The sequence below is a fragment of the Thamnophis sirtalis genome, unplaced genomic scaffold (assembly GCF_051295495.1).
Source record: "Thamnophis sirtalis isolate CommonGarterSnake01/CBP01778 unplaced genomic scaffold, rThaSir2_p1.2 scaffold_12, whole genome shotgun sequence".
NCBI classification, from domain to species: Eukaryota; Metazoa; Chordata; class Lepidosauria; order Squamata; family Natricidae; genus Thamnophis; species Thamnophis sirtalis.
This window is the reverse complement of record NW_028261392.1, coordinates 14,530,808-14,602,896: the sequence shown is the minus strand read 5'-3', so window position 1 is coordinate 14,602,896 and position 72,089 is coordinate 14,530,808. Positions and strand designations below refer to the sequence as shown.

General features: G+C 40.3%; 1 protein-coding gene across 2 annotated transcripts; it reads right to left on the bottom strand.

The window, feature by feature from the left end:
- Positions 1 to 18,221: 18,221 nt before the first annotated feature.
- On the bottom strand, positions 18,222 to 62,561 carry NDFIP2 (Nedd4 family interacting protein 2). Of its 2 annotated transcripts, XM_087726641.1 has the most exons (9): positions 62,335 to 62,561; positions 38,803 to 38,959; positions 36,424 to 36,560; positions 34,759 to 34,818; positions 27,989 to 28,076; positions 25,929 to 26,053; positions 23,664 to 23,730; positions 23,067 to 23,172; positions 18,222 to 21,687 (listed from the first exon to the last, which is right to left on the bottom strand). In XM_087726641.1, the coding sequence occupies exons 1-8, from the start codon at positions 62,380 to 62,382 to the stop codon at positions 23,069 to 23,071; spliced, it is 786 nt and encodes a 261-aa protein (XP_087582767.1). In that variant the 5' UTR covers positions 62,383 to 62,561; the 3' UTR covers positions 18,222 to 21,687; positions 23,067 to 23,068. The 2 variants fall into 2 exon arrangements, with proteins under 2 accessions (XP_087582767.1, XP_087582768.1); XM_087726642.1 differs by lacking the exon at positions 34,759 to 34,818 and having other exon boundaries at positions 62,335 to 62,556.
- Positions 62,562 to 72,089: the final 9,528 nt, after the last annotated feature.

Sequence of the window (72,089 nt, the reverse complement as noted above, 5' to 3'; positions counted from 1 at the left end):
AGCAATGGATGGAAAGTAATAAAGGAGAAACCCAACCTAAAATTTGCTGACAGTGAGAATAATTAATCAGTGGAACAGCTTGCTGCCAGAAATTGCTTTGCTTTGATCTGTAGAGAACTGCAAGATATAAATAAGGGATGGATGGGCAGGTGAGTTGGGTGGAGAGAAAAGGAAGAAGAGAAACAAGGGTCTGTATTTAAATGGAGCAAAACATTCCCCAGCCAATTTGTACTAGGTAAAGGTAAAGGTTCCCCTTGCACATATGTGCTAGTCGTTCCTGACTCTAGCGGGCAGTACTCATCTCCGTTTCAAAGCAAAAGAGCCAGCGCTGTCCGAAGACGTCTCCATGGTCACGCGGCCGGCATGACTAAATGGCGAAGGCACCCTGGAACGCTGTTACCTTCCCACCCAAGGTGGTTCCTATTTTTCTACTTGCATTTTTACATGCTTTCGAACTGCTAGGTTGGCAGAAGCTGGGACAAGTAATGGGAGCTCGCTCCATTACGTGGCACTAGGGATTCGAACTGCCGAACTGCCGACCTTTCTGATCGATAAGCTCAGCATCTTCGCCACTGAGCCACCATGTCCCTTATCAATTTGTACTATTATTATGCTATTCAACAGCGTAGAATAATAGGATAAGGGAAGTAAGAGGAGCATTCCGATTTTAATCTTCTTTCCTCTCTAAGAACAAATCAAACCAACAGTCCTAAAGCCCAAGGAACACAGGTAAAAGCTATGAGTGAAAGAAAAAGCACGTGAGTTGAAATCAAACTCAGGAAGTTAGGTGTGGTGGAATGTGTCCTAAGGAACAAAAGACCTATTGTTCTCACAAAACAAGCTTACCTTGGTGTAGGAGAGAAATAAAAAAAGTTTTTAACCTAATCAGGGTCAAGCATGTTGAGGAAAAATAAATAACATGAAATAAGGCAAGAACGCTCTTCTTAACAGTACACAAAGATCGGGAACAATTTGTCAGGGCGTGCTTTAGGCTTCCAATTTGAAGATGTAACAGGAGATCTGGTACAAGACAACCCTCAGTCATTGAAGGTGACTTTTGCATCAATTCTTTTCTCTCCACCTGACTTCATCCAAATCACAGGGCTAAACATGCTACCTAGACCATGAGTCCCCAATCCTTAATTCTGGGACTGGTACCGGGCCACAGCATGCCGAAAAATCGGGTCGTGTAAATAAATGGAAACCTATCCACAGAATGCAAGCGGATATATATATATATATATATATATATATATATATATATATGTGTGTGTGTGTGTGTGTGTGTGTGTGTGTGTGTGTGTGTGTGTGTGTGTGTGTGTGTGTGTGTGTGTGTGTGTGTGTGTGTGTGTGTGTGTATATATCCGCTTGCATTATATATATATATTTAAATATATATATATATTTAAAGTCACAACCCCTGGTATGCCCAAATATGGGAGGAAGGTCACACTTCCATTCTCTGTCCTTTGGCTCGTCACAAGAGACCATCCAGACAGAAACCCAATATTTTTTTACTGTTGCCTTTTTGTTACATTTGTTATATTTGTGCTGATAAATAAATAAAGGGAGACTAGTATAGATCTATTTCAAGCTATTTAGCTCTCATCAGCAGGGTATGGCTAGCTGATGAGAGCTAAATAGCTTGAAATAGATCTATACTAGTCTCCCTTTATTTATTTATCAGCACAAATATAACAAATATAACATATATATATATATATATATATATATATATATATATATATATATATATATATATATATATATATATATATATATATCATATCTCTCTCTCTCTAGATAGATAGATAGATAGATAGATAGATAGATAGATAGATAGATAGATAGATAGATAGATAGATAGATAGATAGGAGGAAATATTAGTATTAGTGATCTAGAGACCCAGGATGGTGTAGACGGGTGGTAGTCAACCTGGTCCCTACCGCCCACTAGTGGGCGTTCCAGCTTTCATGGTGGGCGGTAGGGGTTTGCTGTAACTCTGCTTTAAAAATTTTATAAAGTAAAGTTACTTCCCTACTTTATAAATCACTGTTACTGTGGAACCGGTGGGCGGTTGGAAAATTTGACTACTAACAGAGATGCAAAAGTGGGTGGTAGGTATAAAAAGGTTGACTACTCCTGGTGTAGACCATGATCCAGTTTCAACTCCAACATCATCCATGGAATCTCATGGAGTAATTTTGGATCACTCACTCTTTATCAGCCCCTCCTTCCCCAAAACATTGTTGCTGTAAAGAGAAAAAAAAATGAGGGAAATGCTATGTATGCTACCTTGAGTTCTTACTGCATTAGGAAGATAATGGATGATAATGTAAAAAACATGCAGATTAACCCATGTTGTTCTTTATTCAGATGACTCTCAGGGATCCTTAATATAGATATGGGTTATGGTAGTGTTTCCCAACTTTGGGTCTTCAGAAGCTGAGGTTTTTAATTGCCAGAATTGTAATCCCAAAGACTTCTAAAGCACCACCTTGTCAGAGAGTCTTCCCTGATTGTACCTAAGCACAGCGAAACACATCCTGGCATAACCTGTTTTCTGTCATATCTCCATAACGTTCACTTCATCTCTTCACCTACCTAAGAGGTAGATATAAGAAGAAGTCCTGAGCAATACCTGTATCAGCTGTTAAGGAGTGTTCTTAATATGTAAAATAATTGGAAAATGGGATACTGGGTAAAGGCAGGAGTGGAATTCAGCCAGTTTGGAAAGGTTTGATAATTTTGCATCTGGTTTGCCAAACTGGTAGTTGGAAGGACTGGCTGGCCACACCCACCCTTCCCCTCCCCTCCCAGGAGTCTCTACGCAGCCTTTTCATCATGTCAGATAAGTACAGGGCCAGTGCAGACGCTCTGGGAGGGTGAAAAACAGGCCTCCCAGAAGTCCAGAAATAGGCTTGTTTCTTGCCTATGGAGGATCTCTGGAGCCCAGGGGCTGTTTTTGCCCTCCTGGAGACTCGGGGAAAGCCTCCAGAGCCTGGGAAGGGCAAAAAACAGGCCTCCTGGAAATTCTGGAAGTCTGGAAATGGGCCTGTTTCCTGCCTCTAGAGGGCCTCTGGAGCCCATGGGAGGCCATTTTCGCTCTCCTGGACACTTGAAGAAAACCTCTGGAGCCTGGGGAGGGTGAAAACGCACTCCACCCACCATGCTGCAGGAGGCCAAGTAGGCCATGCCCCCCTAGCAACCGGGCAGAGAACCGGTTGCTAAAACGTTTCAATCTCACCCCTGTGAGATTGTGCATGTGCATGTGTCTATTTAAAAAGAAAAAAGAAAATGGGTCCATGAAGAGATGCAAAGAGAAGCAACTTAGTTCCAGAATGTCAGAATGGCCTCTAGTGGAGATCAACGTGGAACAGAAATTAGACTGTCAAGAATGCGTTTTATGCTGAAGTTCCAGTTGTGCACAATCTCTCCTCTAGTAAAATTATTACTGATCATCGTAAGGAAACAGAAAAGTGTTGCAACATACGCAGTTCACTCTAGTCCCAATTTCTCTGACTATAGCAATAGCAGTTAGACTTATATACCGCTTAGAGAGGGCTGAAAGCCCTATGAAGCGGTATATAAGTCTAACTGCTATTGCTATTGCTATAGTCAGAGAAATTGGGAAAACAGAAAAGACACAGGACAACGTCAACATTCTTTCCCGGAGAATGAAACTTTTCTTTGATGTACTCCAAATCATTTCTCATTTATGAACAGTGCAAATGAAGATTTACGACCTGGGCAATTTACAGCCTTGGATTGAACAGAGTAATTATACCCAGTTAGCAATCAGGCCCTGGGGGGGGGGGTGAAAGGGGAGGAGGCACACACCGATTCCTTTCTGCAGGACTGGGCAGGCGAAGTCAATTGAAAATCTGGCCAGTGTCCATGTTTGCCATCAAATGTATTTTGCCAGCAGCCATGCTATCCTTCCACTTAACTTTTCTCTAGAAATTCAACATTATTACAATTGGATGATAGGAGGGGCCGCGCCTTGTTACGCCTTGAAAGAGGCCTTTCAAAAATTTGGTTTTATAATCCTTGGTGGAATCTGTCAAAATCTCCCCTTCCCATTTCTTTCAGGATATATAACTTACAGAATACTGGAAGTTGGTACAGTGAGCAGTTAGCATGTTTTTGTTGTTATTGCCATATACAAAAACTCAAGTGACCACAAGATGGCATCAAAGAGTTTTTTTAATCCTTTAACTCTCTGCTGCCATCTAGAGACTTGTTTCTACTTTTGCAGCCTAGATCTTATTTATCTATTTGGATTTTATTATTGATTACTAACATGCCCGTTGAAGATTCTCAATAAACTGTACTTCAGCTGCATGACAAATTTATATTCACTGCGTTTTTACTGCCTTCTCTGTTTTGATTTGAAACTTCAGAATGATTTTAAAAATGATTTGGGATTTGCAGGAATTCCTTCTAGCCCACAGAAAAATATTACTAGCTTTGTTTAATTGTTCTCCTTTGCTCAGAATTCCTCAAGTATTTCAGTGGAAGAGAAAAATCCAGTATGTGTTAAAGAGCTGTGATAACAACTATTGGACATAACCAATGGTGGAATTCAAAAAATTTTACTACCGGTTTTGTAACTGTGGTTTGATGGGCGTGGCTTGGTGGGTGTGGCAGGAGAAGGATACTGCAAAATCCCCATTTCCTCCCCACTCCTGGGAGAAGGATACTATGAAATCTCCATTTCCACCCCACTCCTGGAGTAAGGATAAGGGAAAGTTCCTACCAGCATTGGTACAGGTTCGCTTCTTGCAGTCTTCTCACAGGTGCTGCTAAATGATCCCATTTAGTAACTAAATGAGTTCAGGTGTGAAGAAAGGTTATGGAATCACCCTACTCTGATCATAAAAATCCAAAGTAAGGTGTGCTGAGCAATATGAACACTAAAAAGCCAAAATATTACAACAGTAGGGACTATGAGGATTCTCAGTCATTGAGGTTAGAGTTAACACATGACAAATGGACTTTTTTGTTTGTTTGTTTGAAATGGTTTGCTTGTCCAACTTGCTAGAAGAAAATAAGTCCAGCTGCCACGAGTCAATTTCAGGACATTAGAACTGTAGATCAGGGGTGGGTTTCAACCGGTTCGCGGCGGTCCCTGCGAACCGGTTGGTCGGCGAACCTGGAAGTAAGTAACTTCCGGGAACAGTGAAGGACGCACCCACCCGCCCGCGCTCCTTACCCGGTTTTGACGAGTTCTGTGCTTCCACGCATGCGCAGGACGCATACAGCGCCTGCGCGATCCTCCAGGAGCAGCTGGAGCATCGCACAGACGCTAGTACGCATGCGTGCGCCGCGCGCGTGCACGAGGACGCCGGCGGCCCCGTTCCAACCGAACCGGTTGGAACAGGGCGAGAAACCCACCCCTGCTGTAGATGTATTATAAGAGTCTTTGGAAACTCTTGAGGGGTTCCTCAGTGATATGATCAACCCAATGTCCCCAAGGAAAGTTTTAACCATTTTTAATCGACCTTCTCTAGACTCATGGAAAGTACCCAACAAACTTGGCCCAGCTGTAAAACAAACTGTTGCCTAGTGTGCTTGAAACACTGAAATCGCACAAACATTTCTTCTGTCTTGTAAGGAATCATGGTGGCGCAGTGGTTAGAATGCAGTTTTGTAGGCTAACTCACTGCTCACTGCCAGCAATTCGATCCTGATTGGCTCAAGGTTGATTCAGCCTTCCATCCACCCAAAGTTGGCAAAATGAGGACCCAGATTGTTGGGGGCAATAGGCTGACTCTGTAAACCGCGTAGAGAGGGCTGCAAAAGCAATCGGAAGCGCTATATAAATCTAGTTGCTATTGTTAATGTTACTAAACTATTATTGCTGCCTGTTTTGGTCAGAAGAGTGCTGCAGAAGGGCATTAAGACTGAAAACAGGCCATGGGGGCCAGTAAAATGCTGCAGAAGGTGTCCATTCTGTCTCCTCCCACTGATCCACAGAGGAGAACTACACTGCTGATCTGACCCTCGAAGAAATCCAGTTTGACATCCCTGTTATGGGGCGTCTGGATGAGGGGCCATCCTTCAGCTACATGTCCAAGCTGGTTCATCTTATAGGTTTATATCTTTTCCCTACTTCGGAATTGTTCATAGATGCTTATTAGTGGTGGGTTCTGGATTCCGTTCCAACTGGTACGGTTGTGTCGTACTTGCCTGCGATGCTTCCGCAAGCTTCCATGATGTTCCAGCTGCTCGGCGGAGCTTCACACAGGCGTCGTACGCACCATGTATGTGCGCAGAGGCGCCAAAGGCTTAAAGGACAGGTAAGGAGCTCAGGCAGGTGGACCCTCCGGAGCACTGTAGCAGAACGGTACCCGGTGCTCTGGGCAGGCTCCAGTACGCCCGTACCAGAGTGTACCGCCTGCAACCCACCACTGATGCTTATGAACCTCTGTGGTAAAAATGTATTTCAGACACATTGACACCTTGCAAACAACTGACAGAGCTATACTCAAAGGTGGGATTGAAAAAATTTGCTTAGGGAACATGGCCATGGGGTGTGTGGCCTACCTGGCCTCCTGTGTGAGGGGTTCACACTTCCCAGGCTCTGGAGGCCCTCCAGAGGCTAGAAACAGGCCCATTTCCTGACTTCTGGAACTTCATTTTCCATCCCCCCAGAGCCTCCGCATGGACCTTGCACTTACCTGGCATAATGAACGGACTGCATGGAGACTCCTGGGAGGGACGAAGTGGGGTGGGCATGGCCAGCCAGTCCTTCCAACTACTGGTTCAGCGAAACAGAGGCAAAATTAGCATCCAGTTGACTCGAACCGCTCCAAACTGGCTGAATCCCACCCCTGGCTATACCTTGTAATTATTATTAGGTTGTTGATATTAATTTAGTACCCGCAGTAGTGTTATCATGTTTAGCGTGATGTAAATGTTCTTATGTTGGAATAGCAGTCTTCATTTATATCACAGAGTTCTAAGCAGCTCTTTGTGGCCTTTTATTGACCCAATTTCACCCCAAAAGGTAATGAAATGTTGTTCCTAATGAACGTGAAAGAGCTTTGTTCTGGCAGGTAGAAGTTTCTACTCTGCCAGCTTAAAATTGCAGGTTGATGGGAAACTTCGTTTGTTGAAACCAAGCTGTCAGAGAACTTGATAAGAGCAATAATTCACTGGTGGATCAGGCAATTTGTGGTTGTGAACTTCCCCCGCCAAAAAAAAATTAACATGGAATGTTCAAGACCAAGAAAGGAATATCTAAGTATCAGTGGAGTTCAAAATAAATTTCTTTAGGATAGTTTTACAAAGGGTGCCAGCTTCCCTCAGATCTCAAGATATCCTTAGATCTCAATCAAAGGTGAGGTTAACAAAAAAAAAGAACCCGGAAGCACGATGAACTGCAGATGGTACAGTTCTTTAGAACTCTAGGGAAATCTACCGCATTTCAACTTTTGGAAAATCCCCTGTAGTGCTTGTGTTGCAACTTGTGTCTGCTTAAAGCAGGTTTCTCAGTGTTATGGATGCAAATGTGACCGGAAAATATAGGTGGCAAACATAAAAATACCAGCTGATAGAAATATGACTGCCTTCAAAGAAACGATGGGTAAGACTGGGCTGCAGATCCTACTTGATTTGAGTGGGACCTAGTCAGAGGTGGGTTCCGGCAGGCACTAGTGCCGGCTCGCTCGTGTTAAAATTGTGCTGCACATGCCCAGAACTGAAAAATAAGATGGCGGCACCAACCAGGAACCAATTCACAGGCATGGCAGGCCTGGGTCGCTGCTGGTTCCAGCGACCCAGGATACCAAGCCACTACCAGTTCGGCCGAACCTGTCCGAACCAGTAAGAACCCCCACTGGACCTAGTCCTTATTATTGCTATACCTCAGTGCAAATTTGCTAGGATAAGGCAGTGTTTTTGAACCTAATCAAGTTTACAATGAGTGGACTTCAAATCCCAGAAGTCTAGGAGATGAAATCCACCCATCTTAAACTTGATGAGGTTCAGAAATACTGGGATAATCTCTCTCTCTCTCTCTCTCTCTCTCTCTCTCTCTCTCTCTCTCTCTCTCTCTCTCTCTCTCTCTCTCTCTCTCTCTCTCTCCTCTCTCCCTCTCCCTCTCCCTCTCCCTCTCCCTCCCTGCCTATCATCTATCTATCTATCTATCTATCTATCTATCTATCTATCTATCTATCTATCTATCTATCTATCTTACCCTAAAAGACTTCCACACAGAGAATAAGGAACCATATTGCTGCTTTTTCTTTCTCAGGACTTGCATTTGGCAAGTATTAAGCAAGGTCAGAACCTATAAAATTCTATTTGTCATACCTCAGGAAATATGGAAATAGAGAGTGTTAAAAGTCAGATTGCATTGGGTGGAATTTCCCCTGCTTGCATTAATGGATGATTTATTCCCAGTGCAAATAACAGGATGAAAGGAATTGAGTTTTTCCAGGACTCTAGTAAAGAACACAAGATTAAACTTTAGTTCCTTCCATGGTGCAGCAGTCCTCATAATTATTAACTCATTCTCAAAGCTTCTATTTATATGGTCAAAATGGTGTGTATTAAATTCGGTTAGCACCACGTTTGATTTGGTTGACAGTGGCATCAAGATAAGAGATGGAGCATAAGCAGAGCTACAAGCAGTAGCTACTTTCGAAATGTTTCCATTCACCTCATTCTTGACCTGTAACTCTGCTGCCATTTGTATCTGTAGCTTGGTTACGTGGTGGATTTGAGATAAATAGACACAAATAAATCACAACTTCAACAGATTTCCTCTGGCAAGATTGAAATTAATGCTTCAGACCAGGGGTCAACAACCTTTTGGATCTCAGGGACCACTATAATTTTAAATCCCGTGGACCACTAATATGATTTGCCTAATGACCGGATGGGTGGGCGTGGCTAGGTGGTCATGTGACTGGGTGGGTGTATCCAACAAGATGTCACTCACATCAAGGGGCACTTCACCAGGCTCTACTCGCCCTGCCCCTCCCAGCCTTTCCTCGCCTGCCCGCCCAGGCTCCTTAGCACCCCAACAGGAAGCAGTTGCTGGAGCTAAGCAGCCACCATGAGAAAGAGTTGGCAAAAGATCAGTTCAAATTGGATCTGACCAAGAAGCAGAAGCACCTCACTGAGGAGGCTGAAGCAGACCAGGAATGAAATGCTACGGTCTGCCCAAACCAGTAGTAAAAGAAATGCTTAGCAAAGTTAAAAAAAAAAAAAAGTTCCAATGATCAGCTGTCCTGCGCGATAAAAGGAACTTTTTTTTTACTTTTTTAGAGCATTTGGGATCTGTTTTTGCTCCCAGGAGGCTTCCCTGAGGCCTGCAAGGCCAAAAATGGAGGTGGGGATGCTGCAAAAGGAAAAAGAAAGAAAGAAAGAAAGAAAGAAAGAAAGAAAGAAAGAAAGAGGGAGGGAGGGAGGGAGGGAGGGAGGGAGGGAGGAAGGAAGGAAGGAAGGAAGGAAGGAAGGAAGGAAGGAAGGAAGGAAGGAAGGAAGGAAGGAAGGAAGAAAGAAAGAGGGATGGGAGAACAAAAGGGAGTGAAGGGAAAAAGAAAGAAAGGGAGGGAGGGAGGGAGGGAGGGAGGGAGGGAGGGAAAGAGGGAGGAAGGACCACAAACCTGGCACTAGACGCAGCTTCAGGGGATACCTTGAAAGGCCACAGTAATCCATGGCTGGAAGAGACCTGGAGGTCATCTAGTCCAACCCCCTGCTCCAGCAAGATATTGTTAAAGTGAGTTTCTGTCTTTTGACACCCCCCAATCACATGACTACATAGCCATGCCCACCCAGTCACATGACCCCCACCAAGCCACGCCCACAAAACCAGTAGGATTTTTTTTTAGATTTCACCACTGAAGCAAACCCTAAGTTGGAATTTTTCCCCCCGTCCAACCCCTACAAAAAAAACCCCAAAGGGGGAGACTCTCTGCAGCAGCACAAATGTTCATTGCACGTATCTGGCCCGGGGGCTGTAGCTTGAGGACTCCTTATTTAGTGCAATATAAAAAATGCAAATAATTTTTCTGCAGATCACCAACATTTTCTCTTGGGTCACCAGTGGTCCACGGACCACCAGTTGGTGACCGCTGCTTCAGACAATGTATCAGGAAAGAAAGTTTTCATTTTAAAAAAAGGATGAGTCTTGTTGCCAAAATCTCCTGGTAATGTAGGAGAAATAAAAAAGAATTACAATTGATAAAACATTATTTCATTAAGCTAGCAAACCCAAAATGATTTGTCTCCCGCAATGTTCATTGTTTAGAAATAACCAGCATTCATATTACATTTTGCTTTATGAAATATTCTTAAATTTGCAAACCGAAAGGTAAGTGATTCGTCTTCTAGTTACATTTCCTGTTTCTGTTTCAAAATAACCAGCGTTTATATTACACTGTTCTGAAGAGCTCAAATAATCTCAAATGGCTTCGACAGCGAAATAGGCGGCATATAAATTTAATAAATATTACAGGAATCCTCTCCACAATGTGCCATCTTGCTGCAGGAGCAAGTGACAAACAATTTCATGGTTAATTTTCAGAAAAACCTTCAAATGTGGGTGCAGATTTTGAGACAATGAACTTTGAGCATTTGCTGTCTTTGGGTGTTTGGGTGTTCACCAGTGGTGGGTTTCAAAAGTTTTTAGAACCTATTCTGTAGGTGTGGCCTGTTTTGTGGGAATGGGCTCGGCGGTCATGTGACCTGGTGGGCATGGCCAACTTGGAAAATGTGGTGAAACTCACTTAACGATGCTCTTCCTTAGCAACCAAAATTTGGGGCTCAATTGTGGTCATAAGTTCTTTCTTTCTTTCTTTCTTTCTTTTCTTTCTTTCTTTCATCTCTCCCACTTTCTTTTTTCTTTTTTTCTTCCTCTTCCTCTTTCTGTCTCTCTCTGTATCTGTCTGTCTCTCCCTCTTTTCCTCCATCCCTCCCCCTCTCTATCTCTCTGTCTCTGTGTGTCTGTCGCTCTCTCTGATTCCTCCCCTCACTCCCCCCCTCTCTCTGTGTCTGTCTGTCTCTCTCTCTCTCACACACACACACACACACACATTCACTCACACACAGACACATACTGTGGTCACCTTGTTGACTGTTCCAATCACATTTGAAACACTCAACAATTGGCCTGCATTTATGGTTTTTTTGCAGCATTCTGCAGTCATAGGACCAAAATATATGGTTAAAAGTACCTGGCAGTGGCATTTTTCCCTGGAGGGCTCCGCAGAACATCCCAAGACCCAATGCCACTACATCTGCCCTCTTCGGGGACAGGTCCTCTTCAGAAGGATAAGGCCCCGGTGGTCCTCTCGTGTTCCTCATCTTCTGGCCATGGCCCCACGCCATGGAAAACATAGGCGCGTGCACACCTGCACAATTACAGCCCAGAGCAGGACCAAAGTCCTTCTCCCAACTGGCCCTTCCTCCCTTGGAGGGCTTTGGAGGGAAGCTTCTGCAGAAGCCCGGGGGAGTGAGAACAAGTTCCCGCCATTATGAAGTCTCAGAGGCTGTAATTGTACGGCTGTGCACACGCGCCTATGTTTTCCACGACGTGGAGATGCAGAGAGGCTCTGCACAGCTGGCAATGACTCCAGAGCCCATCCAGGAAGATGAGGAAAGCGAGGGGGACCCCGCCCCCTGGGGATGGGCTCCGGAGTCATCACTGGCCATGCAGAGCCTCACTGCGTCTCCACATCGTAGAAAACATAGGCACGCGCACACAGCTCGTACAATTACAGCCTCGGAGACTTCGTAATGGCGGGAACTTGTTCTCACTTGCCCGGGCTTCTGCAGAAGCTTCCCTCCGAAGCCCTCCGAGGGAGGAAGGGCCAGTTGGGAGAGGGGCTTTGGTTCTGCTCTGGGCTGTAATTGTGCGGGTGCGCATGCGCCTATGTTTTCCACAGTGTGGGACCGCGGCCAGAAGATGAGGAACGTCCCCGAAGAGAGCAAATGTGGTGGCATCGGTCTTGGGATGTTCTGTGTCGCCTCCTAGGGAAAACCGCTGCAGGGGATGGCTTTTTAACCAGGTGGCTGTTAGAGAGAAGAGGGTAGGGTGCTTCATTTCCAATCGAGGGGGTGGGGAATACATGTGTTTTCCTCCCTCTGCATGGATTTCCCATCCCCTACTGGTAACGAGGCAGCTGTTGGCAGGGCAAGCCTGGTGCGGACAGGCGGGGCAAGCGAGCAGCGACTGGGCAGGTGGGGGGAGCGAGCAAGGGGGCAGGCAATGGGAGGGAGCGTTCCGGTACGCGGCCTCCGGAAGAACGGGTACCAGAAGACACCCTAAATTTTACCAACCGGTACGCGCGTACTGGGGCGTACCCCCTGAAACCCACCCCTGGTGTTCACTCAACATACAAAGCAGACAGGGATAGTATTCACTTACCTTCCCTACTGGCTTGCAAATGTGAGCGTGCACATATTTTATATTATAAATCACACACTTGTATGCTGATGCAGCTAATTCTATCTCTCACTCAGGTCAACACTGAAGGCAGATTAATAATACTCTCAACCGACTTTCATATTTTAAATATCTCAGTCCAGTATAGTAGTGGTTTATTGAATGATTATTCTATAATATTCTCTATTGAGAAATATAGAGTGTTTTTAATGCAGTTGCAATGAAGTTAGAAATCAGATCTGCTTATTTTGTGAGTCCTCAATTCCGTTCAGTTTTGTTTCCATTCTAATCAACCCAATGGTGGTGAGATTTTTAAGATATATAATGCAGGACCAGATCCTGATTTTTCTTAGTACACAGGCTCTTTGGAACAGAATGTTTTTTTGTTTGTTTGCAGATTTGCCTCTATAAAGGTTTAGAAATACAAGCGGTTCAATTAAACTCCTTTCGCATCAAACACATTTCTGTCCGTGACAGGTTGTGACACAGCATGGATGTGAGCATGGATGATGAGATCTGGATCGCAGTAAATGGAAAATGGAAGGTGATTCTTTTTCTTTTAAAAAAATGTTGCTTCCTTCTTATGCACAGAGGAAAATTCTTCTATTTTCCAATTTTGTGGAGGACGGGGGGGGGGGAGAGATAGGAACAATAGTCAAAAGTTATTTCCATCGAGTAGGGTGCCTGATAAAAACTAAAATCACCTTCAGCTTATGTTAAAAGTCCTAATCAAACCCAGCTAGTTTTGAGATACAATAATGCAGTTAATATAACTTTGTGGTTTTTCCCAGAATGTAGTTAAATTAAACGCACATATGGAACTGGTATGAACAGGAGGGGGAAAATGTTATTTTCACCATTAAATGGTTGCAAATGACACCCACTCAACCACATGCCGCATTGCGCTAATTAATATAACTGAAGCAACGGCTGACATATTGGAACAGAAATGTGGATTTTTGAGGCATCTGTTTTGACATTCATACACTTTTGGAGGGCTGAGAATACTTCATTGACACATACAATAACGATTGCTTGAGGAAATATATCTCGCTCCCCTACTGCATCCAGTTAAAAATTACTGCAGAAAATCAATGAGAAGCAAATAATTAAATATAATCTGGTTTTTCTGTGGGCAGGGAACAAAATATAGCTTGTTTAAAGTTCAAAATTGGGAACTTGGAAAATTGTTAAAATTAAATATTCTTCTGGCTCACAGATTAGAAAGTCAATAAGTTCCCAAGAGGTGACTTGGGCATAGCATGCTAAGATAGTTTAGACCATTAAACAGTTATTAAGCACAAATATACAATATTGAAATCAGGAGTTTGCCTTAATACTAAATCCAAAAGTTTCCTTCCTTCCTTCCTTCCTTCCTTCCTTCCTTCCTTCCTTCCTTCCTTCCTTCCGTCCGTCCGTCCGTCCGTCCGTCCGTCCGTCCGTCCGTCCGTCCGTAGAAAGTTAGCACCAGGGGTGGGTTTCGACCGGTTCGCACCGGTCCCTGCGATCCGGTTGGTCCCCGAACCCGGAAGTAAGTAACTTCCAGGAACGGCAAAGCCCCCCCCCCGCGCGCGCCCGCACACCCGTGCCCGCTCCTTACCCTGTTTTTACGAATTCTGCGCTTCCACGCATGCGCAGAACGCATACAGCGCCTGCGCGATCCTCCAGGAGCAGCTGGAGCATCGCACAGACGCTAGTACGCATGCGTGCGCCACGCGCGTGCACACGTGCACGCGCGCACCACGTGCGCGCGCGAGGACACCGCGTGCGTGCGCGAGGATGCCGCCGGCCTCGTTCCAACCGAACCGGTTGGAACGGGGCGAGAAACCCACCCCTGGTTAGCACCCACCCCTCTCCTAGGAAAACAAGATATTTTAGGAAATATTAAAAAGGGCAGAATATTTCCCCTAAAAGAGAGGCAGAAACTCAGCCTCCTCCCCCTTTGTCAATGGGCCACTAAGGCCTGGGTCAGTCTACTCTACATAACAAAGATCTGCCTCCTTCAGACAGAGCCACAGGAGGAATTGCCCAAAGCTCCTTCATTACATCATCACCCAGCAAAGGCTCAATTAAGCTTGGGACTCAGGACAGCCTACAGAGTTGCCCCTGCATGGCCCCATGGGAGTCTAAAAACCAATCAGAATACAAGCTCAACTTCAAACCCCAACGGAGGTTTACATCTATCTCACCCATGTGCCGTTTTTGCCCAGGACCTCAAACCATGTGATCCTGTCCACCATTAAAAACCATCTTTCCAAACAGCCACCATTGTTTCCAGTATCTTTCTCCCCACTTGGAACTGAATCCAGGTGGACATTTCTTCCAACAATTCCTTCCTTCCTTCCCTCCCTCCCTATTGTGATCATCGGATGCTTGCAATATTAACCAGTGTTAATACTATGAACTTGATGCTATCCCTGCCTTAGTCATATTCCTTCCATCCAGAGACATAGAAGTAGATAGATTATAAAAGGGAAATAAAAGTTCATATTTACAGTCACCAATTAAGAAAACTATTTCATTAATAGATCATTCATTAAATGCTTATATAGCTGATTATATAAAGGCTTGTTCTTTATAGATACGTTGACTAAAACCGAATAAACTCATTATCCATTAGATTGTTACCTGGATAGTCAGAAAACAATTGGTCATTGTTTGGCTTATGTAAATATATATGTGTTCCCCCCCCCCCCCCAAAAAAAATCTTGTAACACCACCCTCACTTTCTACCTGGGCTTTTCAGATAAGTGTAGCTACAACACTGGAAAAGTGAAGAGATTCTTACTGATGACAAGGTGATTAGGAAAATATTAGAATATGCAGAAATGAATAGATTAACATTGGCAATTAAGGAGAAAGAACAAACTGAATATTATATGATATGGGAATTATTTTATCAATGGTTAGAGAAAAATGGAAGTTGGAAATAAAGGGAGATTAAAGAAGAGTAGAAAATATGTTAAGATAGAAATATAAGCAATATGATAATTGTTAGTATTATGATTATGATGACTATTACGTTTAATGCAATTGTTACATTTTTATTAGAAGATATGTTAACAGGAAAAAAAACAGGCTCATTATGCTCAACTGTTTAATATACTATAATTCTCAGATTAGAAAATCAATATCAATGTAAATGATGTTGTAAATGTTGATGGTTATTGCACAGAGATATTTGTACCCAGATGATTCACTTTTTAAGGAAAGATGAAATGTTCATATTTAAAATAAATACTTTTTATTTAAAAAAAAGATAGGTGTAGCTATAGCAGGCAAGGCGCACCCTGATCAACAACCAGGAAATAATTAGAAACACAAGTAAATCACTTCCAGCCAAACATTGAGGCGCATTTGGGCTGTTTTGGAATACAGAGACCCAATGAAATTAGTTATCAGCAAAACTTTAGTGTTACAAGTTACATTTGCTCTTTCTCATACACAAACACAAACTTTTCATCTACCTCCCCAAAGGGCATCTTTTTTGACAAGATTCCTGACTTTCACCCTCTCTAGTTATGTCCCTGCATCATCTTTTATCTCCCACCTTCTCCACTGTTTGAAACGTAGGTGGACCTGGAAACTGAAGATATCTGGTAGAGTGTGTGCTCTTATATATAATACATGGGCAACAACTATGGCTGGCTCAGGAATTCTGGGAGTTGAAGTCCACAGGTCTCAAAGGTAGGAAAGGGGCCATGATTGCTCATCCCTGCTATACAGTGATTCTCAGGATAAACTCTGAAGTCCTTTTTCTTATCATCATCCCCATAATCACTTCTACAAAGAAGTGTGAATGAATTGTTTTGGACTGAAGGAAGAAGGCAAAGTATGAAAGTCTCCAAGGTAATTTTCCTAGAGACTTAAGCCATTCCAATAATGGTCCAGTTATTAATTTATTTATTTATTTATTTATTTATTTATTTGTCTTGTATGCCGCCCACTCCCGGAGGACTCCGGGTGGCTCACAAAAGACAAGGGAAAGGGGGGAATGAGACAAAGACAACATATTAAAAACAAAACCAACATTCACAATTTCTGTGGAGGTAGATGCTTCTCAGCTCCCCCCAGCCTGCTGGAACAGCCAGGACTTGGTGGCTTTGCGGAAGGCCGGGAGGGTAGTAAGGATCCGGATCTCAACAGGGAGCTCGTTCCAGAGGGCCGGAGCTGCAACAGAGAAGGCCCTCCCCCGGGGAGTCGCCAGCTGACATTGGCTGGCAGATGGAATCCGGAGGAGACCCAACCTGTGCGATCTAATTGGTCTGAGGTAATCGGCAGGAGGCGGTCTCTCAGGTACCCATTATTGCTTAATGAAGCAATAATCTTATTGGACAAAGAGTTCATTAGGATATACGATTTATTGCTTTTGACGTATCCTGCTTATGTGGGTTTTAAGCTATGGTTGTGGCTCATCTTTGTACAGCTTGATTAGAATTGAACCAATTGTGATTTAGGAAAACCATAGCAAAGCTACTGTTAAACAGTGTAAGAACCTAAGTGACATTTTCCTCTTTGTTCTGTAAGTTATTTGCTTGCCCGTTCTTGTGAATCAACACCGCCAGGAGATAAAATGATTTTCAAACCTATTGCAAACCTACATTTTGCCAGTTGATCTAGGTTGAAGGACTGAAATTTTACAGCCAAAGTTTAGCAGTGGTAATCAAATGTAGAGAACCATGGAGACAGCCGTTGAAGGATTTCAATGATGCTTGAAGCAAATGTCATCTTAGGCTGGCTAGAGTAAGAAATTTAAGATTGTGCTGCCCGGATTTTCTTTAGTATAAAAGGAGAAGGAGAGAGTGAAGCTTTCAAGATTGCTGTTACAGTGACTAATCTTCAGTAGACCAAGCAGTATCTGTTTTTTGACCTGGTCTTTGAAGATTTAACATGAACGAGATGATAAAAACCAAGTTCTGGAAGATATTTTTCACAGGCCCAACTAACCTAATCTCAAATGGACAAAGAAGGAGTTGCTTGGTGGGGAAGCAAGGAAGAACAACAGCATATGATTGCTTACACAAAAAACATCAAGATTTGCCCCCTTTATCCTCTCCATATAGAGAAAGAGGGACCAATGTTACTTACATGGAAAACGGAACCATGTTTGCAGTTATTATCACTATGCACAAAAATGATATAAACATGTTCACACTGATAAGGTTAAAATTACAACTTGTTCCACTTCACAGCAACAAACTGGGAGTGGAAAATCTACTCATTTCCTCGTTTGCAGTTTTACTTCTGTTGTCATCAAGAAAAGACCCAGACTTCTCAGAAAAAAGCTTGTCTCTGAAGCCAAAATACGTACATAGACGCAAGCACTGAACATAAATTAGTGTGAGGCTACTGAAAGCCATTTCAGATTTTCCCTAGCTGTTTATTTTCACTTATTTTTCAAGATTGTTATAGTCTAAACTTCCATTACAAAGCTGACATCAACGGCACATTAGGATTTATGTGTTTTGTAGCTATACATTTTATACCTGGAAATAATCATGTGCCATTAATTCTACTTATTCCATCAATATTCTGCTCTATAAGCCACTTTTAAATTTTCTCCTTTAGTAATAATAATTATCACATTTCATTTCAACCACTGCATGCTCCAGACCCAGAGGGAACATAAAGCAAAACAAATGAAGGAGCCTGAAGAGAGGAAAAAATACACTTCAAAAATCAAGAAACTGAAAATTCCATGTCATTTCTGGGAAACTGTGATTTTTTTAAAGTTTTCAAAAACTACATCTATCTAGAAATTATAATTTATATGTAGTTACATGTCCATAATTCTCAATTTAAGTAAGATCAATACAAAGGTGAAGACAGAATTAAACGTTTATTGTAACAGCGTAATCTGTAAGTAAAAACATAACTTTTTGCATCATGGCCAGAACAATTTTATATAGCCAGAAGTCTTCAAAGATTTGTAATGTTTGATGTCAACACGGTTAACTTTCTTCCCCAACTGTTTGCAAGTTAACTACAGTACCAATTTGTTTTTTCCATTTGACTAGACTGAACTGAAACTCAATTTTAATTTGCAAAGAACAATTTTTACCAGTGGGCTATTTAAGATGGGTACTGCTTCAATCTCCAATACAGACTTTGAAGAATTCAGGTTTATCTAAAAGGCATTTTGGTCCATCCACTTGTAGAAATAGATGAAAGTCATGAAAACCAAAGAAAGATCGGGTTTAAATATTTGTGTATTGTCACTATTCTATTAAATGCATTTTAAATTTAATCCAATTTGTAAAATTTTAGTCTAAATAAGCATGTTAAAATCTATCCTTAAAATATCCTAAAACCAAGTCCATTGGCTTTTATTAACATTCATGAGACATAATGGCTGGAAATAATACCCAATCATAAATTTGACATATATCATGCATTCTTGTGACAAATTATTTATGTGTTGTTTCTTGCAAAGAAAACATATTGCTTTAGCCTTATTATGTTTTTTTAATAGTTTGCTTTGCTTTCTGAGAAATTGAACATATTTCTCTTAAATTCATTCCCAGACTGTGGATTCAGAACTCCAACAATATTACAGTATTGCATGATTCATAGGCTTTTTTTAAAAAGTAGCTAAAGCTATTTTACAAAAAAAATGTGATTTCAATTTCAGGAATGCAAAGTTGATATGAATGTAAATTTGCATTTATAATTGCCTAAAGGAAGACACAAAATTGCCTCTTCTCACAGTTCACATTCCTGTTGTGGTGTTTGTTGCTCCTTTTTCTCCTGCTGTACATATAAATCTAAAGGTTTAACACAAAATGATGTATTTTTCTCTGCATATAGGCAATGACTGTAGTCTTTCATAAAATACCTGCATCTTTTGCAAATTAGGGTGTATGCATAATTTAATATGAAATCCTGAAATGAAACAGAATGTGAATTATTCTTTGCCAATGCATTGCTCCAATATAACTGCTTCAAACTGAAGCAAAATTATACGTATTAAATTACAAAAAGAAAAAGTCCAAAAGAGAAAGTGTTCAGCTAATTCATCATTTGTTTACAAAAGAGGTGTAGAAAGGTTTTTTTTAATGTAAAAACTGGAAGCCTTTATTCAAAAATCCAAATAAAATAAAATAAAAACCAGAAAACAAATTATGCAGAGGAGGGAGTTGGAAGGAAGGAAGAACAAATACCGAAGAATTCAAGGAAAAATACATAGGAACTCTTTTTTTAAAAAGGATTTTGTTTGCATTCATACCAGGAATGGGCATTTGTTCTCCAAGTCTTAGCATTTTTTAAAAATGATGCTTAAATAATAAAGACTATAAATTGCCAACCTTATGCATACAATGGATACAGGTTGATACATAACTCAGGGAAAAAACACGTATTTTCCCTAAACGTTATATGAAAATGGAAGAGTGCAAGAATTCAAATTAAGAAATAAAGGTGCATTTTCCCACTCCCAAAAATACAGAGTGATTGGCAGGAAACAGAGATGAGGCTTATTACAACCGTATGAGAATATAACAGAGTGTTCAGTCCCAGAGATCCTTAAGGAAGGCATAAGTACATTTATTCCTGCTGCCTAGATATATAACTGTTAACTCAAGATAAACATCATTGTTGTATATGAATATCGTAAGCACTAAGTTGCTTACGTTTCTGCAATCAGAAAAGAAAGAAAAGAAAAAGCACCTATTGAGAATTAACCTAAACTCGGCTTCGTTGGCATGAAAAACAGAACCACCTTTTTAAAAGCCTGGCTTATTACTGAAATCCCTCGTGTGAAGGTCTTCTCGTAGCCTAACAACAATGTAAAGTGATATTCCGTGTTGAAAAACCACACCATCCTTTCAACTGGGTAGTGTTGCAGTAAACCTTCTTTACTGTGAATCTTCCCTTTGCCAAAAGAAGACGGGCTGGAATGCATAGAAAACTTACATTCCTAGACTTCGATTGCACATTATGACCGTAGGCAGATGGGGGAATAGTGAAGCAAGAGATTCTTAACAAGAAAAAGGCAGAATCAGGTTAGCAACTTCCTTATGCTAAACCTTAATGAGATGATAAATGCAAGAATGAATTTATAGTTCCCCACCCCCCACGTAAATGGGACCCAAATACATCCTTCAATCACGCACTTAGAACATTCCCTTGCTCAAATCCACATATTAATTCTTTTGGCATTATAGTTGTATGCTTAAAGCTTTCTTGTGGGGGCTTATGCTAATCAAATCATCCAGCTGAATTAGCCATGTGCAGTTCAATTGATGAGAAGAGATTTTAATTTGCATACTTCTTCCCCCCCCCCCCCCTCACCCTTCAAATATCTGTAACCTGAACAGCTACTAGTCCGGTGGGGCTAAAGCCCATGTTTCTCTGTCAAAGCAAAATTGCAAAAATAATGTGGGAAGAGCTGAAGAACAGAACTCCTTCTCAAATTGACAACCAATCAGATACACTCTCCTCTTGTGATTCTATTTGTATTTCTTCTCTGGCTTCCTGCTATTATGTAAGATGACAGCAGGACAGCAGCAATCTCTCTTATTCCCTTAAACAAAGAATCAAACCAAATGTATGAAGCTGCACGATAACTGCAGCTTAATGGTTTCTTCATGAAATCAGCTCCTACTGTATTTCAAAATGGCAGTGATTTTAAAAAAAACTCCATTATACTTTACGCCATTATATTGCCAACATTGATGAAGAGGCTAATTTTACACAATTGAACCACAATAAAAAAAGTGTACTAGGGCAACCTGGTTCAGCCCTCAATAAAAAGCTTTTCAACACATGTTTATAGAGCTACAAATTGTATGATTAAAAATGTTCTAATGTGCATAATCGGATGAATGTAATATACATCCCAGCAGAGTCCCGAGCAGTTGGTACAAGTTGCCTGCATCCCCCCCGCCAAAAAAAAAATCATTAGACCAACAAATAGATAGTACATAATACTGTGAAGAACAGTTACCCCTTAAAAATATTCCAGATTCAAACATGATTTAGTTAAGTCTTACTGTATTCAGCTGCTTAGCAGACTATATGCATGGATTTTATTTTTTTTTAAAGTTCTTGCTGATTAGCACATATATATACTGTATATGTATATATGTGCAAGACAAAAGGCAATGCTTAATATAAATATTGACTAGAATGAACAGAACTGGCACTTAAGCATGAACCATTCTGCCATTCACTAAGCGGCAAAAAGAATCCTGCTTCAGATACAGTAGTCGTCTTTCCCTATTCGGCGGAAGGTAACTGGTGGGTTGGAAATTCACATTGATAAAGAGGAATGCCTGGTTGCTGCAATCTGCAAATGAAAAAAAGCAAGAGTTACATTTCAGTTTATGTGAACTGGACTGAGTGGATGAACAAGAATCCATTCATCTTGTCATACATTGTAATGAAAAATGCTACTTGATTACTCAGTCAAGTACATACAAAGAAGCTTCAAGATAATCAAGGCTACTTCACTAAGTCTACAAGCTATGTATTTTACATCCTTTACTTCTGTGAGTGTCAAAATAGTTGTTTGTTTAAAATCTCTTTTGGAAATATAGATCGTATTAAATGCTTGATTAGTTAGTACTATTGTAAGAGTTTTCAGCAGCAGTTCAGTTGGAAATATTCATCTATCAGGCATGCCAAATTTTGCAGACTTTTCCAAAGTGCCACAAAATCCCTCTGTCTAAACAAGTATCTAGTACCAAAATGCTAAGTGTTCTATTTTTAAGCATCTAGAGAATTATATGTGTGCTTTTGTTTGTAATGCATTTATATTGCAATTTTCATTTTGCTTTATACCATGAAGTATTTTGAAGGCTGTTATCACAGGGCTAGTTATTACAATGATTTTTTTTTTAAAGTTCACTGGAGTTAATTAATGTGAAGCCATAATAAATGGGCAGGCTACAACTTTTATCACCAAAGTCTTCTTAGCTAATAACTGATAGGAAAATACATTAATTTTAAATATTGTTAACTGTTACACGTGGGAAATTTGTCCATGGTTCTTCTCTGTCCCATCTCATATTTATAATTGTAGCCATTTGAAGGTTTTATGTGATCTTAACTAACTGCTTCTTATATTGCTACAACTTTCAGCTGAATTATAATCTTTGATATGTATGTGGTATGCCTACCTCAGCGTTTCCTTGATTACCTCTTTTCCATAAAATTTTTGGTTTATCTTCTCACTCTCCAATTGTAACAAAGGCTTAAGGATTTAACTCGCCTTCATTTTGTCTCTCTCCCCCCATTATAGAATTTAATTTCCTTGGGAGGATTCTTATGAGATTGTATGTAAGAGGGTATATATCCGTGGGTGAATCCAATGGAAAAACACAAATTATATATAGTACCAACTTAATTGTCCACAACACAATAAAACACTAAACTGGTATAACGGATGATCAAGAACATGCCAGAGAAATCAAAACTTAGTACTACTTGTGATGAATATTTGTAGAGGATTTTGGGGGGGAGGAGGGGAAAGTTATTGACAAATCAAGCTTGAAAAATCAAGGATAAGAATTTTTTTAAAGTGTAAAGATTCCCAATCTTTATAAGACGATGTTCATATTTTCTGGTGTTCAGCATGAATACATTTCCTTCCATTCATTGTTGGCTAATCCTTTCCTTCATATGCAATTTAGATATTTACTTATAAAGGGGAATAACATGGCTTACCTCTAATACAAGAAGAAAAATCTTGTTCTATGAGCTGCCGCCATACTTTCAGACATATTTCTAACTTTCAGGTAATTAACAAAACCTCGGAAAAATAGGAGGAGGCCTAAAACCAGAAACAAGAGTATGAAATATTTAAAAAACATTAAACATTCTGGCACCTGCAGCATACCACTGGCTCGTACTTAAGTGGTGATTAGTAAAACACCTAGATCCTTCTCGTAGTGGCTAATATTGAGCCAGGTACCACCTATTCCAGATATCTGTGTTTGGGAGTTTTGTTTTGCCTATGTATATTACCTTTTCTCACTGAATTTTATTTTACAATGAAAGATTTAATTTCAGTAATAATTGCAGTATGGAAATCAAGTCACCAAAAGTCATAACTTTAAAATACTTAAGTATCTTACTACGCTACGAAAATTCTGCTTATGGCATTGGTCTGTGACAGACCAGTTATATCCATTCTTGACACAGATAAATGTACTCATAAGGACACATGCACCTATTTATGATACATACACTCTTTCTTAAATTTGCCTTTGGATTTTATAGGGAGTTAAAACCAGAAAATTAAACCTTTCGATCAGCACTTACCAAGTACAAGAAATATCCACCAAAGCCAGTACTGTCCATTGAAATAGCCAGTAAAGTAATCTGAGAACTGATAAGAAAGGAAAAAAAAGCCACGATATAACTTATCACTGTGATATATGAAAGATTACTGATGCAACAAAGATGAGTTTTGGATATACAGAAATGTTATAATAAGCAACTAAAGTTAATGATTTTTTGGGGGAAAATGTTATAATACTTTTATTAGAACAGTAGAGAAATTGTTAGACATTTTGCAATGTGTAGTCGCAAACAAAGAAATCTAAGCAATTTGTGGAGAAACTATTAAACATGAGTCTTTTTACCACTATAAGTTCACCACTATTGTTCTATGGTACATTAGTACCTGCCATCCAAAACTATATAATATTCTTTTTTATATTAAAACCAAAAATCCCCAAGATACTCATTTGAGCACAATCTAAGGCGAGTATCAGAAGTATGTTGAAAACCCTGTAACAATTTTCAACTGTTCTCCAGATGTACTTTAAATGGTTGGTTTAAACTTTTAAAGTCATAAATAGCTTGGAATTTAGCTATCTAGATGACTATTTGAATATGATTCTGTTTAGAGGAACATAGACATGGCTTCATAAAAGTGTTCTTCCTTTCTGTGCTCTGCTTCCTGGCCCCAGAAGATATAAGTCCAATAAACCTGAACCTAAACCTGAACCTATTCAGGCAGGAAACCTTACACCTCTTCAGACAAATGGTTATACAACATCTTCTTAAAAAGATGTTGGAGCATTTACAACTTCTGGAGGCATGTTTTTCCACTGATTCATTGATCTGTCAGGAAATTTCTATTCAGTTCTAAGTTGCTTCTCTCTTTGATTAGTTTCCATCCACTGCTTCTTGTTTTGCTCTCAGGTGCCTTAGAAAATAGCTTGACTCCCTCTTCTTTGTGGCAACCCCTGAGATATTGGAACTCTGCTATCCTGTCTCCCCTAGTCCTTCTTTTCATTAAACTAGACATAGCCGGTTCCTGCAATTCATTTTTTTTTTTTTTGCAAAAATAATTTAAAATCAGATAAAAATTGTTACTTCTGTACTTTTGAAGTGTTATTGTGAGTTGGAAACAAATGTTTCCATCCAGGCCCAATTAGTCTGGCACTTTAGTCAAAGATTAGGAAAATAGTGAGGGGGGGGGTGTCATCTTTCAACAATGGTGTCTGTGGTTGATTCTCTGTTTATTTTCCTAAGGCTTATAAATCAATTCAGGGCAAGGAACTGATTAATTTCCTCTTATTAGCCAATAATGCTGTTATTCCAAAAGGCTGGAAAACAGAAATATTTCTTTTTTAAAAATCAATTAATGTTAATATTTTTTTCAGTAAATGGAAAACACTTTCAGATGAATCTTAATGCAATAAAGAACTTTGAGGTTCATTCAAATACACTTATAATGCCTTAGCTAAATGAAAAAATTGTAATATATTTGCATTTTTCCTTCAAATGCATACAAGTACAAATATGTACCCACATTTTCAAGTTTATTTTCCTTTTTATTTGCTTAAAAATTATGGGTTTATCTTTTGTTTATACTCCATCTTTTTTGTTGTTTGCTTAGTAAACAACCATAAGTATAGTTTTTAACTAATGCCTTTGTGTTAACAAATGCAGTCAGATTTTAGGAAAATGGACAAATACTCAAGTTTAAAGGACTAAGACAGCATGACTAACTAATATAAAATATTTCAAATGAAAATGGCATTCTCTAAACCCTGGTTTTAGATTGTTTTTATTGACTTATGGTACAGTATACGCAAATCCAACTTAAAACATCCTGTTAGGTAAGTTGGGCTAAGCGTGAGTGACTTGCCCAAAGTCACCCAGCTGGCGTTCATGGCTAAGGCAGGACTAGAATTCACAGCCTCCCAGATTCTAGCCCAATGCCTTAACCACTACACCAAACTGGCTCTCATTTAACATAAAACTCAGACTAAATAATTCATAACAAGCCAAATCATATTCATATTTCAGTAAGGAAAAAGACTTTCAGTGTTAAATAAACGTAAAAGCAGTTATTCTAAAGGCAAAAGTCCCAATAACATCACAAAAAACGTGGTTTCAATATACAATAGAATTTGAGGTTTCCGTATGTTGAATTTTTAGTAGTAGAGAATAATTTATCAACCTTATAACAGGCTAAGGAATATATAATTAAAGACTTTAATTGCATATATTTTAATATGCTTCCATATTGAAACCAAAAAGCAGAATCCCCAAATAAAAAAAAAAACTCACCCGGACAATAAGAATCCATTTGATCAAAGACAATCCAAATCCACAGATTGCACCATATCTTCCTGCTATGGTGTTAGTTATACAGAATGATAAGCAAAATCCAATCCAGTTGAAAATGAATGCCACTAAAAAACAACACACACAATTTTTTGTTAAAACTTGAATTAAACGGGAAAGCATTTGAGAATTTAAATATTTTTCAAATGGAAGGCAATTATTTACAGTTAAATTACTTGGGATAGAGAATTGATATCAAGTGACAGAAAGGCAAATTATTAACCCCTCCAGATCTTGCCAGCGCAAAACCAACGTGAAATCACAAAAATGATTTTTTTTAAATGGTCCTTAGGTGTTCTTGTATGAGATAATATATTTCAGATTAAAAAAAATTATAAAAAAGATCTAGAAGAGAACTACAAGACTAAAGTGTATCCTGGTGAGAGAGTGGAATCCATGGATTAGGACATGGAAACCTGGACAAGAATTGTTTGATTGCAATCAGATTTCTGGCTTCAAGGGCTGGTGAAATATCATGAGAGGATGAGTTATGTTCGGATCATGCATGATGCCACAGTATCATAGAAATATACTGTGGAAATCAGTGGAAAATATTGGTTTCTATCAACTTTCTCCCATGTGAAAGATGCGAGGTTAAAAGATGCACTTTTTCCTCTTTTTGAGGTGAATGGCATCTCTGTTCATCCTTTCTGAGTTTTACCACTGCTGAGAAAAAAAATATATGAATCTCTATTGCTTACACCAACATTGGAGCATCTGTCACTATGGCTTAACAGTCACATTGTCTTCTAGTGTATTAACATTTACCAAAATCTACATAATTGGGAAATGTAGGAAACGGTTACCTCAAGGATTGTCTACGTCACATTTGTTTGCCTTTGTGTTAAGAACATGGCTGGAGAACCGTATAATGGAAGCATTGTAGCTGCCATGGTTTATAATGGACGTCCATTTTTAAAATATGCTTTAGGCATGTCACTATAGGAATTTGCATTAAAATAAGAGCATCTTTTTAAAAAAATAAAAACATGTCCCTCATAGTTTTGTATGCATAAATTATGGGGAATAATGCAATTGCTGTATCTTCATTCCTGGTAGAACATTGTTCAAAAATGGTATTTAAGAAAAAGAGGTTATCTTAAATATTTCAAAGAACATATTTTATGCATTGCAATATGCAAATTTTATATAAACCAGGCCTTCTTTTAAGAGTCCATTTTTATCTTGTTCATCTATTTACTCTTTGTCCAGGATATGTATCCAGTGAATTGTCATTGCTAGGCATATTAATCAGCAAGAACTTCCTTCCCATATTACTTTATCTTACCTATGATAAAAATGCTACAAGTCTTAGAACTTTAAAGTTGTAATGAACACATTCGTCACAAGGTGGCAGTCGCATATCACAAATGGATTGCAACCAGTTTCATTACCAATTATATTTCAAAGGCATGCATATAGAAATAAACGTTTTCTTTCCGTCCGCAAGAGATAACGTCAGGAACTTAAGTGACAAACATATGCAGTTATTCAGTTCATCGTATTCAACTATTCTGCAATAAGGAAAAACTTAATTGAAATTATTAACTGCAAATATACATTTTCAGCATTTGCAGGAAAGATTACTCCAACTCATTCCATATCCTACCAGCACTTCTGCCTTCCTATCAGTAGTGCATATAAATCAGGGGTATCAATTTCAAGGCCCGCGAGCCAGATTCAGCCCATGGGGTCCTGATCTGACCTGCGGGATCACCCTGGAAACAGCAAAGGACCGGCCCGTGGTGCCTCTGCCAGCGAAAAAGGTGGTTGGGAGGGCCGCATGCTCCATTTTTGCTGACAGAAGGTTGGGCCACCACAGGCGCCCCCAACATGAGTGACATCAAGCTGGCCAGCCCACCCTGACCATGCCCCCCCAGGCCAAACACAACCCTGATGTGGCCCAATGAAATCCGAGTTTGACATCTCTGATATACATGTATGAGAGAAATATTCTCCTTTAAATGAAAGTAACTTAAAGCAATAATAGAAAAGTTACTGACTGAAAAAAGCCAACATAAAAATGCCATCATTCCCCACACGGAGTTGGTCTGCATCGCTGAAGTCATCTCTTGGGGGATATTCTTCTTCCTTTAAGAAACACATTTTAACAGAATGATAATAAGTAAGATTTTGTCAATCACAACTTTTTGCAGGAGCAGGAATCTATGTATAAAATCAAGGATGCATTGCCGAAGGGAAGTACCTCAGTTATCCGGTTACCTCAGACGTAAATTGCCATGACCCTTCATTAAAATCAGATCAACAGTACATCTTCAAAATGTATCTTACGTTGCATTTATTACTAGCAGCCATACGCCCCAGTTTTTAAGTTATATTTTAGAGTAAAAACGGTAGATAGAAACAGATGGCAGAAAGCGAGCAAGTAGTCCATCGAGTTTGCCTTTTGAGGTTTTTTCTTTCTCATTTATGTAGTTTTAATTATTTAGTTATTTTATTGGTATTTTTTTCCTAATGAGAAGGCCTTTCTCTACCGCTCTGTGACTAATCTAAAATTAGCTAGCAGGTGGAATTCACGTGCTTGCCTGTTAGAACATTATACCTTATTTTGGCAGAACCTATATATATATATAAAAGGTTTAGTTTCCATAATCAGTCCTTAGCTAAAGATCATTTCTATGGCACACAGCACATATTACCAGTTATTGTGCTAGCCCCAGTTGTAATAGACAGCAGCCCTTGAAGCACCACAAAATGAGAAATATGGAGGGTAAATGCATGTTATTTTATTATTCGATTCTAATCCCTGCTTTGACACAGAGAAACCTCTAAATGACCTCAATGATTCTCAGGAGTGCTAATGACCAGATGACTGGAATAGAAATCATATTCCATTCTCCACCATTCAGTCAGAACTGGAGAAGCCTCTTGGACAAGAAGCGAAACGTCTTCAAGGAAAAACAAACTCCAGTTGCCTTTTGGAAAAAAAAGCACCTTTGGGACTATGTGTTTGATCGTGCCTCTTAGTAGCTAAGAAAGTTCTATTTCCAGAACGTTGTGTGATCCTCTGCAAGTGAGTTCCTTTCATTAAGTATATAGTTTGTTTTCTTGGGATACTCCCCTCAGGAACATTGTGTTGTAGGGAATAAAAGATTCTCTCTAGATTTCCTCTTCCAATGGTAAACCAGCCACTAGATTTTTTTAAAACAATACACTCTGTTCTCATGTTGTGACTTGAAACCTTTTCTTTTCTTATATGTGAAAACAGGAAGGAATGACTAACCCATAGTATAATCATGAGTTTCATATACTCCATTCAAAAAAGGCAAGTATATTTTTATAAGGTGCAACACCTGGCTGCCATTTATAGCTTGTATGCTATTTATTTTTATTTTTTTTATTTTGCCCTAATGTATGTCCATTGGGCAGAGTATTTCACTAGACACATTCAATTAACATTTCCGAATAATGTTTAATGGAAAGCAAGTAAGAATGTAAGAATATCTGTGCTTTCTGTTCAGAGGGAAAGTTTGCATTATTTAATACTTGTCCATTGGGCAGAGTATTTCACTAGACACATTCAATTAACATTTCCCCATAATGTTTAATGGAAAGGAAGTAAGAATGTAAGAATATTGCATTACTTAATACTTGATGTGTAAATATTGGCTAAACAATGGGAGGCTAAGATCACATTTAAGGATACAAAGGAAAAGACTCTGGGCTGACAAGATCATTGATTACTGAAAATATATTTATAAGGCAAACCAATAATGAACTAACCACGAAACCCAAATGTTTTTATCCACATGTTGGCCACAGTGGGGCCATGCAACTGATCCATATGGGAAGGATGTGACACTTCAGAATTTCGTAACATTGATAAGTTACAAAATACGGTAAGTATACAACTGATACTTCACTAACATCCCCCAGTTTTGAGACATGCAACACATGGCCATCCAAACATGCAACAACAACAACAACAGTAAAACTATCACAACATTCAATCAACAAAGTACTGAAAGCATTCTAAAATTAGTGCTTTGCTGATATTCAAACGCCAGAGGGTGCTAACATCCTAAAAAAAAGTTACATGAAGTTGCCTGGGCAAGCCTTCATATATTTGTTTTGTCTCTCCCCTCCGCCCGGCATTATAAATTGTATAAATCAGTTTATCTGCATGTAATTTCTAAGAACTAAAATTTACAGCACAACACCACCAAAGTTGCAACTCTTCCCAAATAATATGTTTTTCATTTTGAAATGCAAATATGCAGGTGAATACTCAGCAGAATTATGCAAGCTAATTTAGAAAGCATGCACGTTATCCTTTGAAACAAGGTAAAATAACAAAATATGCTATTTTAAGTGTTGCTTTTTTTTTTTAACCCACTCAGTGTATGTCTCTTTTTAAAGTGGGAATTATTCTTAAACACTAGGTTTATTTCTTTAAAAAGACTTCCAAGCAGCTGAAGTAGTATCCTTTAACGCATATCAAATTCATCTATCACTCTCTACACTGCAAAAATATTGAAATAAACAAAACCTTTATTTAGCGATTTCAACTTGCTACCTCATCATTAGAAGATATTTGCCAAAATAAGAAAAGTAAACAGGCTATTTTCCTTTTAAATTGCTATAACCTTAGAAACCCTGAAATTATGTTTGACCGGGGTAAACAAAGAGAGGATCACGAAATCTGGATTAAAGTACAGGTGAAACTCGAAAAATTAGAATATCGTGCAAAAGTTCATTTATTTTAGTAATGCAACTTAAAAGGTGAAACTAATATATGAGATAAGACTCATTACATGCAAAGCAAGATAGTTCAAGCTGTGATTTGTCATAATTGTGATGATTATGGTGTACAGCTCATGAAAACCCCAAATCCACCATCTTTTGCATCTCATTTGGAAACCAAGGACCCAGAGTATGGAGGAAGAATGGAGAGGCCAATCAAGCACAGTAATCCCACGGTCATTGAACCAGTTTTTGGTGCTTTTGGCAAAAGTTGCTCTCATCAGAAAAGAGGACTTTGGACCACTGAGCAACAGGACTTTGGACCACTGTACTTCATTAAGACCAGGGTCAACGCAGCCATCTAACAGGAGATTTTGGAGCACTTCATGCTTCCTTCCACAGATGAGCTTTATGGGGATGCTGACTTCATTTTCCAGCTGCCCACTCTGCCAAAAGCACCAAAACCTGGTTCAATGACTGTGGGATTACTGTGCTTGATTGACCAGCAAACTCATCTGACCTGAACCTCATAAAGAATCTATGGGGCATTGCCAAGAGAAGAGAGACATGAGACCGAACAATGCAGAAGAGCTGAAGGCCACTATTGAAGCATCCTGGTCTTCCATAACACCTCAGCAGTGTCACAGGCTGATAGCTTCCATGCCACACTGCATTGAGGCAGTAATTGCTGCAAAAGGAGCCCAAACCAAGTATTAAGTACATATGCATGCTTATACTTTTCAGAGGTCTATAGCAATAGCAATAGCAATAGCAGTAGACTTATATACCGCTTCATAGGCCTTTCAGGCCTCTCTAAGCGGTTTACAGAGAGTCAGCATATTGCCCCCAACAATCTGGGTCCTCATTTTACCCACCTCGGAAGGATGGAAGGCTGAGTCAACCCTGAGCCGGTGAGATTTGAACCGCTGACCTGCTGATCTAGCAGTAGCCTGCAGTGCTGCATTTAACCACTGCGCCACCTTGCTGCATTTAACCACTGCGCCACCTTGGCTCTAGGTCTGATATTGTTCTATGTACAATCCTTGTTTTATTGATTGCATGTAATATTCTAATTTTCTGAGATTGTGGATTTGGGGTTTTCATGAGCTGTACGCCATAATCATCACAATTATGACAAATCACAGCTTGAACTATCTTGCTTTGCATGTAATGAATTATCTCATAGTTTCACCTTTTAAGTTGCATTACTGAAATAAATGAACTTTTGCATGATATTCTAATTTTCGAGTTTCACCTGTACTATAAATCTAAATTGAGATTACATGCCAACAAATATTAATTCTTTTATAGAAAGAAATAGAAAGATTTTGCTAGTTTTTAATTATTTTTAACAGTAGTCTCAGAATGAGTTAAAGAACTGAATTCTCTAATTATTGAAAATTGTGCCAAGTCACATCTTGATATATGACTCTTTAAATCTGCTTACATGAGAAATGTATGAAGAATACACTGATATTATTACAGGCACATGAGAGAATGAGAAACACACATCTGAACTTTACATTCAAATCTACAACTTTAGATATCCTATGATATATTCATTTACGACTGAGATTAAATAACCAGTCTTCAACATGAAAGCTATCAACACTTTTAACTATTTTTATATGTAATTTAATTAGCTTACACTATTTTTCCTTGAATATTCCAGTGAGCAGAATCCAAGACAAACAAATATTTGATATATTAAGCTAGCGTATTTCAGAATAGTAGAATCTGATCCCTTATTCTGATAAACAACTAATAAGTTATTCACACAAACAACAACAAAATAGATTTATTATAAAACAAAACAAAGAAGTGTAATTCATTCTTCAAATTGCTTCCTACTAGAAAATTAATTGTATTGGAAACCTTATTTGTTTTAGAAATAGGGTTTTTTTCCCCCCACACACAATTTCACCCAGACCTCAGTTGCTCCCTGTACTGGAAACAGCATCTAAACTCTAAAACTTAAAAGCTCTCTAATTGGTATTAGGTGCTACACAAATGAATACCAGGACTATTTAGTTCTTTCAATTAGATCTCTAAGAGGCAGCTCAAGCATCAGGTAACATCTGTGGGAAAGCACCTGGGTCCTTTCCAAGAATCACTGAGTACAGGTAACTGACCGACAACAGTTCTTTAAGTGAACAGTTCAAAGCTACAACAAAAGTGATTTGCGAACACTTTTCACACTTACAACCGTTGCAGCATGGTCACCCGCTCAAAGTTCAGGTGCTTGGCAGGTCATTTCATCACTTCTTGTGACCCTCCAACGAGCAAAGTCAAGGGGGAAGCACGAGTCACTTAAGAACCGTGGCACCAACTTAACGACTGCAGAGAGTCACTTAGCAAGGGGAGCCAGAAAAAATTGTAAAATGGGGCAAAACTCACTTAACATCTGTCTCGCTTAGCAACAGACTGCTCAACTGTAGTCGTTAAGTCAAAGACTACCTTTAATTGCTGGAGGCAACCCTGCAATTCTGAAAGAAGGTACAGTATAGGGCTACTTTACAATGTTGGCCTGTGAGTGCTCCAACGTATTTTTGGGAGAATCAAATTCAAAGCAAAGTGTACACAATAAATACACTAGTGCTTTGGAGCAGTCTGGAGTGTGGATGACCTACTCTACCTCATTCATGGTGTCTGGCCTTCTAAGAAAAACGCCTCTACCCTGTTTCCCTGAAAATAAGACCTCCCTGGATAATAAGGCCCAATCGGCCTTTTGAGCACATGCACTAAAATAAGCCCTCCCAAAAAATAAGCCCTCTCAAAAATATTGCAACACAACAGCAGCCATGAGGTGACCACAATCTTTGCCTCCTGCACCTCAAAAATAATAAGACCTCCCCGAAAATAAGGCCAAGCGCTTTTTGGGGGGGCGGGGGTCAAAAGAAAATAAGATCCTGTCTTATTTTCAGGGAAACACGGGTATAATTATTCTCTGTAAATATAAGAGCTAAATATCCTTACAGAAAATTCTAAAAATGAAGATGGAGATGAAGCCAGAAACTTTTCTCCTGGGTTTAATGGAAAAAGACTTAGAAAAAAAAATTTTTTTGAACTTTGGTTTTATATATGTTGAGCACAGCCAAGACTACTGTATCCCCCAAAATAGAAGGGCACTTCAATTCCCACTATGGATGACGGGCTACAGAAGTTGATGGAGCTGGCAGGGATGGCTAAATTGAACGTTTTGATCAAAGCAAAGAAATATACCGGCAAGCTCTTTTGTGATTCTGAACTTTTGTGCTTGAGGTGGAGAAAAAAAATGAATCTTTGATTTTGGGTTTTACGGATTAGATTGATTTGCTGTTACAGAAATAGTTTATATTATTTTGGAAAAGTAAAAAGTTGAGGTTTGATGTTAATGCTTTATTCTATTGTAACAGAAGGAGTTGGAAGTCAACGCTTTTTCTTCTTTTTGTTCCTTTTCTTCCTCCCATCCTCACCCCTCGTTTCCCTTTTCCTCCCCATTGTATCCTCTTTTTTGCTTTCATATTTTTGTACTTTATAATCTAATAAAAATGTTTTTTTTTAAAGACCTAAATATCCTTATGAACAAAAATTAACCCATGCATAATGTGTTGAAATATGCTCTACCCTGCTCTGTGCAGCTCATCTCTAAATAAATCTATGTAGGACTCCCCTTTGGTATGTATTTATTTATTTATTTTCAATTTTATTGATTGAATCAATGTATACAGCCGCCCATCTCAAAACATTGTGTCTGGGCAGCGAACAATCATAAAAACAATTAAAACAGTCAAAAAACACAATACAAAAAAGAAACCAAATGCAAAAAGCAGCAAGGGATATTATAATCCATCAGTGCCCTGTATTCATTTTATTGGGACTATAATCTTACTACATGCACTAGGACACTTCCAAACAGAAATGAACAGAACTGCAACGTAAATCACTTTCTTTTATGAAAGTATTATAATTCATTTTGAGAGAATAATTTCATTTATAAAAGGAAGAGATTTTTTTTTAAAAAAAACATGACTGTTTGCCATAAATAAACTTCACTGCAAAATCTAAACTTCAGAGAATGGAACCATACCTCTGGTGGACTCAGGAATATTTCATCAAACAGACTCCTAGACTCCCTAAAATGGCCGTGCTAAGCATGTAAAAAAAATAAGACAGAAGAACTAAACGTGTGTTAAATCATTCTGTACAAGTCAAAATGTTAAAACTCTTTTCTCTGCAAATTAATTTTTTAAATAAAAGCACACAGGAACCCAGTAATTCAAAGGTGGGGTTTTTTTTTGGGGGGGGGGAGTTTAACAGTAAATTATTCCTATTAAACACAGTGAATTTTGCTCAAGCATTTGTAGCATTTGTCTAAGAGTATTACATGAAACATAATCTATATTACATGAAATATATTTTAAAAAACTGATTACTGCTCTCCATACAAGATTATACTGCATTATTACATGCTTTCTTGGATTGCCTGGAAAGTATACAATGCACAATATCATAAAAATATTACTGTTAACACAATATGCACAGCATTTACAGATTAGAATCTGTAACTTGCATCAGAGATTAAATAAAAGGGGCTAACCTGTGTAAAGTCTTCTATTACTTGTTTAGGAAATTGAGCCCCTAATGTAGCATAACTGTGGCACTTAACCTTGCAACATTATCATTTTAAATACAACCCATTAGTATCTACAGAAATCTGTCAGGATTTGGGGGGGGGGGGGGAGCTACCATTGCTGCTTGTCAAAGTCTGAAAAAAGCCACTGCGCCAACTGAGTTTCTAAATACAGGTACTCCCCGACCAGTGCTGGGTTCCGGATTCTGTTGCAACCTGTATGGTGCAATGGGGCCCGGCGTACCCCACATGCGCGCGCGCATGCATCCTTACCTCCATGACGCCTCCGCGACACTCCAGCTGCTCGGTGGAGCATCGCACAGGTGCCGTACGTTGCGTGCGCAGAAGCGCCAAAGAGCTCAAATACAGGTAAGGAGCTCAGGCGGGCGGGGGCGCTCTGGAGCACCGTACCGGAATGGTACCTGGTACTCCCAGCAGGCACCGGTACGCTCATACCAGGGCGTACCATCTGCAACCCACCACTGTCCCCGACTTTCAACAGTCCGTTTAATGACCATTCAAAGTTACAATGGCACGGAAAAAAGGGACTTATGGTTGTTTTTGACACTTAGGACCATTGCAACAGCCCCAGGGTCACGTGATCAAAATTCAGATGCTTGGCAACTGGCACGTACTTATGAGGGTTGCAGTGTCCTGGGGTCATGCAATTCTCTTTTGAGACCTTCTGACAAGCAAAATCAATGGGGAAGCCCAGATTCACTTAACAACCGTGTTACTCACCTAACAAGTTCAGTGATTCACTTAACCGCTGTGGCGAGAAAGGTCGTAAAAATGGGCAAAAACTCCCTGAGTAATAGTCTCACTTAGTAACAGAGCTTTCGGCCTCAATTGGGATCATAAACCAAGGACTATCTGTACACGCTGCACTTGCTTGGGTAGTTACCGTTATAAGCAAGTGATTGTTCTCCTTTCAGCGATCAAGTTTCAAAGTGATTAAAAGACCTCCGCGCTTAAATAAGAAATATGTATCCTTAAAAAAAATCCCTATGCAAACGTACCGAAGAACTAGGAAAAGCACTTAATTGCGGTGCAAACAAAATACAGACTTATGCAGTGTAGGTTAAAAAGTACGCAATTACGTAGCACAAACTGCTTACTCACTCTTTGGGCTGCTGCTTCTGCCGCCACAGCTGCCATTGCTGCAGCTTTGGCCTTCTCCGCCTCATCGTAAGTGGGAAGAGAGGTAGCTACGCTGTAGGGAGGCGGCACTGGGTAAAAATCGTTGGGTGATTCGACTTCTGTAAAAGAACAAGAGACTCTTCTGGGTGGGAATAAACAAGCAGGGGCTACCATATTTTAATGCTGAGAATAAGACATACCAAGATTTTGAATGGGCCCGTTCTTTGTCAAAAAAAAGGGCATTAATATTTTAGGAGGCTTGTAGAGTGTTCCTGGAGGCTGGAGGCAAAATTGAGCAAAAATCGCCCCATTTTTTGCTCATTTCTGCCCTCCCCAGCTCCCAGGAGGAATTTTGAAAGCTTCCTAGAGATTCTGCACGGCCATTTTGGTAAAGGGGGTGAGGCAAAAAATGCTGTACACAGTGTATAAGATGCACCCAGATTTCCAGCCTCTTTTTTGAGAGAAAAGGGTGCATCTTATACTCCGAAAAATATGGTAAATCTGGATAAGACAAAGCTGCTGTTAGTTCATCACAGTTCTCTGCCAGTGTCAGGGTTCCAAGTAACACATTCAATGGAATCAAGACTCCAAGGCAGCCATGTTCCTCAAAGTATAGATTAGGCATGTCATATTGGCACATCAGCGGAAACCCGACTCTAAACCCCGCTCGGGTTTCCCCCTAGTTAAAAGTAAAGTATTCTTTCCCCTGCCCATGTAGTCTTTCGCATGGTCCAATCAGGTCACAGTCCAAGGATCACTTGGTTTCAGATCCCACCTCCTTGCACCTGGTGGGAAAGTCCTTGGTTCTCAGAAGAAAGAACTTTATTTTGGTTACAGTCCCCCAGCTATCTCTTCCTCCCCACTTCCGTTTCCACAGCTCGACTCATCTCTGCTGTGGTAGCCCTGAAGGTGCCAGGCAGAAAATGGCTCCAAGGCTGACAGCCATTCCTTGTCTCTAGAGGAAGCTTGGATGGGTGGACAGGGTGTTGTTGGGGGGGGGGGGATGTTTGGACTGTGTACCATGCTTGATTTGTTTTGTAGCTGCTGGCAAGTGACTGCACCTGCTTCTCTTTCTCCATCCTGGTTGTGTTTCCTGTTTTGTTAATTGCTCGTTTTGTTGTTTGATGTTGCTAGTCATTAACCAAATAAATAAATAAATTTAAAATTCAAATTTCAATTACTTTAGAGAAAGCAGGCCTACGTCTTGGGGTTGTCCTGGATTAACAACTAGTTCTCGATGGACAATTGGAGGCTATGTCTAAAGGAATCTTGCCTAACTACACTTGATGCACGTTACAGTCCTACCTGGGAAGGCCAGCTGTAGTACTGTAAGGTGCTTCACTTTCCCTTTATAAGCTAGTTTGAAAAAAAAACACATTGATTTAAACTACGGTAGCCCACATGTTACCTGGCACTAAATGCTATAAGCATAATACATCTATGCCACAGGTATCAAACTTGCTGCATCACGTTGATGTCACGTGACGAATCACAATGTTTTCTGCCTTCGGGAACTGAGGTGAATGTGGCCTATGCGTGACGCATCTGGCCCGCGGGCCACCAATTTGATACCCCTGATTTATGTTGTGTGCCCTGCAGTGGATGACAATAAATTTCTGTGTGCAGTTTAAACTCCTATGTAGCAGAGTGTGGAGATACCTTCAGAATTATCTCCTTCAGCTAGAATCAACCCAGCCAATATGGTTATCTTGGGAAACATTGTGTGTAATTCTCCAGTGCTATAAAGCTTTAAGGGAGGCATTATCATGCTGCCCATATTATGGAACAACTAAGTTTGCTCCCATGCTGTTGGTTTTCTGGATGCAAGTCAAAATGGGTCTCACCTGAAGAGTTTAACTTCGTTCACAGGAACATTTCGTATTGTTCCATTAGGTTTTCAATTACTGCAATGTATATGTTACATTTTTATTATTATAAGACTAGTTTTATCGCTTAATATTTATATCCATGTTTTTGCACTGGTCAGTCATATGATCTAGATTAATTAAATACTAATACTTCCTTTTTCATCAATTAAATCAAAGATTCTTTTTTTTTAAAAAATCGTTAAGATTATCCTATTGGGAGTATAATCTACATTTAATCAACATCAATTAAACAAAACACACTAATCTCATCATGCATAGAGAGGAAGCACGATCACACAAATTAATTGCATGAACATCCAATTTAGCCTCTTTGTGGTGATATGCGAAACAAAATCATTTGACTTCTGCACGAAAGAACTGAGCAAAGCATCTTTAAGCAGGTCAGCAGAAGCAGGCACAGGAGGGCTGGTGGCACTATTTCAGCATTGCTAAAAATACTGGGGTGGTTATATAATCATGAAAAAGGCAGTACCTGTTGGTGCAGCTGCTTCTGTAGCGATGCTACAATAAGGTGGAGGGGAAGTATCCACCTCAGGTAAAGGTGCCTCTGTTTGACAAGCTGGTGCAGTTTCCGTAGAGGTGGACGGTTGCTCTTCTGTAGATTCTGCAGGATCATCTTCATTATGAAGCTTTAAAGAAAAATAAACGGAATTAAATATTATGCATTCCAGTATGACATTTGACTAGAAGATAATGTCTACTTAAGTGTCTTTGCTATAGGTAAATGAGAGTAATACTTGAAACATTCAGACATTTATGTTAGAACAAGTTGTTATAGGGGTATTTCTTCCTCTTGAGTTCTCTGTTGCTTTGATCTCGACTATGATGGACATCAAAAGCATTATGACTGACAGGTTTTTTTCTCCCCAGTCCTTCTATATACATCGTGTTGTATGTTTTCTCCCTGATATTAATAAAGGTTTCAGCAATTGTACGCGTTGTTTCAAAAACAATTTCTCTATTTAGCATCTAACTCTCTTCTTGCAACTGATTTTTTGAATCTGATTGCACACTGGTAAAACATGATTCCCCTTGAAAATACTATTGCTCAAATACTCCCATCTGGTAATTATGGCAGCAGTGCTATGAAAAAGAAGAGCAGGGTAAAATTGTCTGAAAAACAACTCCTGGTGCTATCAAAGCACTGCAATAATAATAATAATAATAATAATAATAATAATAATAATAATAATAATAATAATAATAATAAATATAACAACAACAACAACAACAACAACAACAACAACTCCGCCGTTGCCAGTCCCAAGTCTGGATGACAAAGGAGGAGGGTTGGGGTCAGGTTGGCAACCTGACCCCATTAAAAAAAACCACCAACCCATACAATATGGTGAAAGAAACGAATAAAAATTTTATACCGCATCGGTCGTCGCGTGGGTTAACAAGGGCCGCGGCGGATGTTGGGGTCCCTGGACATCCGTCGACAAGTGGGCTACAAGTGGACCAGCCAACAAAACGACAAAAATATAGTGCAGATGAAAACCGTGCCATAATGGCCTGTTACTACAACTCAGAGCCAGAACAAAGAGGTTATTTAAAGCGAATGTATGAATTATGGAAACAACAATATCCAGATTCAAATGTTAGTGAACAACGACTAGCAGATCAAAGGCGATTTATTATACGGAATAAAGTGTTTAGTGAAGTTGAACTTCAGGAAATTCAGGCAAATTGCAAAACCAAAAAAACAATATCACAAGCGGAAATAATTGATATTCAAGACACAACTAAAGACATTATAGTAGAACTCCCAGAAGAAGTTCTCGGGGAGGAAATAACATCACCACCACTAGAACCAGTTATCACTGAACCAACTGATGAACTAACTCAAAAACAAAAAGAATTGAAGTATAAGATCATGGAGCATTTTCTGCTTAATGAGGAAAGGCAACGTTTACCATCACTAAAAACTGTGCCTAAGAAAATTTTGGCCCCTATCATGAAAATGGTTAATGCAGTGTTTTCAACTATTGAATCAGGATCCATCCTGGAAACAAACCAGTTAATGTACAGTGCAGCTGTAATAGTCACTAATGAACTAGGCATTAAAATCAAAGTACCTAGTCACACAACAGAAAAAGCATCAAAGCCAAAGTGGAAAATCCGATTAGAACAAAAAGTCAAAAAATTAAGGGCAGATGCTAGTAACTTAAAGAACATGCATGAGCAACGGCTTAAAAAAAACAAAATCATAGATTGGCTAATCAGAAGATATAGACTGGATACAAGAAACATCAATGAAGCTGTAGAGATTGTAAAACAGCAGATAACAGCAACAGCTAGAAAAATTGAAAGATATGAGGCACGAATCATCCAATATAAACAAAATCAGCAATTTCGATCAGACCAACGGCGTTTTTATCAAAGTCTTAATGTGAATGGTGACACCAAAAGTGAAAAACCAGAAAAGCAGGCCACAGTTGAATTCTGGAAAGAATTGTGGGAAAATGCAAAGGACTACAATAAGGAAGCAAAGTGGATACATGACTTTGAGAAAAGCATTGGCAACAAACAAATGCAAGTATTAGAAATAACAACTGAGATGGTCAAAAATTGAGTAAAAAAGGTAAAGAATTGGACATCACCTGGAAAGGACCAATTACATGGTTTCTGGCTCAAATATCTGACCAGTTTACATGCAATATTGGCCAGGCAATTGAATGAAATTTTACAAAAGGGCCAAATTGATGAATGGTTAACAACTGGAAAAACATACTTGATTCAGAAAGATGCAACTAAAGGAACAACACCTGGAAACTACAGACCAATAACATGCTTGCCAACAACCTTCAAATTACTCATGGACATTATTGCAGATAACATGATGGATTATTTGGAAACAAACAACATCTTGCCAGTAGAGCAAAAAGGCAACAAAAGAAGGAGCAGGGGCACAAAAGATCAGCTCCTAATTGATAAAATGATATTAGAAAATTGTAAGAACAGAAAAACGAACTTGAATATGGTCTGGATTGATTACAAAAAGGCATTTGACTCATTGCCACATAGTTGGATCATAAAATGCTTAGAAACAACTGGCATTAGCAAAAATATTACATCCTTTACTGAAAAGGCGATGAAACAATGGAGAACTGAGTTGGCGGTAGGGAATGAGATCTACGGAATGATTAATATCAAGCGAGGAATTTTCCAGGGTGATTCACTTTCACCTCTTCATCATCGCAATGATCCCACTATCAGTAATCTTTAAAAAAATGAAATTAGGCTACCAAACAGCCAAAGAAGCTGAAAAAATTTCGCATTTACTATATATGGATGATTTGAAACTCTATGGAAAGTCAGAAATAGAAATCCAATCATTGACAAATACAGTCCGAGTATTCAGCACCGATATTTCAATGTAGTTTGGCATGGAAAAATGCACCACTGTATCCATAAAAAGAGGCAAAATCACTGCATGTGAGGGAATTGAAATGCCCAATGGCCAACTAATTAAATGCAATGAAAATGAAGCCTACAAATACTTAGGCATTCTGCAGTTGGATAATATCAAGCATGGAGAAGTAAAACCTATTGTCAGGCGAGAGTACACCAACAGAGTTAGGAAAATTTTGAAATCTAAATTGAATGGTGGAAATACAATCAAGGCCATAAATACCTAGGCAATACCAGTTATAAGATACACAGCTGGCAGCTGGTATAGTTAACTGGACACAAGCTGATTTGGGCATTTTGGACCGAAAAACCAGGAAACTAATGACAGTGCACTACAGTTTACATCCACGTGGTGATACTGATTATACCTGCCCCGAAAATCAGGTGGCAAAGGATTATTACAAGTGAAGCAAACAGTTGAAGAAGAAAAACATGCACTGGCTGATTATTTAAAAGAAAGTCAAGAACATCTATTAATTGAAGTAAAGAACAAAAAACTACTGAAGGCCCAACAGACGAAACAAGAATACAGAAAACATGTGATAAAATCAAGAATGGAGAGTTGGCAGAACAAAGCATTGCATGGCCAATTTCTGGAAAAAATAAAAGATAAAGTGGACAGGGAACAAACTTGGTTATGGTTAACAACAGGTACATTAAAGAAAGAAATAGAGTCACTAATCCTGGCTGCGCAAGAACAAGCTATCCGCACAAATGCCATTAAGGCCAAAATCGAAAAATCCTCTGATGATGCCAAATGCAGACTTTGCAAAGAAGCTGATGAAACTGTTGATCACATACTCAGCTGCTGTAAAAAAATCGTGCAGACTGATTATAAATTGCAGCACAATTCAGTAGCACAAATGATCCATTGGAATTTGTGCAAAAATTATAATATTAAAACAGCAACAAACTGGTGGGAACATCAGCCTGAAAAAGTCACCGAAAATCAGATGGTCAAGATCTTGTGGGATTTTCGCATATAAACAGACAAAATACTGGCGCATAATACACCAGACATCACACTGGTTGAGAAAAATAAGGTCAAAATCATAGACGTCGCAATACCAGGTGATAGCAGGGTCGCTGAGAAGGAACATGAAAAAAATCGCAAAATAACAGGACTTAAAAATTGAAATTCAACGACTATGGCACAAACCAGCAGTGGTAATTCCAGTGGTAATTGGCACACTGGGTGCTATTCCAAAAGCACTGGAATTACATTTAAAACAGTTAAAAATTGACAAAATCACCATCAGTCAAATGCAACTGCTTGGATCTGCACGCATATTACGAAAATACATTACGACGTCCTAGGTCCCTGGGTGGGGCCTGACTAGTAATCAATGCCAAATCTGGCCAAACAACTGGCTGCTGTGATACAATTCTGTTGTTGCAAATAATAATAACAACAACAACAACAACAACAATAATAAGTCACACCAACCTGATGATTTTAACCATCAATCTTAACTTGGTAGTACAAGGAAACAACAGCCAACGACTTAATAGCTGACCATTAATGCCCCAATCAACTCCATAAGAAGCCACACCCAACCAGGCACCACATAAATATGATGCATAGAACAACGCAATGTACACGTTCCGGTAGAGAAAAATTCAACACAAGTCCAAAAGCTCGGAAGGCTAAACCTCTGTTCCCAGTGACTGACCCATATTAGATCCTTTAAACATTTTTTTTATTTCAGAGTTGCCTAAGATATCAGTCAGAAAGATTCAAAGTAAAAAGAGATGAGAATGTTTTTGTTATTTGTACCCTAATATGTGTAATAATCATAGGTAACCAAGAATAGGCAACAGTCTAAGTTGCCCAAAAGATTTTTTTTTAAAAGAACTTCATAGTCTGATCTAGAGCCCCAAGATAGTCAGTACATAAAGACACAACACAAAGTAGGCAATGTAGAATTTCAACACGTAAACAAGATATCTGTATGTCTGAATGCTCCCTCATCGCTCACATACAAGTGTGTGTTCATGAAAAGGATGGTATTGCAGTCAACACTATGATAGTTTCTAGAATAATGAGAAACTCAGTATTTTTAAAAACGGCAATTACATTTGCCATCTGGAGAATTCTGCAGCTTTGTAGCTTAACTGTATTATCCTTTATCCCTAGAACAGTAAAATAGAATTTTCTTTTCTGTGTTCCACTTTTCAGCTGGACCTAAAATCCAACTTTATTTCTATTTGGTTTTCTACCCTCAAGGCTAAATATAACTGGATACCTTAATCTCTCCTTTTAGGATTTAATATCTAGTCTCATTTCACTGGTCAACAATAATTTTGTACCAGGCATTACAATAGGTGTTCTAAACAGGTTTTTTTCATGTGAAATTTAAGCATGAAAACAGATCGATTCCAAAAACACCCCCAACGAAATAAAACTCCAAGACAATAAATTCCTCAAAATTCCACTTAATTAGAGATGTCATGTTGGCACATCTGGGAAAACTCGAATCTGAAAGATTCCAGGTTTTTCCCACCCAGTTGAAAGTTTACAACCCTGCTCCACATCCATGAGTTCATCAGATGGTCCAATCCATTCTTCAGACTCGACTGGAGACAATCCCCAGTCACTCCCATCCAGGTGCCAGCAAATATCCTTGACTCCCACCAGACTATGGAATGTTGTTATGGCTGACTTTCCACTGCTCCAACAAAACAAAAAAAACCTCTTCCAATTTCCCAGGCTAAAATATGTGGCAGTCAGGAAGCTAAAATGAAAAAAAAAAGCCTTCTAAAACTATTTCTATCGGACTTTTTTTTTATGATTCCACCTTTGTTATTCTATTCAATTAGTGGTATTATAATTGTATATTTAACTAGAGTACAGTAATTGTAACAATTGCTGAACAAAATCTAGTTTATTATTGCTCACTGGCATAGATAACATCAAGACAAAGGTAAAAGGCATGACAGCAAGAACAGAACAGCCTACACTATACATTGATTCATGTTTGAACACGTCTACACAGGAGCCCAGTCCCTTCTGGACAGCAGTTGTTGGCCAGTCTAGTGTCAGAGCTTACAACTGATTGTAAAAATATCATGCATACCATGTCCATAAAATTCTGGAAATAATCCTGACACGTTCTGTCATTTGCATGGTGAGTTGACATTTAAAATCTCAGAAGCAAAACTTCATCCCAGTTTGTCAAACAATGCTATGAAGTTCATCTAGGTTGTGAAGTAGATGAACAAGGCAAGAAAATAAGGACCTCATATTTGCTCTATGCCATTGTGTTGGACTTCCAACAGGGTGGTTAAAGGTTTTGCATGCACTATTTGGTGTTTGTCATTCCTGTTGTTTGGAGGGAGCCAAAAGGCCGTTCATCAGATAGTTATTGTTCCTGCCTAACAAGCACAGTGTTCATGAGTTTAACGAGTTTTTCTTCCAAGATGATGAAGTGGTGTTTTGTAAAGATGTTAGCTCAATGAAGCATTAAATGAAGCCGAAAAGCATTAAATGAGGCTGCATAGAAATCATTCAAAAATGTCTGCAAAAACTCTTTCCGGAAAATCATCACAAAGAAAACCATTGCAAAATAACGAGCAATCTTCTAAAGTTTTACCGAGCTACATGTTACTCTTGGGCCCTTGCTTGGATTTTCACCCTGAAATCTTGATGCAGTCAATGATGAGACAGTGAGCAATTTCACCTGGACACTACAGATAGAGTCCCAGGATATGGCTGACTACTCCTGGGCCCTTAGGAAAAATATTCCTGAAATCAAGCAATGCTTGTATTTAGGTAACACTGGTGTGCTTTAAATTAACTTGTAAATATAGGCTATTGTCAAGTCAAGCTTTGTGTCAGGCAATAATCTTGTTTGATGAATAAGTTTCAGAAATATATTCAAATTCTGCCTAAAAATTGTAAGATAAATAATTTTGTTTATCTGACTTTTTTGGGAGGGGGGAGATTCCCCATGTTTCCATTCTTGTTAAATTTTAACTGAATCAGTTCCAAGTAGAATAGAATAGAGCTGAAAGGGACAATGGCGGTCCATCTCCCCATACCATTTCAAATAAATGGCTGTCCAATTTCTTCTTAAAAACCTCCAGTGATGGAGCACCCACGATTTCTGAAGGCAATTATCATGCTTCCTCTTACCACATTGAGCTGTTTGTACTTGGTACCTGATATGCCTCTTCTCATAGTGGGGGAGGAATATCCAGGATGGGTTGACCTTGTCCTCTCTTGATTGGACTGAGTCAGATAAGCTCTTTTAGCCTTGGTCACCAGGCTCCACCCAGTTATCAGCGAAGAACTCTATCTGACTCGCTGTGTCATCCACTCTAAACTTTTAGTTTTAAACCTTTATTTATTACTTCAACAGAACAGTTCAACAAACAACATAACAATTTCACAACATACCCATATCCGGGAGGGGCTGGATACTCCTCACCCACTATGAGAAGAGACGTATCAGGTAAGTACCAACGCCCTTTCTCCATAGTGAGGGGAGGAGTATCCAGGATGGGATGTACCAAAGCCTACACGTCCCTAGGGAGGATTACACATTTGAGTATATGCCTAAACCTATGCCTGGTGAGACCTCTCCCCTGCCTTGTGAACAGCCTGCAATCCCCTTCGTCCGAATGAGGCTTCCGACGAAGTAAATGAGTCCAACTTGTAATGCCTCATGAATGGTGAGGGGAGAGACCCCGTGGCAGCCCTACAGATCTCAGATAGCGAGGCCCAGGCCGCTCAAGTGGCTGCGCTGGTGTGTAGAATGCGCTGTGATAGAACTCGGTGTCTGCAGACCCTGTGCCTGATAGGCAGAAGCCATACAGGTTCTTAACCACCTGCCTATTGTGGTGGAGGTCACCCTATTCCCCAGGGACCCCAGCTGGAAGGAAACAAATGGGGCTTCCAACTTCCTATTCGGTCTGGTTCTCTGAGGTAAATCCTCAGAGCCCTCCTTGCGTCCAAGGTATGCCACTTCCCCTCTAATGGGTGAGAAGGGTCCAAGCAGTAATTGGCAATATCAGCTCCTGCAAGCGATGGAAGCAAGAGCACCCCTTGGATATGAAGGAGGGGTCCAACCTTAGCACTACCCTGTCCTGGTGGAACACTCAGAGATCTTCCCTGGTAGACAGAGCCTGCAGTTCGGATATCCTCCTGGCGGAGGTGGTGTCCATCAAAAAGGCCATCTTAAGTGTCAGGAACTTCAGAGAGACAGTACGTAATGGTTCAAACTGAGGGCCTGTCAGAGCGTCCAACACCTTGTGTAAGACCCTGTGCACAGTGTGCAGTTTAAGATTGGAGGCCCCCTTGAGGAACCGCCTGACCATCGGATGATGAGTCAGTGTCTGAGATCTACCACCCAGGAGTACTGATGAATGGCCAAGACCTGTCTCTTAATCTTTTCTGAGTGATGCTTGTCTCACTCAGAGGCCTGGACAGCATGCCGCCCCTGGCAGTTTCTTCACAGCTCGGGGAGCTGTCCAGCTCACATGCGGCTTCTGCGGAAGGGAGATGATTTGATTTTTCTGCTATCTTTAAATTTTTCCAGGTTTATCGGAGATCCAGGATGACAAACCATCCAGTTGAGGGACTGAGTTGATAACTGGGTGGAGCCTGGTGACCAAGGCGTGACTGAAAGAGCTTATCTAACTCAGTCCAATCAAGAGAGGACAAGGTCAACCCATCCTGGATACTCCTCCCCTCACTATGGAGAATTATGCAAGCACACAAGAATCCAGGAACTTCTTGCAAGCAATCTATTGCAGAGAAAAGGCCACAATTAAAAAATATATATCAGCAACTGCTGAGAACTATTTATTTACAACATTTCTTTGTTTATTTTCCATATTTGCATTTCTTGCATAATGCTGTCCCCATCTACTCTATGCAAAGGACTAAAAGTTATTTTCCTTTGGATAGAGACACATTTTCTCTACGTTCCTGGTTTTGGTAGCAGCCACGAAACTTTAACCCTATATGGCTGCTACTTCTACTTTATCAAGTAAGACTTTCCTAATGGTAAATATTAAATTACATATTATATATTATATTAAATCTTGCTTCTGCTTTAATTCTGTGAAGAAAAGCTGATAACCAGACAAGAATTTACTGAAGAGATCAGATTTGGCAGATTTTGGATAAGTAAAACATCACAACATTACTATTTATCATCTACTTGGACTATCTGCAAGCTTGTTTTAGAAACCTTAATTTTTATATTTTCCAAGTTGGTTGACTGATGGTTTAGCTGTTAGAAGTTTCAGCTGTTTCCAAAAATGTCTCTGTGCCTAACTTTGCTTTGTCCTTTATATTTTATATAAAATGTTCAAATCACTCATCACTAATTCTGCACATTTGCCTATATAAATTAGGATAATCTGCAGAGTACTATTTCTACAGTCACATTCAGGCATCCTGGAACTCAAGTCTGAAGGAGAATGAGGGTGAAGATCCTAGAGAAGATTTGAGTAGACTGGCTGTCTATGGAGATTCTCAAGTCATGCAGGTCATGGTTGTCCAAAAGGTGATTTTTCAAGAGGAGTTTCTGGTTTTTCTTTGAAGATGTTTGGTTCTCTCATCCAAGAACCTTCTTCAGCTCTTCAGATTATTACATATGTTGGTGATGGACATCCAATGAGTATGAATTTTAAGCCAATTTTCTTTATGATTTTCCATCAAATGCTTTGGTAAGTAGTTACATCTACTCTCAAAAAAATTTCTTTCAGTTAGACGTCTGAGGACCTTACTATTGACTTTTCAACAGAAACAGAATAACAGAGTTGGAAGGGACTTCGGTGGTCTTCCAGTCCAACCCTCTGCTCAAGCAGGACACCCTATGCCATTCCGGATAAAAGGATTGAATTTAAAGCTTTTATGTAGTATAAAATAAATGCTGAACAAAAAGGTTCGCTCAAAAGCAAACTGGCAATCAAAGCAGCTCATGAAGCAGAGATTTTACATGGGCATATTGAAGAATGCCCATGACCTCTCATGCCGCTGCATTTTGATCCAGCTGAAGCTTCCAGGTGGCATTCAAGGGCAACCCCTTGTAGTACGCATTGCAATAATCAGGGATTGCCTGAAGGGACAACGAATCTAGGAAAGTAAAGAGATTAGTGAAATTTTAATTCTTCTCTAAGCAAGCAGCGTCCAACGGTAACCGACGGTAGAGTTTGGCATGGGGAAAGCCACTGACCTGTCCACCCTGAGCAAGTCTAATAGTTTGGCCCTCAGTAAAGCCAGCACTTTGGACCTCCTAGAGAAGCTGGGCCTTCTGGGCAGCTTGAGCAGAGGAGGGGGCCAGGAGGGGCTAGAGAAGTCTGAGGACCCCAATGGCTTCTTCAGAGCACGTGGATCTCTGGACCCACAGAATGGGACCGAAGCCCTCCCTGTGCTGGGAACTGAACAGCGCCTGAGTCCCGAAGCTTTGCAGGAGGAGGGGTCCTAAGAAGACACGGAGCAGGAGAGCCACACCAAGCAGCCCAGCTGCGCTCCAAACAGCTCCGTTGAGGAGGACCCCAAGGTGGTCGAGGTAAGCAGCGTTCCCCCTTCGCAAGAAGCCACCCCCTCACCCGGCAACCCCACAACGAGCCCACGGCTGGCGAAGAAGCCCCGGTTGTATGGAACTACAATGAATCTGAGAAGCTTGCAGTGGCGGCCCATTTGTAACTTCACCAGGTCACTTACTAGCGTGGGTTGACCCCCCCCCCCCAATTAGCGTTCCATCTACCTGTTCAACCCAAATGGGACAGGCTAGAGGTCTTGTGCTTATGCCTAGTTGCTTGACAATCGACGTGCTGATTAAGCATCGAGCGCAACTGGTGCTCACAACTGCTTCAACTTCCCCCTCCAACCCCGTCTTAGGCACTTGGAGGTTGACTTGGAAGGCAAAGGGGCGGATGGGTGCATTCACCACTGGGTCATCTTCAGCATTTTCCTCCTCCAAGGCCTCCCCTGACTCCCCAGATATTGTTGCGTATTGTGTCTCCCCGAAATTAAGGCCCACAGAAGAAATGGGCTGGCAAGGCAGTGTCAGGGTGTGTGAGGCCCAGCTGCAACTGTTTAAACATAAGTAGTAGGGCAGCTCCACCCTCCATCCTCACCCCAGCTTAATATTTATCTGTGTACACTGGTGTGGGCGGGGTCCCAATTAGGATTTATTTTGGGGGGTAGGGCTTATATTGGATGCATGTGTAAAAAAATCAAGGTAGGACTTACTTTTGAGGTAGGTCGTATTTTCACAGAAACACGGTAACTAGACGCAAATATTCAAAATTCATAAGCTCTGCTAATAATTTGACAGTTACCAATCCTCTCCACTCACAAAAATTAGGTTATTGCCCACAGTTGCACGATTAAATAGAAACACGTATTTTAACACTTCCCAAATAAAAGTCTCATGACAGGCAAGAATAAACCTACAAGGGTTTCTGAGGTGATTAAGAGAGAATAGAAACTTGACTCGAAAGCTTGCTAAGATATGTTTGCTTAAGAAAAATCTAATTAGATATATGTAAAGCAAATTTAATTAAGTACAAAATAGATTTGACATGACAGCAAGAGATAGCGGGACAAGGATCAGTTAGGCTACAGGGTGGGCAAGCTTTTTTTGGCAACTGGGGACCACATCAAATATATTTGGAAGGCAAAATGAGCAGGTTGAGTATACAAAACGGGTGGGGCGATGTAACACACATCACAGGAGACTTATGATTTCTACCATTCAAATGATCATGTTGCAGAACTAAGGAGCTGTTTTTGAGTTCACATATTTGCCTCCTCTTTCCCTTTGAAGCCCTCACAACACATGAGATCAGATTCTGGTAATGGATCTGAGGAAACTTCAAAACACACAGAATGAAAACAAACAAGATAGAAATAGCTGGCAAAGTACATGTTGTGGGATTCTTACCAATCACTTTTACCAGTAGTATCATGAAACAGGTCCACATTTCTCTCTGTGCAATAAAATAATTTATTATGTCTTGTTTGTGTGTGCATTTGTGCAGCAGAGTAGATGGGTGTTATGGGTAATTGACTAGGAGAGAGAAAGGAAGAGAACTTAAGGAGGAGGAGTCAGCATCAAGATGAACTGCGACCCAATAGCTTCTACCATGTCTCTCCTACCAGCTGTCAAACTGATCCAGACCACTCTTAAACTCTATTTTTTATTTTGTAAAATTGTCTCCCCACACACAATTGTGTCTATTCCATGGTTTTCACATGGCAAAGGCTGACAGACAGATGTATTGTCTTAAAAAATATTCTTTCCAACTTTCTACTGGGTTGGAAAAAAGAACCAGAGGGATGGGTAGGTAACCCTTTCTACTTGGTTAAATCTCTACATAACAAGCAAATGCAAAATACCTCAAATTATGACCTTCTGTTAAGGTTACAGGTTATCAGCTATGGCAAACTATAATGAAATGGAATGTGCACATTTTTAAGAATAAATGCAACAAATGAAACAATAATATCTAATTCAGAGTTCTTTGCCATTAAACACCATTGAATAAGACTAACTTGCAGCAAAAATTGATTAACTAGGGTAGATTATAAAATTCAAAGTAATGAAGTGATGCAAGTTGCCAGGGTCAGCAGATTGCAACAAACTTTCCAACAGATTGCAATTAAAAAGATTTAAGAATTTCATGTCCCAGAGTCAGAGATTCTCAAACCCTCATTTGGGAATCCTTGAAAACTTATTCCAAATTGTCCCCAGGAAACACTGCAGAGCAGAAGTCAAAGAGTTACTGTATCAGCCCTGAACTTGATTTTCCACTCCCAACATCAGAAATCAAAAACTATTTTAGCAATAGCAATAGCAGTTAGACTTATATACCGCTTCATAGGGCTTTCAGCCCTCTCTAAGCGGTTTACAGTGTTAGCATATTGCCCTCACAATCTGGGTCATTTCACCCACCTTGGAAGGATGCAAGGCTGAGTCAACCTTGAGCTGGTGAGATATGAACAGCTGAACTGCAGATAGCAGTCGGCTGAAGTGGCCTGCAGTACTGCACTCTAACCACTGCGCCACCTCGGCTCATTTTGACCAGAATCAATTTTGACAAGCTTGTTAATAAGGCCCATGATGATTTTTCATGACGCCTTATTTTGCAACAACTAAGAGACAAGATTATTATCAACTGAACTTCCAAGCCAGCCAGAAAAATCCAAATCTGCTGTATTTAAGTTTGATTTTGGGAGACTTTGCACCTTTTAGCCCCGTTGAATAAAACAGAATATGCTTGTAGTGGAATGGCTGAGTCCATATATTGAACATTAGGTGGGGTGGAGTAGGGGGGTGTTATACCTCTTTTCTTCAAAATCATCTGGGTTTTCCTAGCCCAGTCCTGCCTTTAGTATTGGGACAGTAATTTAGGAATCCTGTTGCCACCACTTATCTTCCTGACTCTGAAATTTTAATTCCAAAGTGTTTCAGAGATCAGGATTCTTGTACCTTGAGATTCCTTTCTGGAAATTAAAACTGGGAGGGGAGGGGAGGTATATTTTTATAATTCAACTTCCTAGCCGGACAGGATGTGCCAAGAGGATTCCACTTTGTTTTGGGAGATGAACGGATAACTCATGAAAGAGTAAATCGGGCTTTAACAAAAAAAAACCAATAAAATATAAACTGCTCTTTAACACAGGGATAGAATCAAAATCATGTGAAGTGTTAATATAGGTAGTCCTCGAATTACAACAGTTCATTTAGCGAGCGATCAAAGTTATGACAGCACTGAAAAAAGTGCCTTAAGACAGTTTTTCACAGTTACAACCTTTGCAGCATCCCCGTGATCAGGTGATCAAAATTCAGATGCTTGGCAACTGGTTCATATTTATGACCACTCACTCTGGCAAGAAAGCTCATAAAATGGGGCAAAGCTCATTTAACAAATGTCTAACATAACAACTGAAATTTTGGGCTGCACTGTGGTCGTAAGTCAAGGATTAGCTGTATCATTTTATAATGCCTTGGAACGGCCACACTTGGGAATAATGCATCCAGTTTTGGTCGCCACGATGTAAAAAAGATGTGGAGACTCTAGAAAGAGGGCAGAGAAGAGCAACAAAGATGATTAGGAGACTGGAGGCTAAAACATATGAAGAACAGTTGCAGGAACTGGGTCTATCTAGTTTAATGAAAAGAAGGTCTAGGGGAGACATGATAGCAGTGCTCCAATATCTCAGGGGCTCCCACAAAGAAGAGGGAGTCAAGCTGTTCTACACAGCACCTGAGTGAAGGACAAGAAACAATGGGTGGAAACTAATCAAGGAGAGAAGAAACCTGGAACTAAGGTTTCTAAGGAACTAAGGAAACCTGGAACTTGCCTTCAACAATTGTGTGTGTCTACCATGGACCACTTTGTCCTTTAAACTGAACACATGTTTTTTTCCAATAGTCACAACTAACATTCTATTTGATATTAGTCGGAATTAATTTAACTTCAGTTAATCTGGCTCTGTCTCATTATGTTTAAATTTGCAAGATTATCTTGCCTCCAGAAGTTGTGAATGTTCCAACATTGGAAGATTTTAAGAAGAGATTGGAAAACCATTTGTCTGAAATGGCATAGAATTTCCTGAGCAATGGGACAGCAAGTTTCCTGAGCAGAGGGGTTTTCCTACACAGAGAGTTGGATTAGAAGATGGCCATGGTCCCTTCCAACTTTGTTATTCTGTTATTCTTTAACTTCATAGAGCGAAATGCCAGCTAAATTAATACAGGTAAATGAATGCTCTTCCAGTCGGGCTGCAATTTAAAAGAGAACATTTTGCTTCAAAAGGACCCAATTATTTTTCTGTGTGTGCAGTCCTTTTTTTCTCTTCTGAAGTTATGAATTGTAGTTGAAATGAGGACAAGTGTATTCTGTGTCAGAGCCTGCAGCTTGTGCTGCCGCATCATAATCTTCCATAAACTCAAATACTTAATGATTTATACTTTACAATGAGTAATCTACTAAGTAACATTGAATTTTTTTTAAAAAAAACACCAAAATATTCTTCCATAAATGAAAAGGAATATCTTCTGAAGAATTCCTGTTAACATTCCCCTCAGTTACATTAGTATTAGCTTTTCAGTGAAACACCTACAGTAGAAAGCTGCTTTATAATATAAACAACACTATTTAGATTATACCGTTGACAATGTTTACCATCTCTGTTTTTCAAATTTGGAATATTTTAATTTGCTTTGCATTAGATTATTTTTCAATATTACTTGGAACCTGCACTTGATAGTTGATGGGAGAATGGACTATCCAGGTGACTTTTTGGTATATTTTTTTTTAAACTCCTGATGTTACACCAATCTTGTCTCTGTATACTAGTTTCTAATTTTCTTCAATATACATTTTAATGTGCTGATTCTACCTTGTATAGTAAAGCTAAATTACTACAATTTCTCTAGAGTCATTTACAACTTGCAGCATCCTCACCAACGACCAGGGATCCTGAAGGTATAAATTTGTAATTCTTTATGTCTCGTATGGGTTTTTAATTTAATTTTTATTTAATTGCTTCTATCTTCTTCCATTGCTGATTTTGCTAAACGTTTTCTGTTCTTTAAACAGCTTTAGCTTAACACTTTGCATTTTTACACTTAATGTCACTTGGAAATTGGATTCTGCGCAAAATCTGACTCAGAAATAGTTTTAAGTAAATAAAAAGAGGATACACTGCTTGAATAATTAACCAATTATCTCAAACTCCCGTTACTTTGTCCAACTACATTGTACAATGTATCTAGCTGTCTCAAATTCTCATTATGGAACAATATTCTACGTTGTATCTAGAACAGTTGTCATAAAAGGACAAGTTGAACAAAGATTACTTTCTACACCATTTGGCAATTCTTTTGCTGTAGCCATAGAAACCGATCAAAGCTTTAAAAATGTAGCTGATAGGACGGAAATGCAGAGCAAGGCATTTGTGTTATGGAATATGCACCTGGAGGAGGAGGGGAGGGATCTCAGCAGGAACACTGTGGTTTCGCAAGCAGGAGACAGCACATTCCAGAGAAAAGTTCAAATTAAAGGTCTGTGCAGTCTTGAACTGGAGAAGGGAGGGAGGGAGGGAGAGCTTCTGGGTAACCATACCCTATAATCTCTCAGCGTATATATCTATCGGGTTGTAAGATTACAGCTTTACTATAATAAGATTTTGCACATGAGATGGAAGCAAATAAAGAATTCGACTTGACGGGATTTCACTGTGTCATCTTTGGGCTGACAATTGTCTTCCTTCCCATAGCAATGTTAATTTTTTATTACATTTATTTTAATAAAATGCTTATACAACACACACACACACACACAGAGGGAGAGAGAAGGACCAGGGGTGACATGATAGCACTCTTCCAATATTTCAGGGGCTCAGAAAGGGATCAGCCTGTTCTCTAAAGCAGGTGAGGACAGGATAAGATGTAATGGGTGGTAAATTATTAGAGAGACTCAACTTAGAGTTAAGGAGAAATTTCCTGACAGTCAGAACAATTAATCAATGGAATGGCTGGCCTCCAGATGGCTGGAGTAGCTCTATCACTGGAGGTTTTTAAAAAGAGATTGGACAACCCATTTGTCCAAAATGGTATAGGGTCGTGATGGCGAACCTGTGGCACACAGAGCCCTCTCTGTGGGCGCGTGTGCCATCACCACCTGGGCTTCAGATTTCTGGTGCTCTGGCACACACCAAGACCAGCTGGCTAGCATGCATGCATGTGCGGAAAACCAGAAGACCAGGTGGCCAGTGGGTGCATGTGCATCGGCCATCTGGTCTTCGGGTTTCTGGCGCTTCGGCATACGTGCATGCATGTATGCATGCATGCATGCATGCGTGCACACATTTGGGTTTGGGCACTCAGTGCCGAAAAGGTTTGCCATCACTAGTATAGGGTCTCCTGCTTGAGCAGAAGGTTGGACTAGAAGACCTCCAAAGGTCCCTTCCAATCCTGTTTTTCTATTTTCTAATCAGTCAGCGCACTTTGAGGCACATACTTTGAAAGTTAGTGAAGTGCCATAATGGAAAAAAAAATGCAGGTTAAATTTAGAAAATTAAGGAAATCAGGAGAGCCAGCATGATATCAAAATGGCAAAGATGAAAAGATTCAATTGATTTTCAGAATAAATTGTCATCACAGAGAGAGGAAGAGCGAGGACGAAAGCCTTAAGCAACACTGACAAGAGATAAGCAAACACATGTCTCCACTAATCAAGCAAAAAAGGGCCAGAAAAATCTCTTTCACAGATATTTTCAAATACAGGACTATAACCAGATGAGGAAAATGATTTTTTTTAAAAAAAAAAATAAGGTCAGAACACTGTCACAATTTACAGCTAGGTAGAATCTGAAGAGTTATCAGAGATGACACCCATATTCACATCAGAGGATTTGGTGCTGAAGATAACAGAATTCTCAGAGAGATTGCAACATTTAGTTCAAAAATTTACTTGCAAAAAGTTCAGTAACTACATTTATTAGTGACTGGAAACTATTAATGAACTTTTTGCTGGGGGAAAAAAGAGAAAAACAAAATTGTGATTTGTCAGTTTGAAGATTAGAAAGGGTTGCTTACGGAAACTCTTAATGCACTTTTTGCTGAAAAATAAAAGAGAAAAATGAACTCGTGCTATATCAGTTTGAAGATAAGAAATGACTAGGCAGAAAGTTGTTGACTGAAGAAGACTTAGAAGAGCTAGTAAAAGGGAAAGAAAAAAGCCAGGACAATGGTAAATACCAAAATAGCTGTCAACCTGCAAGCTTAGTGAATCCTGAGTGGACATTGAAGTGAAAGTCGTAAACAGTGATATAACGCAAGAAGATAATAGGCTAAAGAAGACATAATACTTTGCAACACTGAAATAAATAGAAGTCATTTAGTCAGCCAGTTGGATGGAATCATAAAAATTGGATAGTTGCAAGTTGTTACTGTACTTATCAAAATGATAAGCATTTGCACCCTGGCCTGGCTTCCACCTCACCATAACAGCTGAAATCTCATAAGATGAGATGGAACGCCATAATAAAAAAAATGGAACACCATAATATCGTAAGACCTTGTACAAGAACATCAATGTTTTTAGATTCTAGCCATTTTTAATGTTTATGTAAATGGGGCTCTAATCACTAACCATAATAAAGGCTGCCCTTGTAGACTCTATAATAATGTGATAGCAACATCCTGGCTCTGGTTGGTATGACGTTGTTAAATGATACATAAAGTATAAGTTACAAATCTAATCTGCCTGGGACAAACAGTCTTAAGTCAAAATTAAACAAATTACTTAACTGTTACAGGAAACCAGCTGCTAATCACATTGCTTTCCTATCACAACAGTGCACAGCAATAAGAAATAGAAATTTGGGGTAAAGCTTTTACAAATTCTTAATGTAGCAGTAAGACTACATTTGTTGTATCACAAAATTGACCGATCCTTCACAAATATCTTCTGTCCAATACAAGTTGGAAGCAGGGGAAGTCTTATTCATATTAACTCAAAGCCCTGTGGTACAATATGCCCTCAATCTGAAATTTGTGAGAGAGGAGTGGGTCAAATTGTTTTCCTCTGTTCCTCTAATGGTGTATACACCTGACATAGAATAAAGTAGAATAGAATAGGTTCTTTATTGTATTCTTTATTACTTTGAATCTCACATTAGCTTTCACCACCCAACACAATCACAACTTCTGAAAGTTTTTCCATTAAGAATGTAATATATCTGAAATGTTCATCTGGTTACCGGTTCTTAAAAACAGGAAGTAGCATTTAAATGTTAAGCTGTTTGGGATTTTTTTTTAACCTCAAAGTAAAGCTGCAGGCTTTAAACAGGAATGAATGCAAATTTAGGACTTAAAACAGTTTGACTGCTTTCTTAAGAAAATCCAATCAGTGCTGTGCATAAGCTGATCCTACAAGATTTTGTTGAAAATTTTAAATTTGAAAAATGGAGTATTAGCAGGTACAATTTCATCCTCCAAACTATGGAGAGCCATCATTTTTAAAATACAGCATTTTCTCTCTTTATCAATGACCTTTCTATGTACTGTGCATCATCCATAGGATTTTAAACCATGTCACCATACCAGCTTCTTTATTTTCAGTGAACTACAAAGCCAAGATAAGCAACTGAAATGCAAATATGACACATAAAATCAGACAATGAAGAAACATTTGAATTTCCCTTTCTCTATTTCCTGTTGAAATCAGCATTATAAATCCTTTCAGGGAGGTAGATTTGGGTCCCTATGGAAGCACTACAAAGTCCTGGCTGAATGAGGAAATTACCACCTACATTTCCCCAGGAAAACAAGTATTATCTATTCAAAGCAGCAGTTCATTGGGCAGGAAATTATGTATTTCAACAAGCACTGAAATGATTCTATTTATAAAATAGAAATATGTGAGAGTGGTTCAACTTACAAATCTATATAAACAGAGGATCTGCATTAAGCATATTACATTATATGCATGTGCTATTTAATATGTATAAACAAATATATTTATATTTCATATATACTGAAATGTATCTACAGTATATCAGTGATGGCAAACCTATGGCACGCGTGCCACCTGTGGCACACGGAGCCATTTGTCAGGGCACACAAGGCACTGCCCTGTCAGCTGGCCAGCGCGCATGCGCATGCTGGCCAGCTGAGTTCACCCTTTTTTAAAGCCATTTTTCACCCTCCTTAGGCTCCAGAGGCTTTATAGGAGCGCCCCCTCCCCGGAGGCCTCCTCCCCCTTGAGGCCCTCCAGAGGCTTCATGAGCTTCCCTGAAGCCTCCGGAGCGCAAAAAAATGGTACTACGGGCAAACTGGAAGTTCAGGAACGGACTTCTGGTTTGCTCAGAGGGTCATTTTGACTGCTCCGGAGGCTTCAGGTAAGCCTCCTGGAAGTCCCTGAAGCCTCCGGAGGGCATCCGTGTGAGGGCTGTTTTCCCCCTCCCCAGGCTCCTATAAAGCCTCTGAAGCCTGGGCAGGGCGAAAAAAGCATGCAAAAAATGGGGGGATTGCGCACACCCGTACACAACTCCCCTGCACTCCCCCCACTTATGGCACGCGAGCCAAAAAAGATTCGCCATCGCTGATCTATATCATATACTTTCATTTTCCCATTTGTTACGTATGTGAAAGTTTAAAAGAATGAAAGTTATAAGGAAAGCATCAGCAGGCACTTATATGCTATCTGTTCTTTGCTTTAAAGAACATTTTATTTCTAAGCATGATAGGCTATCAAAATCATTGGATTCAAATTATGACCTAAAAATAATTCAGTTTGATTCTGTCTTAGGAAAATAAGTGAATTATGGTTTAACATAATAAAACTCCTATGATTTGGACAGCAAACCATACTCAACATACTAACATAGCCACAAAGTGTGGCAGCAAATACACATTGCTAAGAATTAAAGAGGCCCTCACAACTTATCATTTCAAAGAATGAGACTAATAAAAGTGAATTAGCTTAAGTTGTTTAGGAAAGAGGGAACCTCAAACTCACACTCCATACAACTTTTATACTAAGCATTTGTGCTAGTTTGCAGATTTTTCTTAAAAAATGTGTAGAGGGGGGAAAATGTTTTGTCCCTTAAGAAGTTTAGCCAGAATCTTATATATTTATGGACATTCTTCTCCACTATAGAATATGCCTTCAAATACGAAAATATAGAAATCCTGACTAGAATTGGGCTACTTGGATCCTTTTAAGAGGGCATAAATACAGCTGTCGTGTTGTTTTACCCCAAATAATACAAGCTTAGGATACTCTAGAACAGGAGTCACTAACCTTTTGGACCTCAGGGACCACTAAATTCATAATTTTAAATCCCACGGACCACTAATAAAAAGATAAATAGTATTTAGTGAAATATAAAAAATGCAAATAATTTTTTCTGCGGGCCTCCAAAATTTTCTTGTGGACCACCAGTGGTCTATGGATCACCAGTTGGTGACCGCTGCTCTAGAAAAACAGTAGGGGTTACTCCTTGAAACAGAGAATATTCACAAAGCTCAAGTTGTAGTTAATAGTTAATGAATCAGAAACGCTACCTAATATATTGTTGAAATCAATAGTATTAACCAATCTATGAAATTAAAATAAACCTTCTCCTACTTTTCTCAGAAAGCTGTTTAAGTGTGATTCTATCAAAATAAAAATATTGATATTGGTTCATCTCAGAGAGTGACTTGTTGGATTCTCTCTTTTTCCTTCAACTCACAGGTTGTTCTGGTGCTATCTTGTTTCCTTAATCAGCCCCAGAAATGCTACATAAAACTGACATAATTCATCAAGTGGAAAGCATACAAAGATAATAGCTGATAATAGGTCTGCTTGCGTGGCATTTTTTTTAAAATTGTATGAGAATACAAGTAGATATGCACAATTAACTCCCCAGGCTGAAAACCCAGATAGTTAATACCGATAGTTCTCGACTTACCACAGTTCATTGAGTAACAGCACTAGAAAAAAGTGACTTACGACTAGTTTTCACACTTACAACAGTTGCAACCTCCCCATGGTCATGTGATCAAAATTCAAATGCTTGGCAACTGACCCATATTTATGACGGTTGCACTGTCCCGGGGTCACATGACTTCCTTTTGCGACCTTCTGACCAGCAAAGTCAATTGGGGGGGGGAGCCAGATTCGCTTAACAACCATGTTATCAGCTTCACAATTACCGTGGTTATTTAACAACAGAGGCAAGAAAGTTCACCGAATGTGGCAAGAGTCACTTGGTCAATGTCTCATTTAGCAATGTAAAATATCAAAGTGCAATCTACCCATCTGATCAGAATCTATGGCCCCATGGTCACGTGATCAAAATTCATACACTTGGCAATTGACTCATATTTATGTCAGTTGCAGTATCTTGAGGTCATGTGATCGTCTTCTGGCAAACAAAGTCCACGGGGAAGCCGGATTCATTTAACAACCAGACTACTAACTTAACTGCAGCAATTCCCTTAAGAATTGTGGCAAGAAAGGCCATAAAATGGTCATCTCATTTCACCACTGCTTTGCTTAGCCACAGAAATTTTGGGATTCCGTTGTGGTTGTAAGTCAAGGACCACCCTCAGAAGGTTCACCCAGGTTCAGTGAGAATGCAAACGGGTCAGGTCAATAAGGAAGAATATCTGAAGCCCAGAGTTGACATGAAGGCTTGGTTGTTTTCTTGCATATGTTCCATTACCCAAACTAGGTCAATAGATAAAAAACAATAACTAGCACTGATGATGTTACCTATTTGGGTAATGAAATGTCTGCAATAAAACAACCAAGGTCAAAGAGCCCCAAGGCACCCTCAGAGTCATTTAGTGACTGTTCAGTTCATTTAGTGACTGTTCAAAGTTGCCACCAAAAAAAATGTAACTTATGACCATGTTTCACAGTGACGACCTTTGTAGCCTCCCCATGACTGTGCAATCAAAATTCCGAAGCTTGGCAACCGCTTCATATTTATGACCATTTACTGCATCCCCGGGCTCACGCGATCCCCTCTGGTGACCTTCTGACAAGAAAGTCAATAGGGGAAGCCAGATTCACTTAACAACCGGGTTTACTAACTTTTATCGACCTCGAGTGATTCCCTTAACAACCGTGGCAAGAAAAGTCATAAAACGGGGCCAACGTCATTTAAGAAAGGTCTCTCCCTTATAACAAGATTGAAATGTTGGGCTCCGTGGTGGTCGCAGGGTCGAGGACTAGCTGTAAAAGTCCTGGAGGAGAAATTCACTTTTGGCTACCTCACCTCCTTCAGCGAAAATTGCTCAGAAAAACAACCGTGTTGTGTAATTGAGACAGGGGAAAACAAAACACGGATGTAACAGAGAGGCAGGATGGATGGGTGAGGGGAATTTTACAGGCTGGCAGCAGCTTTAGAGGCTGGGAAGGAAGGAAGGAAGAAAGGAAGGAAGGGAGGGAGGGAGGGGGGAAGGAGAAAGGGAGGGGGAAGGAGGAGGGGAGGAAGGAAAGGAGAGGAGAAGGGGAGAAGGAGAAAAGGTGGAGGGAGGAGGTGAGGGAGGAGAGAAGGAGGGAGGGGGAAGGAGAGAAGGAAGAAAAGGAAAGAAGGAAGAAGGGGGAGGAGGAAGGGGGAGAAAAGGAGGAAGGAAGGGAGAAAAGGAGGGAAGGAGAAAAGGAGGAGGGAGGAGGGAGAGGAGGAGGGAGGGAGAAGAAGTAAGGAGGGAGGGAGGGAAGGAAGGGGAAGAGGGGAAGAAAGAAGGGAGAGGAGGAGGGAAGGAGAAAAGGAGGAGGGAGAGGAGGAGGGAGGGAGGGAAGGAAGAGGAAGAGGGGAAGAAAGAAGGGAGAGGAGGAGGGAAGGAGAAAAGGAGGAGGGGAGTAAAGAGAGAAGGAGGGGGGAAGGAGAGAAGGGAGGAAGGAAAGAAAAGAAGGAAGAAAGGAAGGAGAGAAGAATAAAAGGAGGAGGGAAGGGAAGGAGGAAGAAGGAGGAAGCGCTCCTCGCGTCTCTTTTTTTCCCTTCCAGGGTGCTCCGGGGACGCTCCGCCGGCAAGCCCCGGCCTCACCAGGCCCGAACCCCGGCCTCGCCCGCCGTCTAGACCCCCCACCCACCCACCTCCCTCCGCAGGGAGTCGCTCACCACTTGGTACCGACTGACGGGCTGCTGCTGCTGCTGCTGCTGCTCCATGATGGCGGCGGAGCGGGGGGGGGGCGCGTCGGGCCTAGCCGCCTCAGCGCTCTCCTCCTTTCAGCTCCGACCCTGCTTCCTCTTCTTCTTCTTCTCCTTCTTCTTCTTCTTCGCTCCTCCCGGTTCCGTCTTCCTCCGACTCTGCTTAGCTCCGGCGGTGCGGCTGGCTCCTCCCTTGACGACCGCCTCCTTCCTCCTCCTCCTCCTCCTCCGCCGCCTCCGCCTCCTCCTTCTCGGGCAGCCGGGCGTTCGCTTTCCCGGCCGCTCACCTCAGGAGCAGATCGGGAGTGAAGCGCGCCTGAGAGGCGAGGGAACGGCTGAGGAGGCGAGTTCAGAGGGGTTGAGATGCCTCCAGGCTCTCGGCGGGCGAAAGGAAAGCCGGGCCGTCTTTTCAGAAAAGCCTGGGCCGCCGTCAGTCAGGAACGGTGTTAGGGTCTCCTGCCTGGGCGTGGGGGTTGGACTAGATGACCTACAAGGTCCCTCCCAACTCTTGTGTTGTTATTCTGTTCTCCTCCTCTTCCTTTACCGGTCACTAAAGGAACTGTTGTAAAGCAAGGACTACCTATATTTCTCCTGAGTCATCCCAGGGAAGAAGGAAGCGTAGAGGGGGAAGACCCCATTTCCAGACTCTGGAATAGGGATGGGGTTTGAATGCTGCCCTGAATAGGTCTCCCTATGTAGCAGTGAAAAATCCTTGGTGCTCTCTGAACTTGGTTGTTTCCTTGCAGACATTTCATTACCCAAACTAGGTAACACCAGCCCCAGTGCTAACAAGGAGTGGGGTTTGCTCTTGGTTTATATTCAAGTGGCTTGCCCTGATTTATTTGCTTGTTTCTTTTTTTGTTAAATTTATTTGCCACAAAGTAAAGCTTACAACATTAACATAAATGGCCGTTACATAAACGCTGGATACACCTGTCATGTGAATGGGTTGCCAAGGACCCAGATTGCAACCATCACCGCAGTGCCTTGCAAGTTCAGGTACTGATCTTAAGTCCCTTTGTTCAGCGGCTATGTAATTTCTAATGGTCAGTGAATGAATGGTCATTAAGTGAGGGCTACCTACAGTGGCAATCAATCATAGAAGCAATTTCCAAATTCCTTGTTACTAAATAGCCTGGATTTCAAATAATATTGCTCCATTAATGGCCACTTGAACTATAATCTTTATGTTCCCTGACCTATTCCTAGTCTATTTTCACAATTCCCCCTTAAATTTATTTTCAATCAATAATATTTTCTTATGTGATGATTTCTTACAGTTAATTTCAAGATGGATGGATGGATAGATAGATAGATGATAGATACATAATGATGATAGACAGTTGATTGGATGGATGGATGGATGGATGGATGGATGGAGATAGATAGATAGATAGATAGATAGATAGATAGATAGATAGATAGATAGATAGATAGATAGATAGATAGATAATGATTGAGAGAGAGAGAGAGAGACAGGCAGATAGACATATAGCAGAGGTGGGTTCCTACCAGTTCGCACCTATTCAGTAGAACCGGTTCGTCAAATCTACCGAACCAGTTAGAAGAGGTTCCACCAGTGGACCCACAAAGCAGGCAACACTTACAGAAGAAGATCCAAAAAATTTTGAAACCCACCACTGACATATATATGTATGTATGTATGTATGTATGTATGTATATGTATATGTATATGTATATGTATATGTATATGTATATGTATATATGTATTTAAAGTCACAACCCCTCATATGCCCAAATATGGGAGGAAGCCACTACTTCCACTCTCTCTCCATCGGCTCGTCACAAGAGACCATCCAGACAGAAACCCAATATTTTTACTGTTGCCTTTGTTACATTTGTGTTGTATTTGTGCTGATAAATAAATAAAGGGAGACTAGTATAGATCTATTTCAAGCTATTTAGCTCTCATCAGCTAGCCATGGGATTAGAACCTGTGCTGTATTGCATCTTAGGCAGATGTGTTAACCACTAAGCCACAGGATTCTTCTCCTTATCAGCTGAGCCAGGGAACAGGTATGTATTTAAAGTCACAACCCCTGGTATGCCCAAATAGGGGAGGAAGCCACTACTTCCACTATATATATTTCATATTCATATATATATGTATGTGTGTGTGTGTGTGTTGTATTTCAAGTCCACCTGGCCCCTTATTTTTCCAAAATCAACATTCTAGTCCTCCTATTGCTAATTTCCAAAAGTGTTTTTTAATATATAATCCTTAAATTTATATGAAGCTTCTGTCATCATGGGTGAAAAAAACAACTCTCCCAGCACAGTAAACCTTGCTCTTCAGAAGGTTTGGGGTTTTTTTACATCCCAAAATGTCAGTGACAAATAATTTCCTAACGTGGTTAAGAGAGGAGGCGAACCAAGCAGCTAACTGAAAGTGCTGAACCGCGGTTTGAACAAGATGCTTATCTGACTGGCTTCCAAAGTGCTAAAACTCCCTGGATATTGCTATTTTACAGCCTCTTTTGGGGAGGCTCTATATCAGGGGTGTCAAACTTGATTTCTTTGAGGGCCGCATCAAAGTTGTGTTTGACCTCAGGCGGCTGGGGTAGGCGTGGCCAGGGCATGCATGGCCAGCTCAACATCACAAGTGTTGGGTGTTCCTGTGGTGGTCTGAGCACTCTGCCAATGAAAACGGGCTCCCGAGCTCCGTTTCTAGCCATGACGGTCTCCTGTTACCTCCTTCCAATGAAAATGGAGCGGGGGGAGGGGCATGTGCAGCCATCTTGAGCTCTTGTTTCCAGCTGTGATGGCGTCCTGCAACCCACTGCCAGCAAAAATGGAGCTCGGAGGGATGCATGCGACCCTCCCGAACTCAATTTTTGCTGGCAGAAGCACCATATGGGCTGGTCCTTTGCTGTTTCTAGGACGGCCCTGTGGGGGAGATCTAAACACTCTGCGGGCCAGACCTGGCCCCCAGGCCTTGATTTTGACACCCCTGCTCTTTATAGAGCCAGCACTATGAGTCATCCTAGCCTGCTCATTAATGTGGGGTTTTTGATGAACCCTTCACCGGTTCCTCTTTTTTACTGCGTTGGTTTCCCTAAACCTCTCTTCATTCTGCCATTATTTTCCCAGTAGTCAGTCCAAAGTTTAGTTATTCTTAATGCTGCTATTGTGCTGTCCTGTGCTGTGAATAGATGTTTATACTATCTGCTCCCCAGTGGTGGGATACGACCGGTACGCCCCGGTACGGGCGTACCAGTGCCTGCTGGGAGCACCAGGTAGCGTTCCGAAGGGCCCGCCTGCCCGCCCACCTTATCTGTATTTGAGCCAATCGGGGCTTTTGCGCATGCGCATGGAGCATATGGCGCCTGCCAACCAGCTAGAACGGCGCATAGCATCACCGGCGGTAAGTACGCATGCGCGTGCTGCGCGCATACTGCACACGTTCACATGGTGGACGTCCGGCCCCGTTGCACCATACCGGTTGCAACAGGATCCGGAACCCACCACTGCTGCCCTCGCTCTCTCTTATCTGTGAGACTAATGGAGCTGATTTTCTCCCCCATCTAACTTCAGCAATCCTTACTTACACTTAGCCACACCCTGTTTATCATAGTTGCAAAGTCCTATGCTCATTACTTTTCAGTCTCTTTTAAGTAATGACTTGAGGTAGGTGGTGATAATTAGGTCACCTTGCCGGGGGTGTGTGTGTGTTGCAACCTACTCCACTATCCTACACATATGCTTTGTTCAAAGCCACAAAGCACATTAGGTTCTTTCTTTGTAATATTGACATGGCTATTGTTTGTGACATTTGAATCATAAGACCTGAGATCTTATATATACAGGAAACGATGGAACTCTTTTTAATTAGTTAACGGTGTTTAAAGCTGAAAAATAGGGGAGAGCTATTTTTACTAGATAGCTATATGGGGTTCTCAATTATGTTTCCAATTCTTTCAGGGCACAAATGACATTTCAGCCGTATTCAAATAGTCCCCGACTAAGAACCATATCGGATCTGGGTACTTGAGAGACCGCCTGCTGCCAATTACCTCCCACAGACCCATTAGATCTCACAGGGTTGGCCTCCTCCGGGTTCCGTCTACCAGCCAATGCCACCTGGCTATTACCCGGGGGAGGGCCTTCTCTGTGGCAGCTCCGGCCCTCTGAAATGAACTCCCCGCAGGGATTCGAACCCTCACCTCTCTCCAGGCCTTCCAAAAAGCCGTCAAAACCTGGCTGTGCCGGCAGGCCTGGGGTTGATGAGTTCCCCTCCCCTCTCGACATGTATGGTTGTGCAACTGTTGTTTACTTTTATTATTTGTATTTTGTTTTTTATGTTCCCCTTTTTCCCCCTTGAATTGTTCGCCGCCCTGAGTCCTCCCGGAGAAGGGCGGCATACAAATAATAAAATTCTATTCTATTCTATTTGTTTAGGGACCATTCAAAGTTAGAATGGCACTGAAAAAAGCGACGTATGACCGTTTTCCACACTTGCGACCGTTGATCAAATTTCAGATGCTTGGCAACTGATTCATATTTATGACAGTTGCAGTCATGCCGGGGTCATGCGTTCACCGTTTGTGACCTTCGGACAAGCAAAGTTAATGGGAAACCAGACTTATTTAACAACCATGTTACTGACTTAACCACTGCAGCTATTCCCTTAAACAACTGGGGCAAGAAAGGCCATAAAATGGGACGGAACTCACTTAATAACCATTTCGCTTAGCCACAAAAATTTGGAGGGCAGTTGTCATAAGTTGAGGACTTACCTCTATGTCAGGTGGCTATGGGGAAAGATAAGGGACATGTGTTAAGTTTTGGCTTAGGATGTTTCCTTAATAAATGATGGTTATCAAATGACAACTTAGTATGATGCATCCATCTAATTACAGAAATTGTTTGCATGCCAAGCTGTATATTGGCTTTTCTATTTTTACTGAGCTGGTCAACCTTAACTTGTTTTGTTTTCTTATCCTAACGAATGCTTTGCAATCACATTTTTGCCATTTCTCCTCTTTCTCTTTATGAATTAGAGCCATTAGTCCAGATCCAGATAACATGCTGGATAATAGTTAACTTAAAACAAATCACGAGTACAAAGTTGAATAATTTTACCTACGTTCTAGGACTGGACTACACTGCATTTCAGTCATTGTGACATAATATATTACGTGAACAGGTCTCTGCTTATAAAAGGAGGAGGAAAACTTTTACTGTCCTACCTAGAAATGTCAGGGATTAAACCCTGTTTTCTCTGAAGCAAGTCATAAACTTCAGTCTGTAATCTGCAGTCTTTCCACGAAGGCTACCATGGCAGACTTGCAAATTCTGAACTTTTAATATAAGTCTACGCCTCTTATAGGGGCCTAATCCTCAACTTACGGCCACAATTGAACCCAAATTTTCCATTGCTAAGTGCGACAGTTAAGCGAGTGAAATGAATTTTGGACCTTTCTTGCAGCAGTTGTTGAGGGACTCACTGATCTTGTTAAATTAATAAAAAGATCTCAAAATGTTGATTGCATGACCCCAGGACACTGCCACCGTCATAAATATGAAACAGTTGCCGAGCGTCTGAATTTTGATCACGTGACCATGGGGCTACAGATTCTGATGAAATGAGCAGATTACACTTCGATATGGCCCCTTACTTGAGGCACCTGAATTGGGGGGGGGGAAACGATAGCACCATTTGTCCATTGCTCTACAACACCTTTCCCTTATGTTCTTCCTGTGTCTGGAAGCAAATTTATCAAAGCAATTCGGGCTTTGATGTGGTGCCTCTAGTAGCACGTAGCTCAGCCTTATTGCATAGTTACTCTTTCTCAATCTCAATGACCTACAAGTAGTAGTTGAGCAAAAAGAGACTAGGTTGGTGAACCAGTTAGTCCTTACAGCCAGGAAGTACAGTAAGTCAATTGGATAAGTCTCTGACTCAAAAGTATAGACATAACTAAAAGAAATGGGAAAAGCTTTACTGCCCACTTCCTGTCCCACTCTCAAGCCTCAAGTTCTCCTCCCCTCCTCTCTCCCTCCCTCTATCTCTTTCTCTCTCACACACAAATGTACGTGTGTGTGCGTGTGCGTGTGTGTGTGTGTGTGTGTGTGTGCGTGTGTGTGTTCATTGGTTATGGAAGAGATAAGCATCTCTTCCGAACCGTGATGATGCCAAAATAATGAAATCTGCATTGTGACACATGCATGTAATGATTGGCACAAAGAATGGCAAGCTCCAGTCTTTCAGGTGTCACCTAAACATGAAGTGAAACTTGCATTGTGACAGACTTTTCTCACTCCAGCCCCCACCGGAAAGCAACACACTGTGTGGCATTACGTAATGGGTAAACATTCTTGAACAACAGAAAAAGGAGTGATTGACACTTGTATTCATCTGAATTTGTTTTCTGAGCATCCATTAACTGATAAAAAGAGGTGTTATCGGCACTGCTGTATTTTGGATGTGTAATTTAAGGGTAGACATTTTTTGATAGATGAGGTAGAGGTAGCTGAAACCAAAGCATATTCGGAAATGCATTGTAATAATCAGATAGGGAAGGAAGTTTTCAGTTTTGGCTTCCTACAATTTTCATTTTCCTAGATAATGAAGTAGACATCCGGTGACCTGTTGGGTCATTGTTTCAGAGATATTTCCTTACCAAATCTTCCCGCCAACTTCCTACAGGACTGAATACAACGAAACACGTAAGAAAAACTAAAGTAGAGCTTCTGAAGTACCAGCTGCACTGGAAAAAATTCTTAAAAATTAAAGGAGATATTCAGAGATGAAAAAAAAAAAAGCCCATGTTGAAAGGAGCTGTCAAATATCTTCAGCTGAGCACAGGGAATGTTTTTATGACATTTTACATAATATCATAATACATAATGAAAAAGTTGAAAAGGTTTTGCCCTAGGAGGTACGAAAGTTAGGTTTGCCCAGTTTTGGCTCCAATTTGGCATCCAACTGCATCCAGTTTTGATCACCACAATATAAAAAGAGGTTGAGACTCTGGAAAGGGTGCAGAAAAGAGCAACAAAGATGATGAATGGGCTGAAGAACTTTTGCAGAAATTGGGTACGTCTAGCCCCGTGATGGCGAACCAATGGCATGTGTGCCACAGCTGGCCCACAGAGCCCTCTCTACGGGCACACGAGCACAGTTCCACCACACATGCATGTGCCTCCTGCCAGCCAACTGATTTTCAGGTCTTTGCTGCAAATGCAGGAAGCTCACACGCCTGTGCGGGGGGGGGGGGAGCAGGGGGAGTGCAAAACACCCCCCCCCCCAGCCTGTTTTTGGTCCTAGGAGGCTTCAGGAAGGCCTGCTAGGTCCAAAAGGCTACAAAATAAGAAATTTTGGTATTGCATAGCTAAGTGTTTCTAGCATAGCAGTAAACATGTTCTTTAAAAACATTATTTTTGAAATTGAAATGCTCGTGAGTTAATCCACCCTGTTAAATTTGAGCATATATTTCAACCACATCACTTCTTCCTGCCTCAGTTAATAATGCTAGCCCATTTTGCAGGCTGAAACTACACCTCCTTTGCCGCTAATACCATAACTGCTACAGATGTTACCCAAGTAAAGCTACATTATGTTGATCATACTAAATGAACAGATATTTTACATTGGTTTCAATGAGAATCTCTTGCTGCACATTCATATTATTTCTTCAATTTGCGTATTCGTTGTGGTTTTTAAAACAATGAAATGATTTTTAAATCATATGGATTTCATAGAGGCGCTTTGATAGAGTACTTGAAGAAACCCTTCAAGAATATTTGTTTTGAAGTATACGCATGGTAGGATTACAGGATAGGATAAATCAGACACCCTCGGATGTAGCAAAACTTTATGGTTGACAGTGGACAGCTGGATAGGCATCTAATTACCAAGCAGCTCTGTCCTTGAAGCTGTTTGCAGATAAACAGAAAAGAGAAGTCTTCAGCAGCAGTATTGAAAATAATTTATGTGGGCTTTTTTTTCTAGCTAGGATGCAGTTCCCTTGCAAATATTTATGTTTTGTAGGTTAATGCTCAACAACTTCCCCAAGAGGATTAAATATTTCTTTCTGTCTTGTTCTTTTTCTACAAGAGAAAGAAAGTTATTTCTCTTGTAGTAGAAAGTTCTTTCTCTTGTAGTACTGAAGGCAGCCTAATTTTATTTCTGCATCACATCAGCACCACTCTTAATGGAGAAAAAACACCAGAAATTTATATGTATTCTGGGGGGAAATGAATATATCAAAATATTAAAATACAGAAAAATGTAACAGTCCTCTGAAAATTTTAGAATTCATGCATACCTAAAAAATATCAGGTTAAAAAAAGGGAAAAGTAATAAAACAGGCAATGAGGTAGAAATTTTGAAATCTCTTTTCTTGGCATTAAAAATGTTGGTCTTTTTGTGGGGTATATTTTGCAGATTGCAAAAGAAAAATGGCATCAAACTATCAGTTATAGCAGAGCATTCTATTAGATGGTAAATCAACATTAACTGGAAGAGTTGCATTTCTGTAACAATTTTTATTTTACATGGAGTGCACATTTTCCAAACATTCACTTTCTGACATTTTCAAGGGCAGCTGGGGAATCCCTTATCTATAATTCTTGGAACAGAATGCAAATAAGAAATTAGACAAGCCAGTACAGGCATCTGGTGAATTCCTATTTCTTCTTTCTCATTCCAAAGTTCCAGACAAATCAAAAGGCTATTTCACAAGTTGTGTTTAAAGGTTTCTTGGGATATTCTAGAACAGGTTCTCCTGCTGAAAAGTTTCACAGATCAATGCTGGAATGAATTTTCTCAACACTGAAGAAACAGGGGACATTCACTCCCAAATCTTAAATAAAATGGCCAGTTGTAATGAAGACATATTTATTGTAGGGCGTGTCAATTTGTTCAACTTTCAATTTTTAAACGTTGTTAGTTGTGAAGTCATGTCAGACTCATCACGACCCCATGGACAATGTTCCTCCAGGCCTTCTTGTCCTCTACCATCCGCCAGAGTCCATTTAAGCTCGCACCAATTGCTTTAGTGACTCCATCCAGCCACCTCATTCTCTGTTGTCCTCTTCTTCTTTTGCCCTCAATCCTTCCCAGCATTAGGGTCTTCTCCAGCGAGTCCTTCTTTCCCATTAGGTAACCAAAGTATTTGACTTTCATCTTTAGGATTTGGCCTTCTAAAGGGCAGTCAGGATTGATCTCCTCTAGGACTGACCGGTTTGATCGTTTTGCAATTCAAGGGACTTGCGGGAGTCTTCTCCAGCACCATAGTTCGAAGGCCTCGGTTCTTTGACGCTCAGCCTTTCTTATGGTACAACTTTCACAGCCATGCATTGTAACTGGGAGAGCCATAGCCTTGACTATGCACACTTTTGTTGGCAGGATGATGTCTCTGCTTTTTTCTAAAGATTAGGGTTGCTCAAAAGTTGCCTTGAGAATTGTAAATATATTTTGGCTACTCTAAAATAATTTAAACATGTTTGCTGAACTGGCAGTAACGCCGGCAGCAACCCACCACTGGACTAGGTCTACCGTTTTTATCGGGCCTGTGATCATTGTCATTGCCGTGGTAACTAACAGCTGCAGTAAACAAATATTTATTGAAAATGGCATGAACATGTCAAAAATGATATTGAGAATTACTGTTAAGTTATTGGTGAATTCCAATTGATAAATATTAATGAAGGACATCTAAGAAAATTAGACCATTCACTCAGAAACTGAAAATTGAGCC

What these genes read in the sequence shown, in the direction of transcription:
- NDFIP2 (XM_087726641.1), bottom strand. Translation starts at nt 62,382, where the DNA reads ATGGAGCAGCAGCAGCAGCAGCAGCAGCCCGTCAGTCGGTACCAAGTG. An exon ending in CAGAAGCAGCAGCCCAAAGA is followed by an intron (nt 34,819 to 36,423) that starts GTGAGTAAGCAG and finishes TTACATGCTTAG; the next exon opens with CACGGCCATTTTAGGGAGTC. An exon ending in TATTCCTGAGTCCACCAGAG is followed by an intron (nt 28,077 to 34,758) that starts GTATGGTTCCAT and finishes TGTTTCTTAAAG; the next exon opens with GAAGAAGAATATCCCCCAAG.